The sequence below is a fragment of the Balaenoptera musculus genome, chromosome X (genome assembly GCF_009873245.2).
Source record: "Balaenoptera musculus isolate JJ_BM4_2016_0621 chromosome X, mBalMus1.pri.v3, whole genome shotgun sequence".
Lineage (NCBI taxonomy): Eukaryota > Metazoa > Chordata > Mammalia > Artiodactyla > Balaenopteridae > Balaenoptera > Balaenoptera musculus.
Genome location: NC_045806.1, coordinates 41088378 through 41157790, shown reverse-complemented (window position 1 = coordinate 41157790; position 69413 = coordinate 41088378). Strand labels below are relative to the sequence as shown.

Genomic DNA, 69413 nt, shown 5'->3' with positions numbered 1-69413 from the left:
GTTTTAAAAATTGTACTTCCAAAATAGACACATAACTCCTGATTTTTTGGGAATGCTATCACCTAAGGGGCTGGCTTATAAAATTCTAACTTAAAAACAGAATAGGGGGCTTCCCTGGTGACTCAGTGGTTAAGAATCCGCCTGCCAATGCAGGGGACACGGGTTCGAGCCTTGGTCCAGGAAGATCCCACATGCCGCGGAGCAACTAAGCCCGTGCACCACAACTACTGAGCCTGCACTCTAGAGCCCGCGAGGCACAACCAAGAGTAGCCCCCGCTCGTGGCAACTAGAGAAAGTCCGCTCGCAGCAACGAAGACCCAACGCAGCCAAAAATAAATTAAATAAATAAATAAATAAACCAGAATAGGTTTTCCACAAATTCTGCTTTAGGAAAGTGTTGGAGGAAAAGTGGGGGAGGGGATAAGGAGGGGTGTTAGAAGGATACCATGGGAAAAATAAGAAACATCCCAGCATTGCAATAAGAAATTAAAGATATCTATTCTTCCTTCAAAAAGATCTCAAAACAAACTGGTGGTTGCCACAGAGGAAGGGTTGGGAGTACAGATGAAATAGGTGAAGAGGATTAAGAGGTACAAACTTCCAACTATAAGATAAATAACTCACAGGTATATAAGGTACACATAGGGAATATAGTCAACAGTACTGTAACAGCTTTGTATGGTAATGGGTGGTAACTGGACTTATTGTGGTGGTCATTTCATAATGCATAAAATATCAAATCACTATGTTGTACACCTGAAATATAATATTTTATGTTAATTATAACTCAATAAAAAAGATCTCAGTATGTGAGGTGAGAGGTGTTAACTTGTGGTGATCATTTCATAATATATATGTATATCAAATCATCGTGTTGTACACCTAAAACTAATACAATGTTCTGTGTAAATTAGATCTCAATAAAACTAAGGAAAAATACATAAAATTTTTAAAAAGCCCTCAGAACACACACCACCACACACACACCAGCTTGGGTTCAGCACTCACTTTCCCTGCATGCTCAGATCTCTTTGCTAAGAGATTTAGGGCTTCAGATGTAGTCAGTGACAGGTAATATATATGCACTTAATACATTTCCTTGTCATCTAATTCAGTACATTCAATAAAAGTAGCCTACTTGATATGTCTAACTCCCTTGGGCAGTTCCCTGTCCTATCTCTAACAAAACAATTTCTTCTGGAGTTTTCTGCTGAGTTTTAGCATCAGAAAAGATGTAAACTTTGGATTATGGTTATTATAAACTCTCCATTCTCCAAAAACACAAAATAATCTTTAACTTGTTTTCCTGTGAATAAAATTACTTCACCTGAATACAACAGCACAATTTGAAGCTTCCAGTATTTCTGTATCCTGTAAAAATGGAGAAGCAGCCCTGTGTGGTTCCACGATGGGAGTCCTCAGAACATGCCAAAGATAGGGATGGAGACATGGATGAATTACACTGTAGCAGTCAAAGCAGGTGATGTTCAGTCTCTGCTTGAGCAACAAAATAACCACCCTCTTCTTTTTTTGATACTGGGTTAAAACAAAGAGCTACCACAAATAGCTGAAATCTGGCGGGGGGTGGGGGGGGAATGCTTAAACTGCTCACTTTCAAACCTCATGCCAGAACCACTAAAAAAGTAGCAAATCCCCTGAACCTGAGACATCCTCCCTTGCCCACCCTATGATGGACAGCCCTTCACTAACCAGGATGGCATTAACCCCACCATGGCAGGGCACAAAGAGATAAAGCTAGGGAATGAGATGGTCTAAAATAATTAACTGCTCTCTAAAGAGCTGGCCTTACTAACATGGCTCATTCTTTCAAATTATAGGAATACATTTCCTTTTGTTTTTTGGCCATGCCATGCGGCTTGCGGGGATTTTAGTTCCCCAACCAGGGATGGAACCCGTGCCCCGGCAGTGGAAGCACGGAGTCCTAACCACTGGACCACCAGGGAATTCCCAACACATTTCTATTTTTTAGAAAGCTTACACATGTTCAAATTCATTAGGAGGGGACTTCCCTGGTGGTCCAGTGGTTAAGACTCCATGCTCCCAATGCAGGGGGCCTGGGTGGTTCGATCCCTGGTCAGGGAACTAGATCCCGCATGCCACAACTAAGGATCCCGCATGCTGCAACAAGGATGCTGCAATGAAGATCCCGCCTGCCGCAACTAAGACCCGGTACAGCCAAATAAATAAATAAATATTTTTAAAAATTCATTAGGAGGAGTGAAAGTACTTTATTTTTCTTTAAACAAATAAAAATGCTTTTCGGCACATGTTAGAAGGAATAAAGTAGTAGAAAGAGTGGGGCTGTAGAGCTAAGACTTGGCTAAAAGATACCGCTTATTTGCTATATGACCTTGGGCAAGGGCAAAATGCCTACCTGCCTCAGCGGCAGCTCCATCATCTACAACATGGCAGTGATAATACCACGTCCCACGGTGTTACACAGAGGGCAAATGAGAATGTATCTGGAAGCTTTTTTGTAATTTCTGAAGTCCTATACATATTGTTGTTTTTTATGACAGACCAGTAGACAGTTTTTAATAATTATGAAAGTATTTTTGTCCCCAGGATAGATTCAAAAACAGATTTTATTTGAAAACACATATTTTACCTTCACTGAAACTCACAGCCCTATTCATACATCACAGAAAGAAAGGGTCAGCTGATGACAGGGACAGGAGCTTGGGAAGAGGTAGCAGTGATACCAAATGGACACAAAATCTGCTGCTTTCAGCACGGTCTCCATTTGGAAAGAGGAAAGGTCCTCTCCAACCTGCCCCATTTCCAACTGGGCACAGGAAACCTATTAACTGAGGGAAGGAGAGAGAGAAAAGCGCCTCAGTGACTGTAACTGCTAGAGCAAACCAAATCCAAGATTTTGTTAGGTTCTAGAATGGAAAGAAACAAGATTTTAGAGCTGCTCAGAGAATAGGACAGGGATCTTACACGGCAGTAGAAAAAAAAGAGGATGCTCCCTTGGAGCCCTGACTTCAGACATTGTTCATTCTTAAAAATACCAAAAAACTATATTCACAATTAAGTCTTCTTCTACAGTGTATTTACATACTGTTTTTACCATTTTATAGAGTAGCTAACACAGGCAGTGGTCTGCTCAGTGGGGTGGCTGGTGAATGCAAGTGGACCATGACCAGCCATGCATTGCAGTCTATGGAAACTATAACTGAAGATCTAGAAACAGTGAGGGTTACATGCCATTTCTGTAAACCTCATCCATGTGCTACTAATTTTTCCTACTTTTCTATTCCCTCTTCTCCTTGCTTTCTTCTACCTTCCATATTTCTTTTTTAACTTCCAGATTGCTCTCTCTGCTATCCCCTTTCCACACAGAAAGAGTGTACAATTTTTAAAAGGTACAGTAAGTTTTTAAAATATAGAGATACCCATGTTTATATACATTTTTTTCCAGTTGTTAAGGAAACTTTTTTCAAGGTGAGATCTATGATGGCACCAAAAAAGCTGTAAGCATTTCACAAATGTGTTACTTTTTTTATTTAAAGAATTTAAAGAATCCAACAGTGTCAAAAGTAATAAGTCTATTTACATGGGGTTTTTACAATCCATATTTCTGTTTTTTATTATCTAGGAGTACAAACATATCAAGGCAAAAAGTTAGAATAATTAATGAACTAAGCCTTCATCTCAAGAAGTGAGAAAAAGAACAGCTAAACAGCAAGTTTTACAAAGTTGTGGGAGAGCACTTCTGCTTCCAGCCAAGATGAAGCAACAGAGACAAGACTCACCTTCTTGCCTGAAACAACAATACAACTAGACAAAATATGTGAAACAACAGTTTTTAAAACAATGGACAATGGAAATGAAGGACAGTGACCCCTGAGAAACAGGAAGCAGATGAGGTGAATTCCCCAGCTTACTGCCTGGAGGGATTGTCCAGGCCACTGCTCAGGGAGGGGAACCCAGGCAGAGCCTGGCGGAGCCCTTGAGTTGAAGAGACATAGCTGAGAGTCTGTGGAGACCAGAACAGCTGGAGTCCTTAGGACAGAGTACCAGAGAGGAGAGAGCTGCAGAGAGAACTCTGGTGATCTGCAGAGGGTCTTCCTGGAGCAATCAACAGAATATCAAGCAGTGCATCTGTGTGAGGAAACTGCCCAAGACTGGGGAAAGAGCCATTCAAAAGGGTTATAGGGAACAAGGCCTGGCACTCACACAGGGTGGTTCCAGTGGCTGATCCAACCAGGAAGACTGGAAACACTCGTAATTGGATAGAAGACTCAGGAAGATCTTGCCTCAGTGGTGGGGAATAATTAACCCTAGATTAAACACTTCTTTGGAACTGCCTAACATCATAAAAGCAAGACTTGAAAGGATGAAACTATTTCTAAGAAAATTAGGTGCATCCAAGAACAAAGCTCTAGGAGATTTGTAGGAATACAAAAATATCCAGCTACTAGTAAGATAAAATTTACAATGTCTGAGATCCAACCAAAGAGTATCAGAAATGCCTTTTCAGGGAAACATGACCCATAATAAGGAGCGTAATCAATCAAAACTGATTCAGAACTGATACAGACGTTAGAATTAGCAGAAAAGGACGTTAACACAGTTATTGTTATTATTGTATGCCATATGTTCAAAGTTAAGTAGAGACATTGAAGATATAAAGAAGACCCAAATTGAACAGCTACAATGCCCCAGTTGAAAAATACACCAGATAGGATTAACAGCACATTAGACATTGAAGAAGAAAATAACTAGTCAACTTGAAGTCACAGCAATAGAAACTACTGAAAATGAAGTACGTAGGAAAAAAAGAATCAAAAAAAAAAAAAAAGAAAAGAGCATCAGAGAGCTGTGAGACAACTTCAAGCAGCCTAATATATGAGTAATTGGAGTCCATAAAGAAGAAGAGAGAGGGGAGCTTCAGAAAGAAAGAAAGAAACACTTGCCAAAATTTTTCCAAATCTGATGAACACTAGAAACCTGCAGATCCAAGAAGCTCAAGGAACCCCAAGCACAAGAAACATGAGGAAATGACACCAAGGCAAGAAACTATCAACAAAACAAAAAGCTGCCTACTGAATGGGAGAAGATATTTGCAAACAATATATCTGGTAAGGGGTTACTATCCAAAATATATAAAGAACTCATACAACTCAACGTTAAAAAAAAACAAACAACCTGATTAAAAAAATGGGCAGAGGACCTGAATAGACATTTTTTCAAAGAAAACATACATGGCCAACAGGCACATACATGAACGATGTTCAACATTACTAATCATCAGGGGGATGCAAATCAAAATCGCAATGAGATATCACCTCATACATGTCAGAATGACTATTACCAAAAAGACAACAAATAACAAGTGTTGGTGAGGATGTGGAGAAAAGGAAACCTCTGTGCACTGTTGCTGGGAATATAAGTTGGTGCAGCTAGTATGGAAAACAGTATGGAGATTCCTAAAAAAATTAAAAATACAACTACCATATGATCCAGCAATTCCACTCCTAGGTATTTATCCAAAGAAAATGAAAACACTAATTTGAAAAGATATGTGTACTCTTATGGTCACTGCAGCATTATTTACAATAGCCAAGATATGGAAGCAACCTAAGTGCCCATCAACAGATGAATGGATAAAGATGTGGTGTGTATATATACACAAAGGAATATTACTCAGCCGTAAAAAAGAATGAAATCTTGCCGTTTGTGACAACATGAATGGACTTGGAGGGCATTATGCTAAGTGAAATAAGTCAGACAAAGACAAAGACTGTATGATTTCACTTATATGTGGAATCTAAAAAACGAAACAAATGAACAAACATAACTAAACATAAACAGAACAAACAGGTGGTTGCCAGGGAGGAGGGGAGGTGAGGAGGAGAGAAATAGGTGAGGGAGGTTAAGAGGTACATACTTTCAGTTACAAAATAAGTGAGTCATGGGTATGAAATGTACAGTGTGGGGAATATAGACAATAATTATGTAATATCTTTGTATGGTGACAGTAACTAGACTTATCTTGGTGATCATTTTGAAATGTGTAGAAAAATTGAATCTCTATGCTGTGTACTAGGAACTAACATAGTGTTGAAGGTCAATTATACTTCAAAAACAAAGAGACAAACTTATAGAAAAAGAGGTCAGATTTGTGGTTCCCAGAGGCAGGAGGATGGTGGGAAAGATAATTGGATGAAGGCAGTCAAAAGGTACAAACTTCCAGTTCTAAGGTAACTACTAGGAATGTAATACACAACATCATATAATTAACACTGCTGTATGTTATATATGAAAGTTGTTAAGACAGTAAATCCTAAGAGTTCTCATCACTGGCAAAAAAATTTTTTTCTATTTCTTTAATTTTGTATCTATATGAGATGATGGATATTCACTAAACATTGTGGTAACCATTTCATAATGTATGTAAGTCAAATCATTATGTTGTACACCTTAAACTTACACAGTGCTGTATGTCAATTATATCTCGATAAAACTGGAAGAAGAAAAAAAAGAAACTACACCAAGGCATATCATAATCAATTTTTTCAAAACCAGTGCTGAAGAGAAAATCTTCAAAGTAGCCAGAGGGAAAAAAGGACTATGCACAGGGGAACGAAGAGAAGGATGAGAGCAGATTTCTCATAGGAAACAATGCAAGGAAGACGATAGTGGAGGAATGTCTTTAAAGTACTGGAAGAAATAGAAACAGTTGACCTAACATTCTAGACCCATGAAAATATCTTTCAAAAAATAAGGTGAAATACAGACCTTTTCAGACATACAAAAACAGAGGATTCATCACCAGCAGACCTGCGCTATAAGAAATGTTAAAGAAAGAAGGCAAATGATACCAGATGGAAATCAGGACCTACACAAAGGAATGAAGAGCACTGGAAATGGCAACTATGTGGGTAAACATATATGATTCCTTTTCTTATTATTTAAATCTCTTTGAAGTAATTGACTGCTTAAATAAAAATAACAGGGACTTCCCTGGTGGCACAGTGGTTAAGACTCCACACTCCCAATGCAGGGGGTCCGGGTTCGATCCCTGACCAGGGGACTAGATCCCACATGCATGCTGCAACTAAAAGTTCGCATGCCACACTAAGGAGCCCGCATGCCACAACTAAGACCCGGTGCCACCAAATATAAATTAAAAAATAAATACATATTTTTTTAAAAAATAAAAATAACAATGTATTTTGGGATTTATAACATATGTTAAAGTAAAATGCATGATAACAATAGCATAAAGGCTGAGCAGGGGGAAATGGAAGCACACTATTGTGAAGTTCTTATACTATATGTGAAGTAGTATATGTCACTTGAAGGTAGACTTTGATAAGTTAAAGATGTATAATAAATATAAACCCTAAAGCAATCAGTAAATAAAACTAAGAGTTAGAGCTAACAGGCAAACAAAAGAGATAAAGTGGAATCATTTAAAAATACCTAATTCAGGGACTTCCCTGGTGGCACAGTGGTTAAGAATCCGCCTGCCAATGCAGGGGACATGGGTTCGAGCCCTGGTCTGGGAAGATCCCACATGCCACAGAGCAACTAAGCCCGTGCACCACAACTACTGAGCCTGGGCTCTAGAGCCCACGAGCCACAACTGCTGAGCCCATCTGCTGCAACTAGTGAAGCCGACGAGCCTAGAGCCCGTGCTCCACAACAAGAGAAGCCACTGCAATGAGAAGCCCGTGCACCACAGTGAAGAGTAGTTAGGCCCCTCTTGCCGCAACTAGAGAAAGCCCGCGCCCAGCAATGAAGACCCAACACAGCCAAAAAAAAATTAAAATAAGTAAACAAATTAATTTTAAAAAATAAATAAAAAACAAGTAATAAATGATGTGCAATCTAATGAAAAAATATGAGATTTCTATCAATAAATTTCCTATTAAAAAAAAAACACATAATACACAAAGGGAGTGACATCAGCATAATGGCAGACTAGGAAGCTCCAAGCTTGTGTTCCCCAACGAAAACATAAAATTAAATTTAAAAAGAAAAGAAAAAAGAAAGCAAGCTGAATTGTCAGAACCAATTGTGTCAGTACTCTGGAAACAGTCACAGGTTTATAGCAACAGAGCAAGTGCCCAATCAAGAAAAAGACATCTTCAAAGTCGTGGGAAAGTTCTGTGGCATTCTTCCTCACCCTCGCCCCACCTTCTCCCTGGGACGGTGGCAGTTGCGGTCTGGAAGCAGCAGCCTCATTCCCAGTCCCCTCCCTTGAACTGGAGAGGGCAGAGCAGACTATTTGCAAGTGGTTGCATACGTGCTTTCCATCCACCTTGTTCCATGTTCCTTTCTTCTTGCCTTCTTTTGGATTATTCATCTATTTCCCTTCCTCTTGTTTGAAATTTATACTTTTCTATTCTTTAGTTTTTATACCCTTAATTTATCGAAATGTAGTATTAGTCTATCTTAAAATCTTCTAGAAGTGCATTACTTAGTACACTTTAAACTGTATCCAATTCACAGAGTCCCTCCTCGGCTATGTCTGATGTGTTGCTAAACTCATCCATTGACTTCTCAAACTTTGTTATTATCTATCTCAGATCTATCACTTCTGCTTGGTTCTTTCTCAACTCATTTTCATTTTTAAAAGTTTTAAATTTCTTGTTCATGTGTAATCATCTCTATTTCCATGGCCAGAGCAAGCGTAACTGTTTTACATTGATGTCTGAGGATTCTAGTATGAGGTGTCTCCATGTAACTGTGTCTGTTGCCTCTTACTTTTCCTGATTCTTAGGCGTGTTGTCTTTTCGAAACGTCTTTGGTTAAACCCGGGAAGCTATTTTGAGTGAATTCATTGTAGGTGAATTTTTGTCCAGGACTGATTGATTACTCATAGCTAATGAGGTCTTATTTTGAACCAGCTCTTTACGCCTGCTTCCTCATCTGCAAAATGGGGTAATAGTGCTTAAACCATATAGTCTTCGTGAGGATTAAACAACAGCTTATGAGTTCCTGGATCCAGTCATGCCTTTGACTAGTATTTCTGTGCTTTGCGCTTAAGTCAGTTTGAGCTCACAGCAACTACCTCGATTCTTGCCTGTGTCAACAGCACGACCGGAGATTTGTGGGTGATAAAGCTGGAGGTGGGGGCGGGGGGAGCCTGCCAGGTCCAGTGCAAAGGCAGCAGGCTGAGGGGAATGAGGAGGCCCTTCCCGTGGGAATGGTCTCTCAGCCGTCCTGATCAGGATTCCCTTCCTCAGTGTGAAGGGTTGGGGTGCTTGTCTACGTCCGGATACTGCACATCTGCCCACTCCACGCTGCCCCAAGGTTGTCCCCACAGGAGCCCTGTTTCTCAGAGGTGAGAGCTGGTGCCTATGGGAGGGCTCAGGTGGGGGCTGTGCAGTGCTTAGGTGGCATCTTATGCTCAGACACACTATGCTGCACCCATTCTGTGCTAGGTGCACCACCTCACTCTTCTGTGGCATGAGGCTGAAGGGACCCTGCCTGGTGGGGGAGCTGCCGTCATGGCGGGAGGCTAGGCATAGGGGCGACACAAACACGGCACATCTGTCCTGTCAGTTTGGCTGGCTTGGGCCAGATGTACCCACTCCTCAGAGGACACTACTGGGGGCCTGCGAGGTGGTCTGGTTAGTATCTTTTACGTCCGGAAACCACCCATTTGCCCACACGGATGCCTGTCTGTTCCAGGCACACCTTTCCCACATCACCTGTAGTGCAGGTCATGTCCACAAAGATTCCCATCCTGGGTCCAGGGAGGTCAAACGTCCCCTCCGGGACTACTCCAGTGTAACTGATAAGGTGTACTGACCTCTGGACCTAACTCAAGCAATTACTTGACCTCTGTATCTGTTTCCCCATCTGAAATTGGCGATGACAACTCCTGTGTGAGACTGTTGTGAGGATTATGAGTCAATATTTCCAAAATGCTTTGGCAAACACTGGGCATGCAGTTGGTGCTGAGAATCGTGCCTGGTGCGCAGATGGTGCTTCAGAAGCACTTAGAATAGTACCTGGCACACAGATAGTGCACTCAGAGCAGCAGCCATCACACACCTGGCATTCAGTAAGCACACAGGCACAGAACTGGTGCTTGGTAATCATGTGGAAAGAAAAAACCCCACACTGCCAAGGAACACACTGGCACTTTTATATGTACACAGCGGAAAGTACAGAGTCTCAATAAGAAAATACACTCTGTGTTCAGGTGCACCCCACCACCACCCCCTCAGTTCACCCCAGGTTGAGGACAAGAGGGAAGGGGACAACCATAAATAGAGAATAGAAGGGAGGGTTAATGCTCTAAGGGGCAAACACAGGTAGGGAACACACTGCCGGAAGGAGACATACCTCTTCTTCCCCAGGAGAAAGCAATATAGCAGCACAGGAGAACAGTAGCCACGACTAAGCCTGTGGCGTCTGGCATGGGGCACCTAACACAGGTAAGAGGACAGGGCTGGAGCCAGGAAGGAAGAGAGCAGACATGGCTTCCTTCCCTGTGGCAGGGCCAGGGCCCCTCAGTTTATATCCATGAACTCAAAGTTGGCTGGGGTACCACAGGCTGGGGATGCTGGGGGGTCAGATAAGCTGGGCTGGGGTTGCAGGCGACGTGCCACATCCTGGCGTTGGTAGAAGAGGACATAGGCTGCCTTGGACTGCGAGGAGAGGACAGGAGTCAGTGTGGATCGGGGAGGAGGGTGTCGGGAGAAGGGAGGATGGAAATCACACCTCAATCTGATTCTCAGTCACAGGTGAGACACTGTTGTCATCGAAGTAGTGCCACTGACCGCTGTCCTTGTTGCAGGCAAATGTCGTATCTGTAAGAGAGGGGAAGCTGTCCTCACCCACCCTCCTGCCCCTAAGAGGCGACCACGTTCGCTCTCTCACTCCTCCCACCCTGATGACCTCGCCACCCGTTCACACATCTGGGGACACCCACTGGGGACATCCTGACCCCCCGGCACACGGCCCTGCCACGGCCTGGCACATACAGTGTCCATCCCGCAGGCCCCCGTAATGGTTGGAAACTGCGATGAGATCATATTTGTACAGCTCTGGGGCCGACTCGTTCTGCGGCTTGATGACAAACTTGGAGAAGTCCAGGTCCCTGTGGGTGGGGACAGGGATAACAGTGCTGGCGCCCCCTTCCCCATTGCCTGCCTTCCCCCCACAGCCAGCCTCCCTGGGCCCCGGACCGGATAGGAAACTCCACAAGGGTATCCAGCTTCTCGCGGGAGAACTTGGTGTAGGAAAAGCGCTTCAGGTGGATGATGAGCGTCTCCGGCAGCATCCACAGGTCCAGCTTCTTGGTGGCCAGCTGGTGCTGCTTGCAATTGGGGCAGTACCTAGAGATGGAGCCCGAGTCGGGACACAGACACTTTCTGAGCACCTACCGCATGCTCCTTGTGCCGTGCGGCCTTCGTGGGCCACGTCTCGTCCAGAGATGCTGCTCTTACTCCTAGCCTGCCTGTTACTCCAGTTTGCTCTCTTGACACGTTAAAATCCTGCCAAGTACTTACCAACTCCCCACTGTATACACTTTTGTACTGGCGTGTGTTTTTGTTTGGCTTCCGGTCTGTGAGACACTAGTCTTCTTTTAGAGCCTGCCTCTCTCACTCCAGTTTTCTCTCTTCTATTTTATTCACTGACTCACTCGCCAGGTATTTACTGACGGTCTACTGTTGAGTCCTTTGGCACTACTTTGTACTTCTATTCCCTTTCTGCTCCATGGAGATGCCGCTCTTATTTTTGAGACTGGTTTTGTCTTTTTTGGTTCTCTTTTTCTGTTTTGTTTATTCTGCAAGGATCTAACGAGTATCTACTGCACAGCCCACACCATTATAATCAGTGAGAAGAGACACACAGTGAACTTAAAAGTCTTCCCCCTTAAGGGGTTCACTCTAACAGAAAAGACAAAAAACGATGCAAAAGGGGATCTAGGATGTGACATCAAGCGGCGTTACAGAGCTAGAGAGAGGGAATGGAGGGAGCTGATGGCTGGGGGAGGAGTGGCTTTTAACAGAAGAGTAAGAGGAGGTCTCTCTGATAAGGTGACATTTGCTCAGAGACCTGAGCAAAATGGAGGTCAAATCCTGTAGATAACAAGAGGAAGAACGACCCTGGGAGAAGGAACAGCCCAGGCAAAGGCTCTGAGGTAGGAATAGGCTTGGGGTGTTGGTGGCCAGAGTGGCAGGAAGGCTTCGAGTGAGGGGGAGGGGGAAGGAGGTGTATTTAGTGGTGACGGACTGGGGGAGGTGGTCCCACCCAACTGCACCCCCAGAGGCCCCGTTCTGGTCCCTCACCAGGGGTTTTCCTTCTCCAGGGTCTCAGTGGTGGTGAAGAGCTCGATGCACTCCTGCAGCCGCACCGGAGCCTTCTTCAGCACGTACCCAACGCAGTCATGCTTCACGTAGCCCTAGGTCGGGGGAGTGGACAGCCAGGTACGAGGACGGGGGTTGGGGGGGGATAAAAAGGAGTGGGGGTGGAAGACGCACGCCGAGTGGTTAAGAGCACGGACTTTGAAGCTAGGAATCCGAGGCCCCGGGAGCTCTGCGGCCACGGCTCGGCTCAGCGGAGGTGGGGGAGGGTGGGTGTGGCACAAGGTGAAAGTGCCTCCCATCCCCAGGATCTCGCTTACCTCAGCCTCCACCTCGTCATAGTAACGCTTCTTCATCTCTGGCTCCCAGTCGATGGCGATGTACGGCTGGGCTGGGGGCGAGGGGAGGTGGTCATGGGCCCTGCTGCCAAGGAAACCCCCCCTCCCGCCTCCCCAACCCTGGCTCACAGCTGAAGGAGACACCATGGGTATCCTCGTTGAAGGTCGAGCGGTCGCTGGTCCCATTGGAATTCACTGTCTGCAGGGTGAAGAGGTGCTTGCGCCGTGCTCTCTGGGGCCAGTGAGATGGTCCAGGGGAGTTGTCCACGGGGGCCCGGCTCCCGCCCGCGACTCCAGAGCTGGGCCCAGCCTGCTCCGGCCCAGGGTCTTGGGAGCTGCCCCCAGCCACATGTCCAGGCTTAGGGAGGTTGTCCTTATCCTCCAGGTCTGCTGGGACAGGAGAGGATGTCAGAGGTGGAAATGTGTGAGCCCCAGGGGGTTGAGCTGCAATACACATCCATGTGGACCCTGTGTGGGCCAGACCGACCCCAGACCCCCTGACCCTTCCTCAGGCCATGGGACTGCTTGTACAGACCCTCATCCTTGCTGATCCTCTCTCCTTTCTCTTCCTCACCTTTCTCATCCCCATCATCCTCGTCATCCGAGCTGGGTCTGGTCACATAGCGTCTGCCGACAGAGCAGAGGAGACTCTCAAGGAGGGACCCGAGGGCAGGGAGGACAGAGTCCAGAATCCTACTTTGCTTATGATGGGAAGCCACTGGTAAACCCACACACTAACAGTTCTTAAGGAGGAGCCCGGAAGGTCTCAGGAGATGCCAGAGGGACACGGGAAGAGGCGGCCTGACAATGTAGGATCTTGTGCGCCACAGTTAAGGAGCGTGGATCTTAAGTATGATAAGCCACTGGTAAACAGGCCCACGATCAGCTGTAAATTTCCATCAGGGAAGGCCTCTGAGGAGCACTTGTAAGTGCAACATGAGAGAGAGGTGAAGCCAGATAGCGCACTGTTGTTTGCCTTGGTAAGGACTCTGGATTTTAAGCACGATGAAAATCTATCAGTAAAAACACAAACAACCAAGCCTCTCCAAGGAAGAGACAATTAAGTACAAGATGAAGTCTGTATTTTGTCTGTCTTGTTCACCTCTGTGTATCCCCAGCACCTAGGAGAAGTGGTAGCAAAGTCAGAAATTTAGAGAAAGAAAAAAGCCTACAAGTTCCTCTCTGGCCATATTAAGTTTGAGCTGTCTTCTGGATGCAGACGGGAGATGGCAACTAAGCAGCTAGACGCCCGGGTCTGACTTCTGACCCCACCTCCCTGCCTGATCCCAAAGGGCAGACTCACGAGAGGCGGTACAGCAGGATGTGATACAGGGCGTCCCAGGAGAGCCGGTCCCGGGGCACCGACACCAGGAGCGGGTGCCCAAAGAGCATCAGGCCATAGTAAGAATTGTTGTAGTCCCGGGCTGGGGTGCGCTCCCGCAGGTAGATAGGAAGCACAACGTCCTCTCTGGAGTTCTCGCCAATAGCAGCCCTGCCTGACACCTCGTATCTGTGGGGGATGGACATCAGGTCACACCTGATCAGGACACCCAGGAGGGATTCGAGGACTCTACCCCAGTTGCTCCAGCCACTCACCACTCACAGCCTGAAAATATTTTTAAAAGGGTCCAAAGAGTCACCCAGGGTTCTGCATTTTACAAACTGTTGGATGATTTACACAGCCCTTTGTTTATGTGATGTCAGATGAAGTACTTCGGTGTTATCAGAGCACTGAGGGAGTTAACAAAAATTTTTTGTGACACAGGGATCTAAAACCATTTTCTTTTTGGAAAACTAAACTGCTTGGTTTACAAAAACTTTTCTACTCATAAAGCACCTTCTGTTTTAGTTACCCGAAGATTTCAAACTTGCTCTGAATGTTCTTATGCTCAGAAAGCATCTTAGTGTTCCCCATTTCAAAAATCACTTGGTTTTTGAGGCCTGCAATGTGAGTAAGGAGTGCAGATCAGCATCTGGTACATACGAGGTACTAGTTAAGTGCTGAATAAAATAAAGAAACAGGAGCCTCCCTCACATAACAAGGAGGAGAACACCCAAGGACGCCCTGTATGAGGATGTGTCGCCCCACTCACTGACAGCCCCTAGCCCCCTGCCCCACTAAGACACATGGCCGAAGCCCCGAGCCGCGCAGGTGCCCTGTGAATCAGGCCGAGGAAGGGAGAGGAAAGGTGGTTAATGGAGGAGGTTGCTGAGAAGCCCTCATCTCCCCTGGTCCTCTCACTCACATGAAGATATCATCTCGGTCCAAGATGCTGCTCAGAGACTCCTCCAGCTGGTAGATCTTATAGAAGCGGTGACTGAAGACATCGGCCACCATCATCTGAGAATGGGATGCGGAGAGGGGACCGGTCAGTCTGCCAGGTCTCCCCCAGGCCCTTCTGCCTCTCTCTGCCCCCCTGCCCCTGAATCCCACCCTCCTTCTATCTGCAGAGCCTCACCCTTTCTGGCGAGACACCAGTGTGTTTGGCCAGAGCCACACACAGATCCGAGATCTTGCCTCTCTTGGGGACCACGAGCCGGTGCTGAGGGAGGAACGGTATCCACAAAAGAGCAGAAGGATGTGTGGTGAGCTAGGGAAGGAAACCCTGAGGTACGGCAGAGTAATCAAACGAACTCTGACTACATGTCCCTCATTACGTCCCCTGTCCCCATTCCCCCCATACCTGCTCTGGCTTGCGGCGGGGGTCCATGGAGACAAAGAAGACCTCCATGACCCTCTTGTGGGTCACAGGCAGTGGGACACTGAGGTAGCAGAAGGGGTCGAAGGTCACAGACACGTTGCCACAATCAGGGCACACCACCGTGGACTTGAAGAGGCCATGGAAAGTGTCCACAATCACAGAATCGTTCCGCCGTCTGTGGTTCTGCCAGGCCTCCCGAGCAACCTCCTGTTGAGTGCCGTGGTGGGTGGTGAGGCTTGCCCGGGGCCGGGGAAAACCATGGTGTGGGGTGGATGCGCATGGGATTAAAGTTAAGGTTAGGGCCACCGGTAAAGTCCAGAGGCAGAGTTACAGCGAGGGCTATCTGGAGACTGCGTTCACTGTCAGGGCCGGGGGTTATTTGGGGCAGGAGACCAGGTGGGGGTTAACTCTGGGTTGGGTGTGAGGGCAGATGTGGCGTTGGAGCCAAGGTTGGGACTGAGGTCAGGGAAGAGGAGCTTAATAGAAAATGGTGGTGTGCGGGATACTCCAGGGAGGCCAGAAAATTCCTGAGGCAGAGGCCCTAGTGGCTTTAATGAGGCTCTCAGGATGGGGGTCTTCCAGGAGCACCCACCTGATCTGGCCTCCCAGCAGCATCGCACAGTTCCACATATTCCTTCTTCTTAACACGATTGAGGTCCTCGTGCAGCCCATCCAGGAGAAACGACAGCAGCTCCTGTGAGTCATGCTGCTGGTAGCCCAGAAACTGGGACGCAAAGTGGCCGACCTTGGTCTGAGAAGATGGGCAGGGCCGTCAGAGCGTGAGGGAGTTGGGGGATGGGGGCGCAGAGGAGCCGGCCAGGGCTGAGCCACACCTTGAACACGTGGGGCACGATGGAGCGGTGGTGGCCGGACCACGCCTGCTTCACCAGGTCCGCATAGGCCTCTGCAATCTCCCCCTTCATGCCCAGCGGGTTGCAGAAGTTGAGCTCCTCCAGGTAGCGGTTTTTGAGGAAGTAGTTGGTGAGCTGTGGCACATTGCTGAGGCACTGCAGAAGGCAGGGGCCAGGTGCATGAAGAGGAGAGAGAGGTAACCAAGGTGGGGACAGAGGAAAGGGAGACAGGAGGGAGGAGGAAGGGGAAAGAAAGAGAAGGGGCAGGGGAGTAGGGGAGAGAAGAGAGCAGTATTTCAGGAGAAGGAAGAATGTGGTGACGAAGGAGAGAAGACAAGGGAAAGCAGGGAGCAAGTGGAAGGAAGAGGCATTAACATTTCAGAAAGTAACGTGGGCATGTCGAGCCAGACTGTGGGGCCCCAGCTTCCAACCTGACCCCTTGCCCTGCAGTACCCCCCTAGCTCTGTCCCCAATCTCCAATGCTCAAATCCATCCCTGCGCAGTGCCAGACCTAGACCTAATGGCTCAACCTGCAGGGCCGAGTTCATGAAGCACGTGTTGCCCAGATTGGTGAGACCACAGATGCCCGGCTGGCCCTGGAAGTCCTCATCCTCCTCCGACGCGCTGCTCCTGGGACGGATGAGAAACTCTTATCAGCTGAGGACCTACTACTTGTGGGTGGAATGTGCTCTTGGGCTCAGTTGTTCTGCCTACTGTGGGATCCCACTCTGGACTGGAAACCCCAAGGGCTCACATGGCGGGCAGCTGTGCGCTGGGCCAAGTGCCATCCTTGTTTCGGGTCTCCATGATGACCACCTGGGTTGGAGGAAGAGGAGTAAAGATCAGGAAAGGCATTCATGGAGGGCCCACGGACACCTAGCCCTCACTTCCCCCAACCTGAGCACGGGTGGTGGGCCAAGAAGCCCTCCCCACCCTTACCTGCCCAGTCTGGAGAGCGGCGTCAAGCACCGTGACACGTGTGTTGCACAACCTCTCAAAAGAGCCCTCCGCGTTCTTGATCCACAGCCGTGTCTCTTCCTGGGGGCTCACCAGAAACTGCTCTTGAGCGGTGCGCAGAACTAGGTCTGTGGAGGGTGATGGACCACATTCAAGGTCTTCCTGGAACCCTGGAGGATCCATCCATCTTGGCATCAGACTCCTTAGGTCACCGAGCTGTGACCGTGGCTGGGAATGCCAACTTATTCCGCGACCCTTAGACTCACCAATAGAATCTGTGCGGTTGAATTGAGCGGTGTGAGCTGTGTCCATATCACTGTGCTGGATGAGCAGCAGTTCTACTGGATACACTTCAACCTTCTGGATGCTGGACAGCTCCACGACCTGGAAGGAGGGAAGGATGCACACACAGGTGTACCCACCCAACACACACACGGACACAGGAACGACGACCTCTGAGATCAGAGGAACATCCACACAGACAAACACACATGGCATAGACACACGTACGAGGCTCTGTGAGGGGAGCACGCACAGGCGAGCAAATGCAGGGGACACAGCAAGATACCGTCTGATGACCTGGGAGAGGAGGAGAGGGCAGACCCAGGTGTATGGATACAGCATACGTGAACACACAGGTCTGGACCCATCCTGGGCCTATGAGGCCTTCCTCCTACGCTCCCCCACTATAAAAACCGCCCCCCAGCACCCTCTCCACCCACTATACCTTGCGTTCAATGGGAGGCTGGCCATGCTCTAGACCATACCAGCTGACCAGGTAATGCCAAGCAGCCGCTGGGAGCAGCACATAGTCCTCACCTTCCACCAGTCCCTTCTTGAGGCGCCAGTTTACCTGGTCTGCAGGAGGGCGGGGGGAGGTGGCAGAGGAACAATCAGGGAAGGAAAGTGATGAGTCACTCTGGCCATCTCACCAATGACCTAGCACAGAAAAGGGGCTCATGATCATTTGCTGGGACAAAGATGACAAGAAGTCCAGGCTAGGCTGATGTGGGGAGGCAGAAGCCTGGTACCTTCAAAGAGCTCAGCATTGTTGATGCAGCCAGGGAAGGTGCTGGGGTCCTGGCCTCCTCCCTGCACGTGTACTTCCCACTGCTTGTACCAGTGCCGCTCCACGAGGAACCTGGACCAGACAGGTGACAGGGGTGTCACACAGCTATCTGGGGGTTAGTGGTACCACTTCACACGGTTATTAGACTAAAAGTATCAACACGTGTTTACAAGTCAAGATGACAAGTTTCATGAACACCTGAAACTAATAACAGCGCTATACGCCAACTATTTTTCCGATTAAAAAAAGAAATTCTTCCCAGAATTCAACATTTAAAAAAATTTTCAGCATCATATAAAAATAAATTAGAAGCAAAATGTATTCAGTGAAATCCAGATTCGGACAGAATGCTTAACTTCTTAAGATACTAAAAGAGATTTGATTAAAAACAGAAAGTGTGCTCAATAACGGCAAAAAAAAAAAAAAAAAAACCAAGGAGAAAAAAAAAAACCCATACCCATACCCATGGTGCCAGAAAACAGGAGACTTTATTATGGAATAAACAATCATTCACTTGTATTAGTCTGTGGGGTAACACAGTCAAATTAGGTTCAAAATAACTGCTATTTGCAGCTAATGTTGTAAGACTTCAGCCATTTGTTAAACGTGCAGTGTTTGTAAAGGATACAAAAATCTTCAGCTAAGAAATGGATTGTTAAATTCTGAAAACCCGCTCAGAAATCAAAAAGAATTTCAACTGCTAAAAGAATCATAAAGTTTTCCTTCAAAAACTGTATACTGCCATCTTTCAAATAATTTTTTATTTAGGATTTATTTTGGCTTTAGAGTAAACTTCTAAGTGTATGGTGACTAGCTCACTCTTTGTGTAAAACTGTGGTGAAAAACATATAAAATTTACCACCTGAACCAGCTTTAAGTGCAGTTTGACCTGTTCTCTTTTAAAGGAGACTTTTATATGCACTACTAGGATAAACATTTAGGACTGTTGAAATCTGCCGCTGTAAAATGTCATGAGAAATTCTGAAGTCTGCAAAATACTTGACATATAATAAGTGCTAAATGAACATTAGCTGTTACTGTTCCGATCCCAGGGCTTAGACAAAAAAGTTCATGTACACATAATCCTCGTTCCCCCCTCCAACCCCAACACAAACCTGCTCTGCTATGGAATTTTTTTTTTCTTTTTTTTTGGCTGCGCCCACCCGTGGCATACAGGATCTTAGTTCCCAGACCAGGGATCGAACCTTGCCCGCTGCAGTGGAAGTGCGGAGTCTTAATCACTGGACCGCCAGGGAAGTCCCTGCTATGGAATTTTTGACACATAAAAGGCTGTCCCAAGTATTTAACAGCCTCAAATAAACACTTTTTTAAAAAATTACAAAACTGCTGAAAAATACGTAAACATTAGTTTTCCAGCGATTTAACTCTATAAATTGGATTCCTTAAAATGGCAACTTTTCTTTGTCTAAAAAAGGATCAGAAAGGTAGGGGGATGGAGAGATAGAAAAACCCTGGAATAGTCACATGTTGCCCAAATAGGCAAACTTTTCTGTGGGTTGTTTTTTATTCATTTATTTATTTTGGGGGTTGCAGTGACCCCCCCCCAGACCCCGTATTTCATTCATGCCAGGGACACACACCCTCCCCACCCCGATGGCTCAAGCCACAGACACTTCCCATCACTCATCTAGAAAACCCCATCACGGACCTTACCCTCTGCCACTTGCACCTTCACCTCCCCTTCAAGGTTTTAACTGCCTCCATTGATGGTCTATGAGGTTAATTCACTCAGTAAAGCTAGTTTATTGTTAATGGGAGCTTCGAAGCAAAAGGAGCCACAGCTCAATGGGTTTTTTTAAAAGCAGATTTTTAAGGAAGATTAACACTAAAATCACTTTTTAGAGTGGTAAGCAAAACCTCCAGACCTGGCTACAACCTGGATTTCTAAAGCCGTCATAGAAGACTGAAGTTTCACATAAATTTTCACAAAGTATCACTACCATGTTTTTTCAATTCAAAGACACAAAAACTTGGCCATCTAAACTGATTTAATTTCTAGGATGAGAAATGGATTATGAGATTATGAGATGGCTCATAATCTGTCAGCTCAGGTGGCAGTCATGACAGAGTTGTCATTGTCTAATGAAAAAGCACCCACATTGTTACATTTACTCCTACACTTCAATTTTTTTTGGTTGCTACTGTAAATGGTATCTTTTAAGTTTTAACTTTCTAATTTCTTGTTGCTAGTATACAGAAATAAAATGGATCTTCCTAAAGTCACTTACGTTTGTGTTTCCTCAAATTTGTTAAAATGATATGAAATATGTGCTTATGGAAAGAAATTACTAAAAATATTGTCTGTCCTCTAGATTTCTCTTGTGTCTGGAGAAAATATTGGTTATTCTGGTTAATCATTACACTAGGTATAATAATTACAGAGAAATAGAAATATGGATATAAACTAAGAGATGGTTTCCTACTTGTTTTATTAAAAGGTTGTTAGCTTATTCAGATGGTAAATGTGCTATTACCTTGTTCTAAATTCATTATTTATATATCTGTATAAGCCTACATACATAAATAAGAAGGCACGCATATAAATAAATCCTTTCTGTAAATTGTTACATGAATAATGTACCAAAGGAGAAAAATTAGAATTTGGGCCCTTTTCTGTAAAATGACTACATTAATCTATGCCCAGATTGGAAGTTCCTTTTTCTGTCACCAAATTACTGTTAACTCTTGGTACCTTCTGACATCTCCTTAGCTCATTTTTTAAAAAGAATTCTTGCTTTAAAAAAAAGTTAAGCTCCTAATAATCTTTGTTGTTTATCACTGTGTTTTACGAGGTTGACTATAAATATTTCTTGTCTTTACTTCAATTTATATCTTGTTAAAAAACAACTATTCTTCCTCTGTCTTTCGCAAATTCAGGCCAAAGTCAGAATAACAACACTGTTAAGATGTTCTTTTCTGTCTAAACTATCTCTGGGAGATACCACAAAGATCTGCTCCTTTGCCCTACAAAAGGAATGACAATAGCATCATTAGGTTTATCCAAAATTCCCCCAATTTTAATTAACTTGAAAATTTCAGAAAAGCTTTCATTTTTCAAACTTGATATTTTTAAAAATGACAAACCAAGAAGAAAGTTTATCTTCCTAGATTAGTTATTGTTAATTATATATAATTAGATATACTAATATAAATATCTTTCAATAACTGCATACTTTTCAAGCTAAAAAGCATACTCATGTTCAAGCAACAAAGACTAGTACAGTAACTGTCTACCAAAAGATCCCCCCTCCAGGACGCTAGACTCACAAACCCCTTTCCCTTTTTGGTTCACAAAAAGTCTGAACAGGTACTAGGGGTGCCGACTCAATTACAGGGGAATTGTCAGAGGCCTATTGTTTATTTCAGTCTTTCATTAGATCCAGTGGCCAAAGCATATTTACCTTGTGTAAGAGCTATAGCAGCAATCGCCAACCAAACGTGTGAAAATTTCAGTCGGTTTAGTTCTAGGGTCTTCATTAAAGGTAACGGTTCCCCGTGCTGTGCAGACTTCTCCATTGACAGAAAACCCTCAACATTTCTAGGCTAGTCTCTTAAGCTCCAGTGAGACGTTGCTTCCCCTTCACACATCACAGTCGATTCTGCAACACTGAACCCAGCCACCCACCTTCCTTAACCTGAACAAAGAGAACCTCATGCTTGCTTACCTCTGTTAGGAAACTATCCACACCCTGCACAGACCTAGAGACTCCTTCAGCTATCCCAGATTTAATTGTTTTAGATGGTTCATCCTCGAAAATTTGCCGAGGAGGCTAAACTATCACAGATTTGAATTTTCTCTTAAAATTTAAGCTTCTCCTAGAAATTAAATCAGTTTAGATGGCCAAATTAATTAAATGCCCCCACCCAGATCTGCCAGCTGACAAAAGATAGAAGGTGCAAATATTAATATGGATATTAGGTATATGACTTGGGGTTAGTCCATGACTTTGAAATGCTTTATAAGCACAAATTTCCTGACCACTGCGGCAAACCCCTATAAAATAGACAGCAAATTAAAGAATCTTGAGGTGCTCTGCTCTAGATAAGCATTAAAAAATGGAGCTAAGGAAAAATGCTGCATGATATTATCCACAAAAGCAGAGATAAACTGGCTTCAATACTGAACCAACATCGATGGGATAAATTTTTTTTATTGACAGAGCATAATTTTTTATTCACATGACATAAAATTAACCATTTAAAAAGTGAACAATTCAATGGCATTTAGTACATTCAGCGTTGTGCAACCACAACCTCTATCTACTTCCAAAACATTTTCAACACCCCAAGAGGAAACCTGGTACTGGTGGAATAATTTTAAAGGGTATTGTCACAAGGCTGTAAAGGTAGGAGGTAGGATGGGGCAGAAACCAAAGTCCCCCCCCCCGCCCTTCTGAACACCTCCAAATGGGCTATAAAAATGTTCCTGTTATTGTTGTTTATTCTCAGGATGGATTGAGGTTTTGCCTTGCTGGAGAGCTATAGTGTAATGGTAAAACAAATTGCTCAGTTCCATATTTCCGATTTGGGGAATCTCAACTTGTCTCTCCAGTAACAGGAATATATATTTCGCGAGTACTGTGATTAAAGAACTCTGTAAAATGAGCAAATCTCACTCCTAAAGGCTCTCAGGTGAGAGCATGCTTGAGGCGTTCGAGGAACAGCAAGAGTCCAATATGGCCGGATGGGGAAAGTGAGGGGGAGGGAAATCAGAAGAGCATGGGAGAAGATCAGAGCCAGGGACCAGCCTCGCAATCCTAAAGCCTTTCAAGTCATTGTAAGAATTTTAGCATTTACATTGAATAAAATAGGAAGACTGTTAAAACATTTTGAGGAAAGGATGGACATAAATTATTTTTAAAAAGAATTACTGTGTACGGAAAGAGGAAAATAGTACCTGCAGTGGAGAAACCCAGCAGATACCTTCACCAAGTGATCAAGGCTAACGTCACCAATGACGTCATGTGGATACCGAGTACCCACCTGACATGATGCAAAGGGCACACCATGTACGTCCAGTCTGATTTCATATATATCCTCAATAAAATAAAAGCTTAGACCACAAATACTATTTAGGGATGCATACAATGGTGGGGAAACGTTAACGAAATTAAAAATTCAGGGTAATAACTTCCCGTGGCAGGGAGGGGGACCTTCATCTGGGAGGGGCACAGAAGGATTTCTTAAGGTAACGGTCTGAATCTTAACCTAGTTGGTTAATTCACAAATTTTTTATTATTCTTTAAATTTTTTACTTTGAAATTGACTCCGAAAAATCGCAAAAATAATACGAAGAATTCCCGTGTGCCCTTCATCCAGATTCTCCAAATTTAAAATTTTACCCATTTGCTCGATTATTTCTTTAAATACGTTTTTATATATGCTATTCTTTCAGCGATTTCAGAGTAAGCTTGCTTGCACGATGGTTCTTTACCCCTAAATATTTCGGCATGTATTTCCTAAAAACAAAGATATTCTCTTTCATACTCACAATACAGTTATCAAAAGCAAGAAATTAGCAGTACTAATAGCTAATCTTCAGACCTTAGTAAAATTTTACCAATTTCCCCATTCATATCTTTTACAGTAAAAGAGAGAAAATTCATTTTATGAGAAAAAACTGATTTTTAAATAATTTATTTTTTCTGCTCCGGGATCCAACCCAGGATCACACTTTGCATTTAGTTATCATGACTCGTTAAATCCCGTTAATTTCTTCAGTCTGGAACAGTTCTTCATCCTTTGTCTCTCACGACCTTGAAATTTTTGAAGAGCACAGGCCGTTTATTTTTATAGAATGTCCATCAACCTGGGCTACGTAAACGTTTCATATAATCTTTACAGGTCTTACGTATTTCACAACTTAAAAAACGAGATGCAACTCGGCGAGAAATAAAATGAACCCAGGAACAGTACATTTCAAGCACTGGTTAGCAAATCAATTAAACAAGCCGATTTATCAAGATACGCATTGACATTTTAAAAAGCTATTTGTTCCTGATTACAAAAACAAAGCAGTACTAAAACAGAAAACAAATGTAACATCGAAGGCCCCTCCCGTGCCAATCACCTGCACTTTCTCCCGTCCTGGGAAGAAGGGCTCGGCCAGAGGCAAAAACCTCGCCGCGTCACAAACTTTGCTCATTCGCAGGCGCCATTTTCTGCTTCACAAGGCACCACCTCCCCTCTGCAGTCTTTCCTCGGCCCCAGGACACGCCCCTCGGCCTACGTCACAAGCCTCGTTCCCAGGCTCCAGCTCCCTCCATCACGCAGGCTCCGACTACCCCCGCCCCCACAGCCTTTCGGCTCCGATTTCGCTCTTCCGCCTGACGTCACCCGCCTCGCCTCCGTTGTCAGGCGCAGCGGAGCACCGCGGGCCGCCTCCAAATGCTACGTTACGTCGCGCAGACCATGCTGTCCCGCTCTGTTGCTGAGACAGCCTCCTTCCCAGGTTCTTGGTTCCACCACGCGAGCCTGACCCCGCCGCCGTGGCCCTTTCTTCTCAAGACCCGGCCCCCTGAATGTAAGTTGATATAGCCACTATGGAGAACAGTATGGAGGTTCCTTAAAAAACTAAAAATAGGGCTTCCCTGGTGGCGCAGCGGTTGAGAATCTGCCTGCCAATGCAGGGAACACGGGTTCGAGCCCTGGTCTGGGAAGATCCCACATGCCGCGGAGCAACTGGGCCCGTGAGCCACAACTACTGAGCCTGCGCGTCTGGAGCCTGTGCTCCACAACAAGAGAGGCCGCGATAGTGAGAGGCCTGCGCACCGCGATGAAGAGTGGCCCCCGCTTGCAGCAACTAGAGAAAGCCCTCGCACAGAAAGGAAGACCCAACACAGCCAAAAATAAATAAAAAACAAAACCAAAAACTAAAAATAGAACTACCATACAACCCAGCAATCCCACTACTGGGCATATACCCAGAGAAAGCCATAATTCAAAAAAGCACATGCACCCCAATGTTCACTGCAGCTCTACTTACAATAGCCAGGACATGGAAGCAACCTAAGTGTCCATAGACAGATGAATGGATAAAGAAGAAGTGGCACATATATACAATGGAATATTACTCAGCCATAAAAAGAAATGAAACTGAGTTATTTGTAGTGAGGTGGATGGACCTAGAGTCTGTCATACAGAGTGAAGTAAGTCGGAAAGAGAAAAACAAATACTGTATGCTAACACATATATATGGAATCTAAAAAACAAACAAACAAAAAGATGGTCATGAAGAACCTAGGGGCAAGATGGGAATAAAGACGCAGACCTACTAGAGAATGGACGGGTAAGCTGGGACGAAGTGAGAGAGTGGCATGGACATATATACACTACCAAACGTAAAATAGGTAGCTAGCGGGAAGCAGCCGCATAGCACAGGGACATCAGCTCTGTGCTTTGTGACCACCTAGAGCGGTGGGATAGGGTGGGTGGGAGGGAGACGCAAGAGGGAGGACATATGGGGATATATGTATACGTATAGCTGATTCACTTTGTTATAAAGCAGAAACTAACACACCATTGAAAGCAATTATACTCCAATGAAGATGTTTAAAAAAAAAAAAAGATCCGCCCCCCTGCCTCTCCAGAACAAACCGCCTCCGGTTCTCAGGCCGCAGGCTCCACCACACAGGCCCGGCCCCGCCTCTGGGCCACACAGGCCAGGCCCCGCCTCTTTCCCAAACAAGGCACTTCCCCGCCTCTCCTGTCCTCAGTCTCACAGGCCACGCCCCCGCCCCAAGGCACCTCTCCTGCGGACCTTCGCCGCCCCGTCCCCCACCGTCCCCAACGCCCCCATCGTCCCCCCAAGCCGAGGCTCCGTTCGCAGCTCCGCCTCACCAGCTTTCGCCCGCCCGCAGCGGAGGCCCTCGCCCATTCTCGCCGTTCTCGATCTGGCGCCGCTGGCTCTCCAGGCCCGGCACCGCTTCACGCTGTGGCTCTCGGTCCTCGGCCGCAGCCGCAGCCGCCGGACTCTCTGCGACCGCCGCCATGGCCTTTCGCCCTCCTCTCACAGTCACCGCAGCTGGGGATAGGAAGAGGCCCCTCAACTGCTACTTCCGGCTTCTGGTCCCGGAAACGGAAACAGAGCCCCCCAAACAGCCGGGGGTCTACTGCCATTTTGAAAAGGGACCCCTCGCTCGGACGCGTCGAGGGGCTAGGCGGGCATCGGACCTTGGGCGGTGATCTCTGTGACGAATAGGCGGGGTAAAGCCTCCAGTTGGAAACTAAAGACAAAGGTGTCTTGTGGGATTCTAACGCCATGTTGAGTCGGGGCAGACGGTTCTGTGGAAGGTGCAGGTAGAGGTCCCCGGCGTGGACGAGGACATGTATTGGGGAGCGCTCAGGGGAACGCAAAGGTTCCAGGTCTTCTCGGTCCCATGCTCTGCTGGGGACCGCGGGCCCCTATCCTGGGAGCGGCGTTTTTGCTAGCCTGACCAGAATACCCTTCTTTCATTGCACTACCCTTCCCTTCTCCTCCATCAAAACCTAATGCAAAAGAGGTCACCACTTACAGGGCGCCACCCAGCCCTTCGGGCCTCCTCCCTGCGTGAACTGGATTTATTCTCTTGATAAACGTGTTGAAGGCAAGTCAGCCCCAGGCCAGGTATATTTGTTGGAGTTGCAGTACTAATAATAGTTGGCCCTGTTTAGGTGTTTTATTGCACGTAAATAGTAGTCTTAGGCAGCAGATTGCCTATGGGCAACAATGGGGATGCTGAGCACCAGAAACGTTAATTCACTTTGCCCCACCTAGTAAGTAGTGGAGCTGTGGTTCGAACTCAGGAATTCCAGTTCCAGAGTTGGCACCTTAAACCACCAGGCCAGAGATTCTCAAACTGTGGTCCTAGGCTTTCTACCGGTTCAGGAAACCCTTTCAGGGGGTTCACAAAGTCAAAACTATTCACAACAATACTTTTTCATGGTCATTCTCTCTTGCATGTGCAGTGGAATTTTCCAGAGGCTGCATGACATAAGCAGAAGCTCTTTGGATGTCCTCAATTCTTAAGAATATAAAGGGATCCTGAGACCAGAAGTTTGAGAACCAGTCCACTACGCCAGGGTTTTTTCAACTTAGGCACTATTGACATTTCTCTGTTGTAGGAAGCATTGTAGGATGTTTAGCTGCATCCCTGGCCTCTACCCGCTAGCATCCACCAGTTGGCACAACCAAAAGTGTCTCCAGACGCTGCCAGACGTCCTCTGGGGGTGGGGGAGATTGTCTCCTGCTGAGAACCAGTGCACTAGACTATGCCAGCCTTTTCTCTGCTAGGGCTCCCAGCCCTACATGTTGGTGATAACTAAAATTTCCCCCTTTGGCTCTCTACATCTACCTGCCTATTGGCTGTCCCCACTTGACCATATCACAAACTCCCCAAGACAGGCTCACGATTCTGGGTCTGTTTCAGTGATTTCCTTCACTATCACCACCCATACCCACAGGCAAAAACACACCTTGCCTTTCCACACCTCTAGGCCCAGGCACACACAGGTCCAGAATACCCTTTCCCTGCACAGTTTCAAACCCCACTACCACCCATACACATGATCTTATGATTTACCTGTTTTCGGTTAACTTCTGCAGGGCAGGGATTGTATATTACTGTGATTCCAGCCTCCAGCTCAGACCTGGCACAGGTGAGGGGGTCACAACTCAGTTGTGCAAACTTTGAGGGAGGAAAGGGAGCAGCCCTTTCACCTGGGGATCACCAAAGTGGCATTCGAGTTCAGTGTGGCACATGGCAGATAGCTGCTCTTCAGGCCCAGCTGAAGCTTGGCAGATTCTCTGAATTGCCTCTTATTGCCCCTCTGCAAACTCCCCCTCCCCATTTAATTGGTAGCCCGTCCTTCCTACAGTCCAACAAGAGGCCTCCCTCCCTAGGCCTAAACTCGATTTCTCCATTTTCCAGAAACCAACATCTGCCCACACCAAGGACCCTACCACTTCCCAGAGCAGTTGGGTGAATTCTAGTCCGGCCTGGCAATCTTGTCCCCTTTTGCAAGGTCTTCGTTTTCCCCACCTCCCTTGCTGCCAGAGGTGGCCATGTCAACTGATTCTAGCCAAAGGATGGCATAAGAAGTCTGCTGAGGAACTTGTGGAAGTTTCAGCCCTGTTACAAGGAAGCGGTCAGGTAGGGAGGGTGATGTTTTCCCTGCTTGCTTTCCCGTCTTTGGGGACATGGCAGCCATCATGGAACTATAAGGCCGCAAGCTATCACCAAGGTGCTTACAGGGACACAGTAGAGGTCCATCGGCCACTGCCACCGCTAGACTTCAGTAACCAGTCACTTAAGCTTGCATCTCCTGTAGCATTTGCCTGGCCCTGCCCACCCCACCTCTTCTGCCTGGAAGTCTATCCTAGGCTTTGCCCAAGATGGTGGACAGGGGCTAGAACTTCCAGGACAGAGGAAATCGAAGCCTCGACTTGAGACCAAGTCCCAGGCTGTGTCTCTTGACCTCTAGCCTCTCACAAACCACTGCATCCTTCCCAGGGTAATCTCATACATGTCCATGGTTTCCATTACTTCCTAGACACCAGTAATCTAAACATCCAATTCCATCAATGGCCCTACTCCTGAATTTGATCCATGTATTAAAAGGATTCCCCTATCTACTCAGTGGTTCAAAATCTACCCTCCTCTCATATTCCCTCTCCAACTGGCCTTTCTCATGCTCCCAGCCAGACATGTCTTGGTCATACTGGGCCTCTCTGCCTCACCTCCCCAACTCGTTTTACTGGGCCTTCCAAGTGTCTTCCAAACAAACAGCCTCTCTACACCCACCAGTCTACCCTCTATCTGGCTTCCGCATATTCTCAGGTAAATCTAACTCCTCTCTCCGCTTGATCCTTAGCCTATGCTCTATACAGCCTGCCCTGCCTGCTTCAACTCGATGTTCCACCGTTGTGTGCAACCCCTCAGATGCCTTTTTCATAGTCCTGAAGCGTCTCTGGCCCACTCCCAGTGCTCTTCTAGACGATGGGGACCAGGTATGAATTCTCCAAGGTCCCAGTACTCACCGTGGGGTGAGCCCACCCCCACAGGGATTTACAATCAGGTTTTTCACTTTAGACTTTTTAATATTTCATACAGCGATTATGGTGCATTCAGGAACCCACCCCTCCCAAACCCCCCTAGGAAGGCCCCTGCCCTCCCACCCCATTTGAGGGCCCCAGGGTTTAGAGTGAAGGGGAGGTAACCACCCATCTGGAGACTGACCCCAGAGACTGTCCCTGCCCTGCCTCATCTTCCCCAGGGGTTAGGGGGTAACGCCTGGGCACCCCCCCCCCATGTGCCCCTCTGTCCCTGCCTGTGCACATATACACACTATGGCTCCTCGCTGAGTTGGTCAGTTCCTGGCAGGGCCCCTACTCAACAGCACCGAGTGGGACGGAGGCAGGAGGGCTGGGCTAGGGAGACCCTGAGAAGGAGGCCCCTGCTATGGGACTGCAGGAGGGAAAGAGTGGGGGCCCCCCACCTCATCCATCTCCCAGAGAGTCTCCAGTAGTCCCCAAGTCCCCCTGCAGCTGGGGATGGCAGGTGGGGGTCGGAAGGCGAGTGGTTGAGGCATGCTTTCCCTTAGCTGACCCCAGGGTCTGGTGATGGTCAGGCTTTTGGATAGGGGTTGTGTCCCTGCCATGGAAAGGCTGGGAGCGGGGCTTCATTGCACAAAATACTGTGGGAGGGCCACACAGTGGGTGGGGCCCAGCCAGCCTGTATACAGAGATATTGCATTTAAAAAATGAAAACCTCATTTAAAATAATTAAAAAACAACAATGAATGAAACAAACAAAAAGAAAAAGGCCCACACAACATGAGGCAGGTGGGGCAGGCAGGAAAGCAGACAGGGGAGCCTCAGACCCAAGGCATCACCGTGTCTTGTCTGAGTCGAGATCCCCAGCCTGGGCTAGCTCCAGACCCCTGGCTTGCCGTGGGGTAGTGGTCCTGCGGCGGGGGGATGGGGGGGGTATGATGGGGAGGGGTATAGGCCTGGCCTCAGTGTGGGAGGCTGGCATGGCCATGCTGTCCGCCGGCAACTACCGAGACAGAAAGAGAGAGACACACACAGACAGACAGACAGACAGACCAGGCGAAGGAGCGATGAGAACTTTGTTAGCACCCAGCAGACAGGCCAATGGGTGGGCCGACAGGCCAATGGTCGGGTGTTCAGACAGGCAGCAAGGGACATGTGGGCAGGCGAGCATGAGTCAGGCAGGTAGGCAGGCAGCAAGCAGGGAGGATGATGCAGTTGGGGGCTGCCCTGTGAGGGGTATGGCATCCCTCCAGCTGCTGCCTGCTGGGGCCTCGGTCTGTGGCTTAGAACTCGGTGTCCACCACTCGGAAAGCTGGCCTGCCTGCAGGGGAAAGCAGAGCAGATGGCTGTTGGTGAGCAAGCAGGTAGGTGGACGGGGCAGGGAAGAGGGTGAGGGCCACACGTACCCTTACCTGAGTCAGGCATTGACGAAGACCGAATGCTGGCCTCCTTTTGTAGCTGGATCTCCTTTAGTGCAAATATGGAAGTAGCTGTGGGTGGAGGAGAGACAGGAGTGGAGCATGACCCATGAGGCCACCTAGGACCACCTCCCATGTGGCCCCATCAGGGAAATTAGAAAAAGTTGCCCTTTCTTTGCGAGCCTTGACTTTCATCCGTCAAATAATCCCACACACAAACCAGCTACAACCAGGGAAAATGGAATACAGACTATTACATGACACCAAGAAATCATTAACTTTGTCAAGTGCGACAGTGATATTGCGATTACCACCTGTAAAGTCTAGACAATGGATGGTGTTTGGGATTTGATTGAGATTAATCCAATCAAATTTTAGCGTGATAATGGTATTATTGTTATGCTTAAGAAAATATTTCAGAGATACATGCTGAAATTGTTTGTAGATGAATGATGTATCTGGGACTTGATTCAAAATAATCAGAGTGATTATAGATAAAACCAGACTGGCCATGAGTTGATCACTTGTTGGAGTACCTGGGGACTCACCATATTATTTGGTCTAATATATAAATATATCTAACTTTAAAATGTCCATATTAAAAAGTTTTAAAAAGTCAGACATAACGGAACACGCCATGTGACTCCATTTCTGTAGGGTACAAGGACAGGGAAAGCGTATCTATGCTTTAGAAGTCAAACTAGTGGCAACTCTAAGAGGGGATGCCAGGAATAACTGAAGGAGAAAAGAGGGCACTTTAGGGGAGCTTCTCACATCCTATTTCTCGACCTGTATGCCGGTTACACGGGTGTTTAGTTTGTAAAAATTCATTGTGCTATATGCTTATGATCTGTCATTTCTCAGTATCTATTTCACAACATTTACTTTTTTTTTTTAATTTTTATTTATTTATTTATTTATGGCTGTGTTGGGTCTTCGTTTCTGTGTGAGGGCTCTCTCCAGCCGCGGCAAGTGGGGGCCACTCTTCATCGCGGTGCGCGGGCCTCCCACTATCGCGGCCTCTCCCGTTGCGGAGCACAGGCTCCAGACGCGCAGGCTCAGTAATTGTGGCTCACGGGCCTAGTTGCTCCGCGGCATGTGGGATCTTCCCAGACCAGGGCTCGAACCCGTGTCCCCTGCACTGGCAGGCAGACTCTCAACCACTGCGCCAACAGGGAAGCACCCATTTACTTTTTTTTAAAAGGTAAAGTGATGTTCCATTGGTTTTTATGTACGTTTGAAAATTTCCATGAAAGGTAAAAGGAACTGAAAACTAAAAAACTCTTCTGTAATAAACAACACATCACACACGTGAACAAGGGCATACCCCCCACCCCACCCCACCCCACCCCACCCCACCCCACCCCACCCGAGGTGGCAGAGCCAGAGCCCAACACAACCTGCCCAGCTATCTGCAGCAGTCCTCTTCCCCAAAGCCCCCCACCAGCCGGTCCATTCCCCAGCTCCACTCACTGTCAGGAAGTTTGTGGATCCGTTCCCCCAGACTGAGGAAGAATGGATGTTTCATGGCATCTTCTGCGGAGATCCGATTGCGACCTTCAAACTGAGTGTGTGTGTTGGGATGGGGGAGTATTGACACTTTAAACAAGTAGGCTTCTCTTCCTCCCCGCCCCAGACCCTGCCCCTGTAGCTCCCTGTTTCCCCACACCTGGAATCCGCTAGGCCCCAAGGCTGGCCCAGGAAGATGGTCTCACCTGCAGCAGCTTGGTGAGGAGGTCAGCCCCGTCGCTGTCAAGTCTACCACAAGGACAAGGGGACCTGTTTTAAACTCAGTTTGGGTACTCTGGTCCCTAACACCCACCCACCCACCAGCCTCACCGGGGTGCATGGCTCAGAAGGGCCTCAGCTCGGTACTTGGGGTAGTTGTATGTCTTGAACTCTTCATTGGACAGGATGCCCGGCCATGTCTCCTCAGTTGGGGTTCCTGGCGGGGAAGTGGAGTTATCCTAAACATCTCACAGGGCCTCCCTGCATGTCCCCACAGCTCCTAGGGCTCATGCCTCCTCACCCAAGATGCGGAAGATGAAGTGCAGCTGTTCCTCCACCGTGGAGCCCGGGAAGAGGGGCCGGCCTGTGGCCATCTCATAGAAGATGCAGCCCACACCCCTGGGCAGGGAGGGCACAGTGAATACGGAGGTAGTTGGCCGGTTGGCTGTTGTGACCAAGCCACCCCCCTTCACCACATGGCCCCTGCCACACTTCGACCTGTCCTCACCACATGTCAATCTGAGTGGAGTAGTCTGTGGACCCGAGCAGGATGTCGGGGGGCCGGTACCACAGTGTTACCACCTCATTGGAGTAGGTCTTCGTTGGAATTGACTTGGCCCGGGCCAGGCCTGGTAGGTGGAGAGAAGGGGCAGCTGGGATTGAGGAGGTTGCGGGCAGTCTGGGGGAGAATGCAGTTAGGACTGAGGGCATCCTAAGCAAAGCCTGGAGGGGCTGAAGGGGAGGGACTGAGACTAGGTGGTTGTGGGGAAGGGGGAGGCTGGGAGAGTAAGGCTGGGGGATCACTGGGAAGAAGGCAGAGGCCAGGGGTACCAAAGTCGGCCAGCTTGAGCTCTCCTCTCTCATTGATGAGCAGGTTCTGGGGCTTGAGGTCTCGGTGTAGCACCTTCTGCCGGTGGCAGTAGGCCAGGCCACGGAGCAGCTGGAACAGGAACAGCTGGGGACCCAGGAACGGCAGGCAGAGGTCAAAGAGTATCCAGCAGCCTGACCCCCAGCAGGCACTGCTCCCCCTCCCAAAGACAGGCACTGAGCCCAGAGCCTTGTCTCACAAAAGAGGATAGGGTCCCAATGCCCTCCAAGGGCTCCCAGCAAAAAAGCCAAACGGGAAAAGTCTGTTTCTGGGAGATTTGTGGGATGGAGTGGGTGAGTGGGGGGCCCCCTTGTGCCCCTGCTTCCTGCCCCACACCCACTTTCACGTTGTGCATGTTGATGACGTTCCCACAGTCATCCAGGTACTGCTTCAGGTCCTTGTCCTGAGGAAAAAAGAGCAGGTAGAGGAAAGAGGGTCACATCCTGTGGCTCCTGGCCATCTCCCCACCTCCCCCCGGGACCCACTGCCACCCAACCTTACCAGGTACTCAAAGACAAGGGTGAGGGACTTCTCTGTGTGAATGATGTCGTGTAGCGTGACGATGTTGGCGTGTTTGAGGTCCTTGAGCAGGGACACTGCAGGAAGCAGGGGGGTGGGACAGGGGAAGAGTCAGGGCCCACCCTCAGAACAGAGGCAAGGAAGAGGACCAGACCGGGTCGAGCCCAGGTGGCTTGGGGTGGTGGCTCACAGCCACCGGCTCTAACCCACCTGATACCAGGAAGAAGGTGTGTCCCCAAGTTCCAGATGTGGAAACTAAGGCTCAGAGAAGAGTACAGAGCAAGAACCTGGGATTGCAGCCCCAGGCTTATGTGACACTAGATTTTCACAACCAGTTTTTGGTTTCTGGAAAGCGCCCTTGATCCAATCCTCAGTACACAGACCTGCAGCTTCGTGTGAAAATGAGTTTGCACACTCAATTACTATGCAATTCAGATTCATTCCGTGTGAAATTCTGACTAGAAACTATTGTGTCAAGTAAACTGGTGAGCACTTTCAGGGATATTCTCAGAACCAAAGCAAGCACCCTGCTTTACAATTCGCCTGCCTCTTCTCCACACAGGAAGATTCCTGGTTACCCTGATTTATTATCTGGATATGTGGGTGATGGGCACTTTCTCATGAAGCCCAGAACATCAGGAGGGAAGTCCCAGAACCCCTAGTCCCTGTCCTCACTATGGGTGTGTGTGTGTGCGTGTGTGTGCGTGCACGCGCACACCATGGGGAGAGCCCGGGAAGCCTGGGGCAGATGGGATGGGGCCTGTACCTTCTCGGATGGCGGTACAGGGTGCCCCCTCTTCGTGTTCCAGTCTGATCTCCTTGAGTGCCACGAGGTTGTCTGTGAGCTTGCTTTTGCCTTTGTAGACGGTGGCATAGGTACCCTGGAATGTGAGAAAGAGTGACAGGAGACGAGCTATGAAGCTGCAGGGAGTTCCCACTGACCCCCAGCCCTACCATGGGCCTCCTGGCTGTCTCTCACCTCTCCCAGCTTGTCCAGCTTGATGTAGGTCTCCAGTTTCCCAAAGCCAATCTCAGACTGTGGGGCAAAGGAGGCAGGCTGAAGTAAGCTCAGGGGAAGGGACTGGGAGGAGGAAGAGGAGGAGACAGGAAGAGAAGATGCTCACCAGGCTGACACGGCGGAGGCGGCGGCTGAGGGGCTTGTCGAAGATGGGGCTATTGAGGGTCAGCTTCTCAAGGTAGCCCTCGGGCAGCCGGATGTCGGCTGGTAGTGATAGGCGCTTGTTGATGTCCTAGCAGGCAAGATGGGGGAGAAACAGGACCATGAGCTCCAACACCCCAGGTCCGACCCTCTTTTCCAGCCCCGCCACTGCCCGGACAGGGGGTTCAGCACCTCAGTGGAGATCTTGCGTGGGGGATGGTTGCGCATGCGCACCCTCACTGGTGACTGCACCTCATCCGAGGACGTGGCTGAAGCCTGGTCACTTTCCCCGTCAGACCCCATCTTCAAGTCCTCGTGTACAATCTCTGGTAGTGGGGACAGGGGGAGGGCAGGCCGGGTGGGCTCAAAAGCCCCAGGACAAATCCCCCCACCCTCCCGTAACACATTCCCTCATCACACACGTATGCACATGGCCCCCAGAGCAGCCTGGAGTCCCTCAGGGAGAGGGTGGGAAGGCCCAGGGAGGTTCACACAGGTCAAGACAGGTTGAACTGGGAGGGCAATAGTCACCTAGTGGAGCACCCCGCGTCAGCGGCGAGCTGAAACTGCGGCTGGCCCAGAGCCAGTGGGCAGGCAGCAGCAGAAGTAGCCAAATGCCCTGGGAAGGCAGGCCTAGGGCAGGCAGGTGCCAGGAGGCCTGAGGGGGCCGTCACAGAGCGCAGGAGAAGGGCAGAGGGAGGCTTGGGGCAGCTGTGGCAGGCGGGGCACCCTTCCTCCCCGCTGAGGCCTGGGCACAAAGCCAAGGAAAGGGACACAGATGGACAATAGAGAGAGGGTGTTGAGAGAGGATGGCAGAGATGAGGGAGAAAATGGAGAAAGGAAAATGAAAATAACGCAAGTTTAAGAGGAACTCGGTTGGAAGGCAGCACCCCTGGGACCAGTCTGGGAGTGGGAATGGTCAGTGGACCCACCTGGTGCAGAGCTGAGTGGGCCCCGTCCAGAGCGAGGTTCCCCAGAGGCAGCATGTGTGGGGCCCTCTCCAAGGTCACTGCCGCCGCCACCACCACTCTCATCCAGGCCTATCTGTTCAGGGGCACCATTGGTCTTATCTACACCTCGGCCCCCTCGGAGTGTCATTGACAGCTGCCGTTTGATCTTCTTCATCCGATCCATGGCGACCTGTGCAGGGGATGTGGATGCGAATGGGTCCCACATTAGCATCTGCCTGACACCCATGGGCCCCCTAAAACCCAATGACAACCCAGTGAGGTGCACTAACATGAACCTGTGTCAGTGCCCACCCAACCACTGTGGAGTCCTGGGACCACTCAGGATTCCTGGAAACCTGGCATGGATGGAGACCCTTGTCAGTGCCTGCCACCTACGATGACCAGCCCCAGGGCACCCTGCTCCTAAGGAGCCCACCTGGGTACTGAGGCTTGGGTGGCTGGCTGAGGGAAAGGGCCCAACTGGTGGCGTGTTGGCTTCTATGGGGGTACCCTCACTGTGGGAGCAGAGGGCTCCACAGCAGGCATTCTCGGGTGCAGCAGCACTGATGGACCCAGCCATTGGTGTGGCGGGGGGCTCGCCCAGGACGCCGGATCCACTGACACGGCCCCGGGCACGCCCACAGAATGGCATGTTCCACTGGCACCAGCCCACGTCACCCCCAACTGCCAAGGCGGAACGCTCCCCGCGACCACAAGGACCCTCCCGCCTCCCCCAGCAGCCATGGTCAAGGTGGCTAGAGGACTACCCCACTGGGCTACCCAGGTGAGGGGTGCAGGGAGAGGGAGGGGGAGTCCTGCCCAGACCCAACCACTGGGTGGGGTTGTGAGGGGATCTAAGTCTACCAGCTGTCCTGAGAGCTGCTGGAAAGGTTCCATCAGGTTGAACCCAGATTTTACCAGATTTTTACAAGCCAAGTCACATTTCTCCTCTACTTGAGAACGTACCACATGTCCCTTATCACCCCAAATAAACGTCTCAGTCCTTAATGTGGCCCACAAGGCCCCCATTCACACCATTACCTCTCTGGCCTCACCGCCCCCTCGTTGCTAGTTGCTGTTCTGCAACCGCACCCAAAAGTCCCACCTCAGGGCCTTTGCAGTGGCTGTTCCTGGTACTTAGAAGACCCTTCCCCTAGATTTCAAAATAGCTCACTCCCTCATCCCCTTCAGGCCATTGCTCAAATATGACCTTTTTCACAGATAACCATGAATAACCCTATTTAAAAGTGCAACCATTCTGAGCCCCCTCACCTTGCCAATTACCCCCCCCAGCACTTATCACCTCCTCAGAAATGACACCATCTAGTTATTGGTTTCTTTATTCTTTACCGTCTGTCTCCTCACCACCATAACTAGAAGATCAGCTCCGCCAGGGTAGATTTATGTCTGTTTAGGTCACGGCTGTATCCTGAGGACCTGGAACAGTGACTGACACAGAGTAGATGCTCAAAAAGTGCTTATGGCAGAAATTAATGAAGCAGGGGGCTAAGGGCCTAGGACCAACATCTGTCAGGGTGAGCAGGGTGAGTCCCTGCTACTCATGAACAACCCCAGACAAGGTGGCCCAGGGACACTGGTATCAGCAAGAAGATGGGGCTGCTAGAGGGAACGGGGCCACCAAAAGGCTTAGGCCGGCCTTCTTCTGCTTCCTCCTGGGCTCTGGGCCAGCAAGGAGGGGGAAAGACCTGGCCCAGGAACCATCTGGACTCACAGCAGGGCCTAAGATGGCCCTGGGCCCAAGGGAAGTGGAGCTAGATAGGAGGTTGAGGATGAGGCTGGGGCTGGATTCGAAAGAGAGAAGTGGGTCATCTGTTACCTTGAATTCAGGTGCTTACCCTAGCGGTCCCCACACCCCACTTCTGCCTGCCTGAGCTCATCACCCCCAGAAGGGGTAGAGGGGCCAGCCTAGCAGAAAGACCCAGTAAAGAGGATGAAGTCCATCCAAAGAACCCAAGATAACAATAACAAAAAAAATCCTGACCCAGGAGGCTGAACACTGGACCTGAGGCTGAGGAAGGTGAAGCATGGCCAGCCCCCAAAGACTGTTTTCCATACGTCCATATGGCATGGATACCCAGCCGCTTTGCCTGTTGTGGAAGGGAATGGGGGAGCTGGGGGGACTGTAAGTAGGGCTGAACGGAGGATGAGGAAGGAACCCGAAGGAGCCATGGGTCCATGACCTCTAAGTGGTAACCCCAAGGGCTGGACATATTCCAGAGTTCAGTTTTGGGGGGATTTTAGGAAGATAGGGTACAAAATCTGTGTATCATGCAACGCCCCCAGCAGGGGGACCCTGGACAGGGCCCTGTGAACAGAGACACTTGAACATTAATCTGCAGTAAAACTTTTAAATATCATTTCAGTTTTCTGAGATTTTTAGGTTTTAGAATACTGAAGGAGCAAGAAACTGGATACACAACCCCACTCAGAAAAGGGCACATGTCCGTCTTGACCCCCTGAGGGGATGCTTCCATCCTCAGAATACTTCCACACCCAAGAATACTCACCACCTCACATCACACCAACCACTGAGGACACAGTCACCACACTCTACTAACTCCCACAGGAACATACCATCCTCATTCTGTTCAGGCACATCTCATAAGCACACACTGGATGGACTCTCACAGTGTCCTGCTTCCTTCAGTACACACTGGACCCTCAAGAAGGCTTCTCTGCATTGTAACTGCCAGCGGCACCGCAATTTCCCTATTTATCTCTAACCCCCATCAGCACACAAAGCCTCAACAGAGCACTAAGCTCAGTTAGCACACCACTGGCCCCTCTAGGTTAACTCTTAGCACCACATGCTGCCTGTTATCTTCTCCACAGCACTCACTGTTCCCCCAACATGATTCCGACCCCTATTAACATGCACTTGGGACCCTCTACAGCAGTAGAGGGTAACCCACATTAGCACTCACTGGACCTTCACACTACCCTGAATCCCATGAACACAAAGTGAATCTTGCAGATCCCTGACCTGGTTTTGCCCACACTCAGATCCCTCCACAGCTATGATCATCACTAACACATATTCTGGTCCTCCCACTACCCTGTCCCGCCATATCCCATCAGCACAGGCTGGACCTTCACTTCACCCTGACCCCTATTAGCACACACCGGGCCTCACAGTGCCTCCCCATTACCACACCCTGAACCTGTACTCAGCCCTAGTCCCCAGGGACACACAAACACGCTGTTCTATAATGGCCTGACCCTCATTAGCGCACACAGATCTTCATTCAGCCCAGAACCCCATTAACACACTTCAGCTCTCCATGGCGCTAATCCACTTTAGCACACCTAGACCGTCACACGTTCCTGTCCTTCATTTCTCTTTGTTTCAACTCCTCCACAGCTATAACCCCTGTCGGTTGACAACTGGATCCCTTCACAGCCCTGATCTTCCTTATTGTACACAAGATCCCCTCCACAGCTCTACCCTCCATTAGCACTCCTGGAACCTCAACGCACCTCAGTCCCCCAAGAACACACTGTCTTCACAATGTTCAGACGCTCATTAGTATATTCCAGACCTCATACTGCTCTGATTCTCCCCCCATTGGCACACATTTAAGCGCCTCCATGCCTCTAAATCCACATTAGTAGTCACTAGAACTTCATATATTACCCTGCTCCTTCTTAGGGTGTCCTAGAGTCTCACATCCCTTGACCTCATGGACCCCCACACACTGATCTCACACCATCTTGATGCTTAATACACTGAACCTCTTACAGTGCTTAGATACTTCCCTCACCAGCAACCCCCCAACCCCCACACACATATATCCACAACTCTGATACCCATTAGCACAGGCTCAGGTCTTCCACTACTCTGCCCCCATTAGCACATACTGGGCCTCATACTACCCAGACCTTTATTACCATATGCACATACCCTCGAGAGCTATGACCCCCATTAGTACCCTCTCAACACTGGAGTTCTTCCACTACCCTGTCCTCCATGAGCACACTCTGGACCCTCACACCCCGCAGTCCGTCATGGACAAATACACAATATTAACACCATCCTGACCCCCCCCCCTTACCACACACAGGGCCTCAGAACCCCGATCCTACTGGCACACCTTCTGGTACCTCTACCACCTTATCCCCCCAGTAACACACACGGGGCCTTTCTACAGCTATAACCCCATTTGCATATCTCAGCACTCCTCCGACGTCCTCTCCCTTGTTATACATCCTCAGGTCCCTCCATCGCCCTGCACCGCCCCTCCGTTAGCACACACTGGGCCTCAAAACCTTACACAGCGGTAAGACTTATTACCACATGCTCCGACCCCTCCACAGCTCAGGCCCCCGTTAGCAAACCTCGAGTCTTTCACCACTCTGCCACCCATTTACACACCCTCTGGTCCTTCGATTACCCTGCTCCCCATTAGCACCCACAGTACTTCCCATCCCCAGCTCCCAGACCAGGCCCAGGGCGGGGCCAAGGTCAGGGAGGCCCCAAATGACCCCCGGCCCGGCGCATTCTGGGAAACTCGCTGGGGGGAGGGGACACATGCCAGCAGTGCAGCCCGGCAACGCCCGGGGTCTGGGTTGGTTCTGCAGGAGGAAGGGCAGCCCCCACCCCACGCCTCGTGGACGCGCTCACCGGCGGGGGCGCGCGAGCAACCTCAACGCCGCGGGGCCGGCGCGGCGGCGCCTGGGGCGGCGGCCCGGGCTGAGGCCGCGCGACCTCCTTCTCCTCCTGTTCGCCGCAGGCGCCCGTCCCAGTAGTCTTCGGCCATGGCTGCTGGGCCCGGGCCGCCGCCGGCTGAGGAGGAGGAGGCGGCGGCGGCGGCGGTGGCTGAGGCGGAGGCGGCGTCCCGCTTAGCCGGCCATGAGCTTGGCCGCTGCGGGCGATGCCCCTGGGCTCGCTGGCGCCGGCTAGAATCCGAGAGCTCACGGCGGCTCGCGGTTCAGAGCCGACTGCTCGCGGAGACGCGGCGGATCCCAGGGCCGAACAGCCAACGGCCCAGCCGCTGCGCGCGCCGCGCTCCGCGCATGCGCACGCACGCGCTGGAAAGGGTGAAGTGGGAAGGAGGGGACTCACCTCGGACTGCATGTACCAAAAGACCCGTCCGCAGCGGGAGGGGGCGCGGCCATTGCGCGCCCACTGGGGAATGTGGCGCCGGCCCTGGAATGGCGCCCGGGGGGAAGTGTAGAGGTTGTTTAGTACTCAGTTCCGATCTTGCTAGAAGTTTGCTAACGCTGAAGTGGGCAGCAGCCAGTGACCAGCGTGCCGGTCACCACTCGGTCCCCCTACTCCGTCTCACTTGGTACATCCCCATGATAGCAAACGGGACTTTTGGAAGGAGGAAAAAGATAAGGCAGTCAGTCCTAGTCCCTTGAGGTGCCTCCGGAGGCAGGGACTTTAAAGGTTCGCGAGAAGATGACTTTTCTAGGAGAAGCGGCCTGGAGAATCACTGGCCTCTACCACCTTAGATAGGACAGAGTCTAGCCCCGCCCAGCTGCTCCTCCCCGACCGCGAGCTCTTTCCCACTGTGAATGTGTGCGGCCCCGCCCTTTGAGTTTGTCGCCCATCCAATCGGATTTGCTCCCTGGGGTGAGGCAGAGCAAGAATAAAGGGCGTGGCCTGGCTGGAGAGGCGTGATTTCGCTGTCCCGGCCACGCCTCTGCCAGGTTTTCATTGGTTCCACCGTCGAGGGGGCGGGGCCTCCTTTTTGTTCCCTTACAATGGGTCGAACGTCTCGCAAGGTGATTGGTCAAAAGATCGTTCAATCGAATTTCGTCCCGCCTTTAACCCCTCCCATCTCCATCAGCAAAGCTCACGGGGTGGAGCCTAGGCTGAAGGGAAAGACGGACCTTTACAGGGGCGAGTGCATTACTACGCATGCTTGGGACTTTGGGTTGGAAGGGGTGCTCTTCTCCGCCTCACGGGAGGATTTGCACCCTAAATTGGGTTTTACTGCCACCTCTCAACTACCTCTTCTGGCCCGCCGGAGCCCCGCCCATGGCTCCCCCTGCCCCACCTCCTGGGCTCTGCGGTTTTCATTTTATTTATTGGGCGCCTGCTGTGTGTCAAGCACTGACAAACCGACCTAATCCCTCACCCGTCTCTGCCTGCAAAACTCCTACACTATCACCAAGCCCAGTTTAAATGGCAGCAGACTCCGTCCGGCAAGCCATCTGGAACATCTTTACACGGCACCCCAGTCCAAAGCCAGCTTCCCCACCTCTTCTGGGCTTCCCCTTATGGTACCCTTGGTCACACCAGTTCATATTAACGAGGATTTACCGGAGCATGTCGGGAGTGGAAATATTTGACAAAGACAAGAGTCCACCTCGTGATAGATGATCGCGTCCATCACTTCCCAGAGCTCATCTCTTAGCCTTCTCACTCGGCTCCAGTCGTACTAGTATCCTAGCTGTTCCTGAATAAAGCAGGCACAGTCCAGCCTCAGGGACTTTGCACTTGCTGTTCCCTTTGCCTGGAATGCTCTTTCCCCAGATACCCACTTGCCTCATCTTTTTCCAAGTCCTTGTTTCAATGTCACCTTCTTCATGAAGCCTTCCCTGACTCCCCTATTTAAAAATGCCTACCTGCACCCCCCCATCATTCCCCAGACCTGGCTTTACAGATCTTCTGAACTGCACTGATCAACTTCTAACATACAATTTACTTACTGTGTTTATTGTCTATTCTCGGTCTTGCCCTAGCAAAACGTAAGTATGCGCACACGCGCATGCACACACACACACACACACAACCCACCCCAGGACAGGGATCTTTTTTATCTGTTGCTGTCTCCAACACCTACAATAGAGCCTGACACACAGTAAGCAGTCAACAAATGTTTGTTGAATGCCTGATGGTAAATAGTTCTAGGCAGAGACAAGAGGAAGCAACCTTGTCCCACTCTGTCCTTTGTGCCTGCTGTGTGCAGGGGGCTCAGTGCAGTGACCCAACCCTTGCCCACTGAGCCCTGGTGTTATAATGGTAGACAAAGATGATAGAGAAGTAAAATGGCATGTGTGGGGAACTAAGATGCAACCAGAAAACATGGGTTCTTGATGAAGAAGCTGTTCTCAAACCTTATGCAAATTAGGTAGCAAGGGGATCCAGGAGCTGTGGTGGTGAAGAAAGGGACAGCAATGTCTGGAGTCAGGAGGTGTAATGGTGGGGGGCGGGGGGATACAGTGAACAAGGTCTAGAGTACCCATGAAGGCCCCAGGATAGTAGAGGCAGAGAAATCAAGTTTGTGTGCAAGCCTCAGATGCTGAGGTGGAAATGGTGGAAACAGTGGACAGAGGTGCAGAGTTTGGGGGTACTCTAGAGCAGCAATAATGGAAAAAGTACCTGTGGTGGGAAAACCTCTCCACTTGACCTAGATAGCTAGCATCACCACTAAATGGATGCCAGAGATAAAGCACTTCAGTCCCTAATGTCCTGGCGGAGAATGAAAGGAAGTATAGAAGGATGAGGTCACCCAAACAGAATAGGCCAAGAAAAAACAAGTAACCAGAAAAGGACTTCCCTGGTGGCTCAGTGGTTAAGAATCCACCTGCCAACGCAGGGGACACGGGTTCGAGCCCTGGTCCAGGAAGATCCCACATGCCGCGGAGCAACTAAGCCCGTGCGTCACAACTACTGAGCCTGCTCTAGAGCTTGTGAGCCACAACTATTGAGCCTGTGCGCCACAACTACTGAAGCCCGCGTGCCTGGAGCCTGTGCTCCGCAACAAGAGAAGCCCCCGCTCGCCGCAACTAGACCGCACGCAGCAACGAAGACCCAACGCGGCCAAAAAAAAAAAAAAAAGTAACCAGAGGGAGGTGGGGCAAGGGCATATGCTGTGCCTGGAGTCTGGAACTGGCCCAGGAAGCAGCAGATGTGGGAACAGGCTGTGATGGGTGACAGGTCAGGGTCAGGCCAGTTTGTGTGATTCCCAATACTTGGGTTAGAGTGAAGGAATGAGGGGTCTGTTTCTAAATGGAAAAAGTTGGAGTCTGGCTGGGTGAAGGACAGAGGTATGAGTGGCTTCCTCAGGCACCAGGTGGCCAGTCCGATTGGTGCTTTCAACTGTCTGAAGTGCTCAGCCGAGACCAAAGACGCAGTGCGGGCAGTTCTGCCGTCCTGGTGGGGCTTGTGGTGAGCCTCCTACTGCCTGCTCCAGCCAATCAACAACCCACAGCCGCTCTCTTCTCACAGGTGGGAGGCCTCAGGACAAGCAGACCAGGCCCGAGGGACAGGAAAGAGGCTTTTCCTTTACAGATGTTCTCAGCCAAATATTTTCATCAGTACTGCAAACTGTGCACAAACACTGGCATTCCTCAGTCCAGCAGAGCTGTTGAGGCCCCTCTGCAGCAGGGAAGTTGAACTAAGGGCACCACAGGCATTCCTAGCACTGGGAACCATGATGCTAAAGGCCTGTCCAGGGTCTGAGTGCCTCGGTCCAGGCGGGAAGGGATGTGCCCCAAGGACATAAGCCACAGTGACCAAGCCCTGGCCGACTGGTTGCCATAACTTTTCCCTTCACAGACGGGGGACAAGGTTAGAGAAGTTAAAGGACTTGCTCAAACACTACTCTTAACTACCTTTCAAAATCAATATGGCAGGGAGTTAGGAGCTAGAGATGGAGAAAGTGAATTTGAACCCACCTCCAGTGAAGTCACAAGGACCTAGGTACCTGCTCTCCACAGCTTCACTACTGCCTCCATTTCTTCCTAAGCAGGAAGGGCAGGAGGAAGACATGACAGTTCCCACATTTTCTCTGCCCAGGAAGCTGGCAACTGGGGTGAGGCTGAGCCCTTCTGGTTACTATCTGAACCAGACAGCTCCAGGAAGTCCCTTCTTTCCCTGGAACCAGCAGCTATGTCACATCTGGGTTTATAACGCTTTATTAGGATTCATGTCCCAAACAAGGTAGGAAGCAGCGGCAAGAGGGGTTCAGATAGAGGGACGAGGAGGGAATGACAGAGGCCAAATGGGAGCCCTGTGCTGGAAGGGGTCTGGAGAGGGGGCCTGGGGTCAGTCTGTAGGAGAGGACAGGGGTCAGCGGATGGTGTATCGTACATAGGGGACCTCAACGTCCTCACCGCTCTCGTCGTTGCAGCACAGCTCAAGCACCAGGGCCCGCACATGGCGGCCCAGCTTTCGCTTCGACACACGGCTTACGATCTCTGTCATCCTGGGGGCGGGGGAGCAGAGGGTCAGGGAGGCAAAAAGTAAGTGAAGAGGGGCAGGTAGCTGAGGGCAGAGGAGGTGAAGGGCAGTGAGCAGGAGTGGGACAGCTGCAAGTTGAGGCTCCCCACTACCCAACTCACGGCTGATCCAACCGTTCCTTGAGCTTGGCGGCTGGCATGAAGAAGGAGTAGAGCATAGACACGCCCTGGGACAGCATGGTGATCTCCAGCTTATGCTCTGTCTGGAGGAGAAGGGGGAGGACAGCAGTGTCACGGGGGTGGACAGGCCAGCCAGTCACCTGCACACTCCGCCCCCAGTGGGGTGAGAGAGAGAAAGGGGTCTCACCTTGAAGTAGTCAAGGAACTGTTTGAGGGTCATCTCCTCACCATTAGACTGCAGCCCCTGTACTTCAAAGCGATCCCACAACGTCCACTCTTGGTTATAGTACTGTGGAACAAGGAGCAGGCCAATGGGATGGGGGCCACCAGAGGGCGCAGCCCCATCAGTCTCCCCCTCCACTCATGCAGACATGCTAAGTCAGATCACAAGCCTCTTCTGTCCAAAACCTTCTCATGGCTTTTGTCTTGCCTTGAGTAAAGACTGAAACCCTTATGATAATGGAGATAAGGTCTTAAGCCACTGGAATCCTATTCTCTTCTCCTCATTTCCTATCCCCTCATCCTCTCACTCACTCTGCTCTAACGACTTCTTCCTCAAACATGCCAGGCACACTCCTACCTCAGTACCCTCGCAGAGACTGGCCCCTCTGTCTGGAATGCCTTCCCGGCAAATCCTTCATGGCCTGTCTCCTCACCTCCTCCAAGTCTGGACTCACATGTCATCTTCTCTGTAAGGCCACTCCTGATTATCCCACATCTAAAATCCCAAACCCATCCCCTCACCACCTGGTACTCTCAAGTTCTCCTTATCCTGTTCTTTTTCTGGGGTTCCAAAATCATTTATTGTGTTACTCTATTTCAAGAATATAACCTTAGCACCTGTAAGAGTACCTAGCACGCAGTAGGTGCTCAGTAAATATCTGAGTGAATGAAGAAGCAAGCAAAAGCACTTAGCATACTAAGCACCCAATAAATTTTGGGTGCTACTATTGTGCAGTTATTAATCATAATCTAATATTCAAATATCTTTTCTGAGGGCTTCCACAAGCAGAATCAGACCGGTACGTAGCACATAGAAAATACTAAAAAAAAAAAATATGATGAGTGAATAAATGAACAAGGGGATACACAAAAGGAACAGGTACACACTGACAGAAACCCTCTCCTGGTGACAGGCTATGAAGCAAACTAGAGCCAGCTCTACAGAGAAACACCCACCCACAAATCCACTTCCCCTGATGCAGGCCCTCACCTGATGATGGGGTGCTGCCAGGGGTTCAGAGAAGCCAAAGAAAGGCAGGGCCAAATTGAGGAAACCATTCTTATAGGAGTCAAGCTGTTGGTGCCCCTGCACCACCTTGTACAGCTCTAGACACACAAGGCCAACCACGGCTGCTGTGGTCGTGGCAATGGCTGGGATGATCTTTCCTGCAATCAGCTTGCTCTGTAAGGAAGGAAAGGATCAAGGAAGGAAGTTAAGGGTAGAAGAAGCTCATATTCTACAGAAGGGATAGAATGTGGGCAACTGCAGCCTGGGAGGGGGTGAAACGTCAAGTCTAGATTTCCCTCACCTTGTGCCGGTCTGAAGGGGGAATGTCATAGTTCTCCGCCCGGAGGTTGGATGCAGCCACAATGAAATCCATATGGAAGTTGCTGTCATCATCCTTTTATGAGTGAGAGGTTAAGGGAGGAGGGTGGGGAGACAATAAGGAGAGGATCAGAGAAGGAAGAGGATTCCTGGCCTCCGGGGACACAAGTATCGTCCACTGCAATTACCTGCTGGGCTCTCAGATCACAAAGGCATGGCTGGGAACATCTATTCGTTCAGGGCCACATAGCAGGCCTGTGATCCAATCCCACAAAGGCCTGGGGCTGCCTCTAGATCCCCAGAACCTGTTCTGTCCAGCCCATCTGTGCTTAGCCCATCCCCACTGCCTGCCCAGGGCCCCCACCCAGCACCTTCTCGAAGTCAATGGGGTACATCTTGAACCCAGGGAGCTTTTCTGGACTGGGCAGTGTGGCCTTGAGCTCCTCCAGACGACTGTCATCTGCAGGGAGAGAGGGACACCGTCAACCCTTTAGACCCCAGGCCAGGGTCTGAGGTAGAAACAGAAGCCCAGGTGGGGCAAAAGGTGTTTAGGTAGATAAAGGATTTGAAAAGGAAAGACATCCTGGGAGAGAGGAGGAGCAATGGGGAGAGAGAGAGCAGGACAACAGAGTACAAACCTGAGTAAGACGGGGGGCAGGGGGCAGGGGGCAGGTATATCAAGAGAGAGGTATCTCTAGAGACTCTAAGGAACTGAAAATGAAGACATTAGGAGAAAGTAGGGATGGACAGATCAGGATGGGAGAGCTGTAGATCTCAGGAAGAATGATGCAGAGAGAAGTGGGGAGACATAAGAGGATACAGGGGAAAAAGGCAGGGGAAGATATATAGAGGGGAAGTTGGGAGAAATATGCAGATGTGGATATAGAGGTTAAGATATTGGGGGACAGAATATATGAAGAGTGGAGAATAGGGGCATATACAGAGGATGAGATAGGTGAGAAAAAATTTTATACACATGATAGATACAACTTATATATACCCTATATACTGTGTGTGTGTGTGTGTGTGTGTGTGTGTGTGTGTGTGTGTGTATGTGTATATGTATATATATATATATATACACACACAATGTTTATATACATTTTACATACACCTTGCATACGTTTTATATACATTTTATACATATTACACACAGATACATACGTGTGCATGTATATGAGGAACAAGATGGAGGAAATACACAGAGAGGAACATGACGGATATATATTTGGGGAGGAAGATGGGGACATGGGAGAAAATAAAAACAGCCACATTCATTCATTTGTATGTTGTGTATGGCTGCTTTTGTGCTTCAATTGCAGAGGTGATAACTGCAGACACTATATGGCCTGCAAGCCTAGAAGAGTCACTGTTTGGCCCTTTACCCCTGATATACAGCATGAGCTGGGGGAAAGAGATGGAGAGAGGTGGGGAACTGGGGCGGAGATATGGAGAGGGAGATGAGGAAAACTGTGGAGAGCAACACCATGGCAAAGATGCACACAGAGGAACATGGCGGTGGGAAGATGGGGCAGATACCAAGGGAGCGAGACCACTGGTGGAAATCACACCCTCCAGATAAACAGATCAAGAAGAAACAGAGAAAAGTTGTTCTTTCCAAGGGAAACACACACAGAGCAAGAGAAACAAACAGCTAGTTCTCCTGAGGGCCAGAGAGTGGGGAGGAGGAGGCAGGAGGGATAGAATTTAACCCAACCGACCCTCATTTCAGAGCAAGGGAGGCTCAAAGGAAGGTGTGGGGAAGCCTTAGGCCAGGGGTTGCAGAGCAGTGCCAGGGGCAGAGAAGGCTGGACTGGGCAGGGGACAAGTTGGGGTGGTGACTCCTGGCCGACTGGCCAAACATCCTCACCAACAGAGGCATTGGCGCTCTGTAGCTCCTGGTCAGAGACATGGATCTTGACGCCGGACTTGGGGGTAAACTCGGGGACCTGCACAGACTGTAGAACTGTTGCCACGGCAGCTCGGTCCTGAGAGCCTGTCAGCCCGTAGGTCTGGGCAAACAGGTTGGCAGCAGCCATCACGTAGTCCAGATGCAGAGGCTGGGAGAAGGCAGGGCCCAGAAGGGTGAGCACGTCCACCCTCGCCTGGGGAGTCTCGGCCTCCTTCCCACCCACGCACCCTCCACCTGACCCTAGGAGGCCCCAAGGAGGAGACTTACATTGTTGACATCAAAGGTGAGCGGGTGTGGACAGCGTTTGGGCCCAGACCAGAATGGAGCTCCCGAGCTGGTGAGCTAAGGAAGTAGAGAGAATTTTGAGGAGCAGGACCTGAGATTGGAGGCCTCTCTAACAATTCTAACTTCTCACCTTGGCCCTGGATGTGCCCTGACTCACTATTCCTGGCTGGGCACGCGCAAGGGGCTAGAATCGATCATGAACAACCCAGACTGTAGGGTCCTGTAGATGGAAGTGCTGATGCCAGGCTGAATGAAACAGGGGCGCCTCACTGAAAAAAACTCCTGGCACTCACTCTGTGCAAGCCACACAGCCATTTAACAAACTCTTATGAATTGCTAGGCACTGTACTAAGTTAATATTAATAAATACCAATAAATCCTCACAAAAACCCTCATGAGGTAGATTATTGTTATCTCTACTGATAAGGAAACTGAAGTACAGACAGAAGGTATGTGACTTGCCCAAGTGCAAATGGAGCTGGGATTTGAACCCCCACTGATTCCTGAGCTCTTAACTCCAAAATTTCTCCACTATGATCCTTACAGTCCTGGGAGGTGGGTGAGTCAGCCCACACCACAGGTAAGGGAAACAGAAATGAAGTCTCTTGCTCAAAGGAAAGGGAACAGCAAAAATAGGTCAAGTGTAATCATTCGTGTGAGACCCCCATGCCTTGGGGCATCTGCCACAGCTGGACTAATGACCGAGAGGAGCCACACGGAGAACTCACAGCAGGCTCCTGTTTCTAGGAAACGCATCCCGCCAAATGGACCTGGCAAGTGGGCGTTACCTGGTCGGGAGGGAAGTTGTGCAGCAGCTGCCGGATGTTGTTAGAGTACTGGGTGTGCCAGTGGTGGCAGGCCCAGGCCACACAGTCGGCCCAGGTCTGTGGCCGCTGCAGCACCAGGCTGCGCTGCACGGCCTCCAGCACCTCCAGGGGTTGGGTGCCCGCCAGCCGCAGGGTCCGCTCCACAAACTTGGGGTCTCTATCAGGAATTGGAGGGGTCAAAGGGGCAGGATTACACAGCGGCCCCAAGAGTGGGCTCCAGGGCAACCCTACTTTCTCCACGGAAAGCTAGTCCTGACCCCCAGTGGAATGAGGCCCCAGCATTCACTGACTCATTTGAGAAGTGTGCCTGGTGCTGGGTGTCACACTGGTGAGGAAAGCAGACAGGATGCCCTGGCTGGAGGGCAGGGGCTGGGGTGAGGGGGCATTTGGTTACTTACGTGAGGTACTGGTTGACGTTTTCTGCCGGCTGCTTGAAGAGGCCTTCAAACTCGTCTCTAGCCCACTGCGGACAGAACAAACAGATTACAGGGGGCGACGGTTGACAAAACGGGCTTCCGGAGGCATCAGAAAGACCATCAGCGAACAAATCAAACAGGATGAACAAAGCTGCTCTGGGAGAAGGTAAGCCCCGCAACCACTGTTCCCAACCTTCCCCACTCCACCACCCCCAGCACCTCAATTTGAAAAACCAATGAACTTGATCTGGACAGCGGTTACACTAGTGAATGCGTGAAAAAAATTAAGTTCTGTGTACCTTACGTGAGGTATGTCATGCCTCAATAAAAAAGAAACAATTCAATTATGTGTATTTTTAAATTACATTACATATTTAAAATTACGATCCTATACAGGCCCTGAGGACTCAGCAGCAAACTGGACAGAGGCTCTGCCCTCTGAGAACTCCTAGAACAGTAAGTGCTGTCATTGGTGAGGGGGTTTGGAGGATATAGATGTTAGAGACCAAAACCAGCTCTGCTACACAGTATCTAGCTTTGCGACTTCAGGGACACACAGTAACACTTAACTCTGTGCCCTCCTTTCCGAAACAGATACTGTAACAGTAATATGTACCTCACGGGTTGCAAGTATGTATATATTTAAAGTTTATTTAAAACAGCACCAGATACATAGTGAATGCTAAGTGCTTTACAATCCCATGAAGTACTGTCACCTCCATTTCATCAGAGGCATGGAGAGGCTAAGTCCAAGGTCACTCATGCCCTAGTGAGCCTGTGGTGGGTGCACAAATACAAAGACACCCAGTCTGGAACTGCAGGGGCAGAAGGGAAAGTGATAGAGGGAACTGGTTTTTTCCCCCTCCCTATTTTGTTCCCACCCCCCCATACTTTTACTAAACATTCTGAATGGTTTGCTCTCAAAGACTGTAATAAGAATCATCTGATAACACAATGGTTATCCTTAGGTTCTGGTCTGTAGGCCTAGGTGCTGGACAACCTAGATATGTTCCCTTTGTAAAAAACTCAGCCAGATAATACGTGCACTGTTCTGTATTCTGTATGTATATGCATCACGCAAACAAAATCAACCTGGAAAACCAGCTGTTAAACCCATTTTGAGCAACAGCAGGGGAAACCTGTATATGGACTGAGTATTAGAGACAAATAAGTAACTAGGAGAGACAGTAAGAATAACCATTAACTTTGTTCAGCATGAAGGTGGTGTTTTGGTTAGACACGGCAGTTCTTACCTGGGGGCAGTTCTCACCTGGGAGAGATTTTGCCCCCAGGGGACATCCAGCAATGTCTGAAGACATTTTTAGTTGCCACAAATGGAAGGGGGTGCTACTGGCATCTAGTGGGTAGAAGCCAGGGATTCTGCTAAACATCCTACAGTGCTCAGGATGCCCCCATGACAAAGAGATATCGGGCCCCAACTGTCACCAGTGCTGAGGTTGAGACCCTGTTATGTGCAAATATAACCTCCCTTTGAAGAAGCAGAGAGAGTGAAGCATTGTGATGGCCACGATATACTTCACCCAAAGAAGAAAAAGCCACATGAATCTAAGAAGAGAACGTGGCAAAACGTTAACAAATGTTAAATCTAAGAGTATTTGAGTGTTCCCCACACTATTCTCTGTATCTGTCTAAACGGTGAAAAGTTTTCAAAACAAAAGTTAAAAAAAAAAAAAGAATGAATCATTCTAGAAACCAAGGTTGCACGATAGAAAGTAAGAGAGGAAGGTTTAAAGAGAAAGCACAGGGGCCAGTGGCCGCGAGGCCGGGTGCCTGCCCCCTGCCCTCTCCCCTCACGCTGATCACCTGCAGGGTGTGCTCGATGGCATTGGGGAAGTTCTTCAGTGTGCAGATGGGGATGGACTTTTCAGGCGGGTCCTGGCTGGAGCTGTATGATTCTGTCAGGAAGGGGATCACCACCTGCACATTGCCCTTGGTGCCCAGTGTGCCTGACTCCAGCAGTGGCTTACGGTAGTACACGCAGCGGCGGTCCATGTACATGCCTGGGGGGTGGGGGGGTCACAACAAAACGTGAGTGCCAGGAAATGAACATCAGGAGACGGGAAGACAGGCACCTCCAAGAGACACACACACACACACACACACATATGTACCCACGCAACTTGGCCCTTGACCTCCTCACCCGCCTCCAAACTCACGGGCATCCACATTATCCAGGGCGTTGGCCACACCATCCAAGTTTTGGAAGAAATCGTCATCATAGATGCGCTCGGTGTCAGGGCCTACACGGTTCTGGTGGCTTGTCACTCGGATGTGCGGATTCATCTGGCGCACAGCTGCAGCAGCTGTGTCAGACTTTAACTTCTGGGGGAGGCAAGGGTAGGAATGGGGGAACAGAACTCAGTTATTTATGCATGCACCAGCGAACCTCCACAGAGCTGTCCTCCTGAAGGCTGGCTTATTTAATGCTGGGAAGAACCAAGCCCTGAGTTCAGGAGGCTCCCTGGTTTGGCAGGAGACAGTCCGTGACAGTACCACATGGCTAGGGCTGTGACGGATATGGCAGGGGCTCAGTGAAAAGGGAAGCAGTGCACAGACAGGCTGGAGACAATAGGCCAGCCATATGTTCTTCTGCCTACCCAACTTCCATTGTTCTTTCAGTTAACGGCACCCAGGGCTGGGGAACATTCCCCCCAAACAAAACAGAATCTTAGCACATAGACAAGGAGGATCCTTTCAATGTCCAAATCAGGTCACGTCCCTCCTCTGCTGAAAACCCTCCCTTGGCTCCCACCTCCACTGAAGGCAAAATGAGTTGGCCCCCATTTCCTCTAGCTCATCTCCTATTACCCTCCCACCTTAGGATCTTGACCTGGAGCACTCTTCCCCAGAAGAAGGGACTCTACTCCCTCACGCCCTCCAAGTCGGCAGAAATGAGCCCTTTCCTAACCACTGTAATCAAAACTGCAAACCGATCTCCCTGGCCTGCCCACTTCCTTCATCTTGTTTTTGTTGTTCCCTCTGCACAGCACTTATGGACGTTAACTATAAACTTCACTATTGTACTGTGCTTACTGTTTACTGTCTGTCCCCGCCCACTAAAATCTTCGTTTCCTTGGTGTACTGCAAGTACCTAGAACAGAACCTACTCAATAACTACTTGGTGAATAAATGAACAAAAGGGGAATCGATCCTGGCCAGGCAACAATGACAGTCCCCTACAGAAGGCTTCCTAACTAGATCACCGTATAACCCAGCTTCTATCTGTGCAGAGAAGAGTGAACCTAGCACAAGTGCTCTCCTAGGAAAGAGGCCTGCTGGCCAGGTTGGCCCTTGGCTGGAGTCTGGGAACCTGGATTTCTGGAGGGTTCTTGCCATTCAGTACCTGGTAAGGGCTGCTCACTGTGCCTAGACTGCTTATGCAAACCCTGTGGTTTATGCTGAACTCCTGCTCTCCTTCTGGGAGTCTGGAATTTGGGGACATTCCCAGCAGAGGATGCCTATGTGACCAGCCCACAGTAAAAACCCTGGGTACTGTGTCTCTAACGCGCTTCCCTGGTTGGCAACATTTCACGTGTTGTTGCAACTCGCTACTAGGGGAATTACGCATGTCCTGTGCGACTCCACTGGGAGAGGAGTCTTGGAAACTTGTGCCTGGTCTCCCCCAGACTTCACCCCATGAGCCACTTCCCTTTGCTGATTTTGTTATGCATCCTTTTGCCGGAAGAAATCGTTAACTGTGAGTACAACTACATGCTGAGTACTGCTGAGTCCTAGGGGGCTAGTGAATCATTGAACTTGGGACCCCCAACACACTGTCCCAACCAGCACTCATAAGAAGTCAAGGAAAAAGAAAAAAAAAAAAGGAGATAAAAAACGGTAGATTCGATGGAAGGGTACTCAATGTTTGTTGAACGAGTGACAGAGAGAAGCTGAAGGAAAGAAAAAGGTGGTAAAGCCCCTTTTCCAAGAAGAATGAGAACAAAAGAGGAAAACAAGATGACAAAGTCCCACCTCCTACCCCCACCGCTCTCACCGTGACGTCCCAGGGCCGGAACAGAAACTGTCTGTTCAGATTTGACTTCTCAATGGTGTCCATGTCTGTGACGACAATTTCTCCTCCCTCCCCACAGCCCAGCCCAATCATGGCAAAGTTCTTGAGCAGTTCACAGCCAATGGCCCCTGCGCCCACCTAGAAGACAGCCAAGAAGAGAGACAGAGGCTAGTCAGGGTGATGCAGGTCAGTGTGAAGTCACTCATCACTCCTCACTCTCACTCCCATTGAAGACAGCAAGAGAGGGGAGAGGTGTGTCTAGTGCCACATCCTCAAGTGCCAGGGCTATGAGAAATAACCCAAGCATCTGAGGGAGGAGGCACAAGATGGTGGAAACAGAAGGACACACCAGGCTTTCCCTCAAGATAAAAGAAAATGGCAAAAGTCATGCAGTAGAAATATAAGAACCAAAAGACCCGCCCTCAGGAGGCAGAAGGAGACCCCGTAAGAGGTAGCCAGAGGCCACAGGAGATGAAGAAAGTGGCTGTCCCAGTGGATCACTCACCAGGAAGTACTTCTGCTTGCCCAACTTCTCTTGCAGGTATGAGCCAAATACAGCTACCTGCCCATCATAACGGTTCTGGCGCTGAGGAATGCAAAGGGAGAAGGGTCAGAGAGAGGCCTCACCAGAAATGCCCCCAATGACATCTCCCCCAGGGCCCCACTCACATACCGGGAGGCACTTGTCCTCCGTGAGAGCCTCTTTGTCCTCGGGGAGACACTCCAGTGCATCAAAGTACAGCCACTGCATGATGGGCATAAACTTCCCGGAGCAAGCCTGGGGATTGGGCAGGACAGGGGAAGTGGTGAGTGGTTAACTGGGGCCTGACACAGATGGACAAGCGATGGAATCAGGGAGGTGTCTGGCCCACCCCAACCCTGTCCTTCTCTATCTGTGCTGACCTTCATGACCTCCTGGGCAGCTAGACCCCCGATGAAGGCATTTATGGGTGCCAGATCCCCAGCAGCCACATATGCCAGCTTTCGAATGAGGTCCTCATCCAGGCTGTCCTGCTGCACCGCTGGCAGGGCTTGAGCATTCACAGCCTGGGCCAAGGTCACCAGCTCTGTGGCATCCTCCTGGTGAGGCAGAAGGAACCAAAAGCGTGCCTGTGAGGCCACTGTGGGGGGTGGGGGGGGCTAGGTAGAGAGGCACTGTGGGCCTTCGATGCCAAGGTCATCTGCCCTGGCTGGCTCACCCACCTACCCACCTCATTGCGGGGCCGAGGGGGCCGGCCATGCTGAGCACAGAACTGGTGCAGGGCCTGGAAGCCAATGTGCAGCTGGGTGGGGCGGGAAAACTTGGCGAAGTCCGTCATCACGAAGTCAGGCTCTGCCAGGGAGGCCAGCAAGGATTTCTGTCGGGGGCAGAGCATCAGAACCAGAAGAGTAGAATGGAGAACTTGGAAATGCCTGGCACCACCCCCAGAGCCCACTACTCCCCACACTCACAAAGCTGATCTTCTTGGGTACTTTGACCTGGCTGACGATGCCTCCACGGATATAATCAGAGAAGCTGGAGGTGTCACAGATGCTAAAGGTGTAAGGACCTAGGGTAGGCAGGGAAACTGTCAGGCTACCCACCCTCCCTAAAACCCACAACACCCACAAGATGAGGAAAAATCCATCCCTGACCCAGCCCAGACATCAGGAGTAATCGATTCCACTCGAACTTCACAAAGCATCTACCCTCTAGCCCAGCTTAGAGCCCATGGGACCCTGTGTCCCTGACCCCAAGTCTACACTAGAAGACATTCTCTGCTCCCTGTCCGAATCCAGTCAGACATGAGTGGATCCTCTGATCTGCTTTGTTCAAACACCAGAGATCTTTTCCCCCTCAGTGCAGATACCAGGAGCCTCTTCTAGGAACAGCTCAAACACGAGACAGCACTTCTCCCCCATGTCCCCAGCTCTGGGTGGACCACAGGGGACTCTGTCTCTGGTTCATCTCAGACACCCAGGATGTGTCTCCCCTCACGCAGAGTCCAGGGAAACACCTCCTATCTCCCCTGATTCCCCATGGCCCTAGCTCACCCAGGACTTTGATTTCCATGGGCTGACTTCCGTTGAGTTCAATCATGCCCTGTACTTCCGAAAAGGAGACAAAGTCGCCACTCTCAAAGCCATGCCGGGCCTCATCCAGACAGGTAACCACACCGGGGTTGTCCTGGTTAAAGGAGGAGTACCTCAGAGGCAGGCCCAGGGTACCAGGAGCAGACAGGAAAGCCTGCTGCCATCTGCCTGCCAGGACCCCTGAGGCTGCCCTCCTCACCTTGGTGACCATAGAAACCATAGCACTGAGCGGCTGCTCCCCATTGGAATCTGTGAGGATCATTTCCTCTCCAAAGTCACAGAAAAGCTGCCTGTAGAGGGAAGCAACAGGGCTGATGCTCGAATCCCATGCGCTCAGGGACCCCACGTGTCCCTCAAGATGCAGCAAGTACTTGCTGAGCAAGTTCAGCCCATCACTGCTGGGAATCAGATGGCACTCATGCTACATGGGGTGAGGTAAAGACACAATATCCAAAACCCAAGGGGCTGAGGGGGGCTGAGGGCAGTCAGAGGTTGGGGGGTCTTTTCCTGGGCATGGCAGGGGTCAGGGGAAAAGGGTGGGGGCACTCACCCAAACAGGCCCCGCGTGTCTGCCACCACCAGCTTGATGCCATGGCTGTGACAGAACTCACCCACCCGCAGCTGGTCCTCCAGGGGGGTGTTGGTGAGGACCACCACCTGTGGAGAGGTGGCAGCTCAGGCGAGGGCCCAGCACCAGGGGAAAGGGGAAAGGGGGAGATGGTGGAGGAAGGCTGGTGCGAGGCCTCAGGGAGTCCTTATGGCTTTGCTGGTTCAGCTCTCTATCGCAAATACAAAGTATCTACCATGTATCAGATTCAGCCCAGGCGAAACTCAGTGAAGGGAAATGTGAATCCCTAAACTATGGCAGGCAAGGTAAAGAGGCAGCTGGGAGGACAGAGTTTGGACAACAGCTGACTCCTTCATTTGCCAACACCCACTGCTGCCTGCCTACAACCCTGCCATGCCCTGCGAGACACAGAAGTAAAACTTCGTCCTCAGCCAAAGTCTGAGCTCACTCCTACCACACCCACTTGCTCCCAATTCTCAAGACAACACCTGCTCAGCCATGATCCTTGGGACTTTGCTCTCTGCCTTAATGCCCACCCATTCCATCAGGGTGAGCTCCCACAGCTGCATCAGGGTTCGGCAGCAGTGTCCTGGCTTGCTGGGACACCCCAGGGCACAATCTCAGCTCCCACAGCTCCTCTTTCCAGCCCAGGGTTTTTATTTAACAAAAAACCAGCTGCTATTCTAAGTGCTTAGCCCTCACAAAATCTTTATGAAGTCGGCATTACTACCATTCCCGTGTCTACAAACAGACAAAAGGCAGGCACAGGAGACTCAGTGACCTGCCCAAGGTCACACTAGTACAATGAGAGACTTGTGCCAAGGCAGTTTGGCTCCAGTCTATGCACTATGCTGTCCTGTCTGCTGGCTCATATCTTCCCCCTGAAGAGGCAGGTCCAGCGTCTAAAGCCTGCCCGCATCCCCTAGCTGCAGCCTCAGCATGAAACCTGGCACCCGGGCTAGCCCATTAAATATTGATCAAATGAATAAACCAGAGATGGGCTCTGAGAGAACTGGGCAGGAGGTCGCGCGGTGGCCCAAGGTACCTGGAAGTCACTGAGGAAGTCCTCTACGAGGGGTCCAGTATAGGCGCTGACAGGCACGTAGCTGTTGAGCTCAGCCAGGTGGGGCTGGGAGACCTCAGCCCGGTTTTTCCCAATGTCCTCCTCCCGCAGGTAGAACTGCAAAGGGGAATGAGGAAAGAAATGAACTGGCTGTGTAGCCCGGGGGATGGGGTCTCGGCAGAGAAGGGCGATGGGAAGAGGTACCTGGGAGGAGAGGTCGGCCCACTGGGCAGTGCCCTGGTCATGCAGAGTGACGGCCTTGACCCCACCAAGGATGATGTTCTTAGCAATCTCCACGCCCAGGCCCCGCAGGCCTGATACCAGTACGCTGGACGTCTGGAGCCGCTTCATTGCCTCGTGGCCCAACACATACCTGCCAGGTTAGGGGGCGTCTCAGATCAGGGCCAGGCCCTTCTGACCCTATCCACTCAGTGCCCCCTCCCACCTCACAGTCCAACCTCGGCCCCACTTACAGCTGCCGGGAGTAAAGTCCCTCATCTATGTCTGCTTCACTGCCGTTCTTCGCCATTCCCTAGAGATGGAGGGGAAGAACGGGTTCAGGGAGACATGCAGGAGGAGGGGAGGGACAGATGGGACAGCGATACAGAAGACTTTCCCACCCACCACCCCGCCTGCCAGTCTCCAGGAAGAAGACACTCACGTTGGTTGGCACCGAGGGCACTTCGGACAACACGGAGTGGGCAGGGGAACAGTTAGAACCCGGCTTTGGATCAGGCCCGGACACGCGACGTTTCTTGGACAGCGGCGAGCCGGACATCTGGAAGGAAAAAAAGAGATCAGAGGTGAGCCTAGGGCACGTGGGTGTTCCTGTTGGTTAGTGGTAATTGTGGGGAAAGGGAAGACGCAAGGGCTAATATCCCCATTTTACAGAAAAGGAGACAGGTACAGAGAGGTGAGGTGACTTGCCCAGGGTCACACAGCTGTCAGAGCTAAGATCTGAACCCAGGTGGTCTGGCTTGCAATCCATGCTGCTAACCATTAGGCCATTCGCCTTTCTCCCCAGCCCAGCATAATGAGGGAGAGACTCCAATCCTGTGGGGGGAAAGGAGTGAAAAGAATGTACTTGTGGGGAAGTCAGAGAAAGGATGTAGCTTCAGGTCAGACCCTGCCACTCCTTGACAGTCATCATTTAACCCCTATGGGCTCGGTTCCCTTGCCTGTAAAACAGGGGTGAGAATACCACCTACCTACTCCATGGAGCTGCTGAGGTGACGGGATATACCACAGACCAGAGAGCCTGTTACAGGGCAGGTAGGCAATAGCAAGCAGCCCTTCTCCTCTCCCTTAACCTCCTTAACCCCAGTGACAGGGGTTCGAGAGGGAAACGCGGCTTGGACATCCATCAGGGTGGCATGACGGCAGGAGATACTGTGCCGAGAACTCAGTTCCCAGAGGGGCTCACGGAGCAGAGTTTCACAAAGTCCAACCCGCTCCCCACCACCCCCAGCTCTGGGAGGGGAAAACACCCAGGGCCAATAAAAGAGGTCGCAGGGAGAGAGAAAACACACACTTCCCAAGCCTTGTCTGCATGTGGAGTCCCTTAAACAGGTCAACAATAATGATAAACGAATATTTATTAGGAGTCCTCCCTGGGCCAAATGTCAAACACAGATCACTTTACGATCTGTGCCTCACTCTGTCCTCAGGGCACCCCTGTGGGGTTTGGACTACTATCAGTAACACTCACAACTCATACTGGAGGAAAAGAAATTCACTCAGGGAAGTTTGGTGACTTGACCGAGGTTCCCACAAAGAGAGTGGCCAAGCTGGAACCACCCGGGGATCTGCTGACCCTGAGGCCCAGGCTGCTTCCTGATGTTATGGCGTTTCATCCCCTCAATGGTCCTGACCCTGCAAGGCAGGGCCGAGTGTCCTTGCCAGACAAATGGAAAAACCTGAGCTCATGAGGACTAGGTCGCAGAGACAGAACAATGCAGGCTGCTGTGGAAGTGAAATTGGGAGGGGTGGTGACTGGATCCAGACACTGGAGACGACAGGGCCCCCAATCACTCCCCCTCACCCCCAATGCTCCTCTGAGCCTCTGTTCTCCTACACTGAGCCTTTTCTGACACCCAATCACACCAAGTACCCCCACTGTACCTAAGATTCCATCTTGGCGCTTGTCACATGCTAGCACTAAACAAGATGACAGGAGCTCCCTACCATCTACCAAGAGCTTACTGCCTGTCAATCTCAGAGTAAAGGGCTTTGTATAATCCTAACAATGCCCATGAACCAGATAACCTTATACCCATGTCACAAATAAGAAAACAAAGGCTCAGAGAACTCCAGTCACTTGCCCAGAGTCATGCAGCTGGTGCTGGACTGCTTGCCAATGCCTCCTGGGGGAACAGAGTCAGGACCCAGCTCAGGGCCCAGCCCACAGGGCTAAGAGATGAGGGTTGAGGGAGGGGGACCCAGGAGGCAGGAGGCTGGCTAGGTCCAAGTCATCTAGCTGAACTGCTGGGAACGCTAAGAACCAACTTGGGTAGAAGAGGCTTGGTGAGTTAGTAGGGAGACCAAGGCAAATCATATTTTTCCATTTACTGACTTCCTGATGCGCGATAGGTATCTCATTTCCTCTGAGCCCCCCTTTTTCTTTCCCCCAAAGCAGGGGCAAATGGAAATATCCTCAAGGGGCTGCTAGGGAGGTTAAAAAAGTCAAGGTCTGTGGTCAGAACTCAGCGACTTAAGGACATAAGCTCCTCCCTGGGCACCTGCAGAGGCCTCCACTACTTAGTTATCACCTTGCCTTGTCACTGATTTGGTTGTTTGGGACACACCATCTTCCCACTTCCGAAATCAGAGATGATCCAGGACCAGAGAGATCTCTGCTATCTGGACCTTTGACATCTGGACCCCTAATGCTGGCAGCAAGGGTCTAAGCAGGCTTTGGTTGATGGTCTGAGAGTGGATTTCAATCGCAGAGATTTGGAACAGGCCAGTCTCAAGGCAAGCAGAAGGGGTCTGGGGCAGAAACCCCAGAGAGGAGCTAAGATCCTCCACCCCCAGCATAAATTCGAAACCTTTCTCTGTCAACACATGCTCAGGCCCCAATTAGAACACATATACTATCAATTGTTCAGCAAAGTTGAACTGAGGCTTAGAGAGTTTCAGAACTTGCCTGAGGTCTCCAATCTGCTGATTTTGAAGCCTGAGCATTGTCTACCACCCAAACCAGAGAAGAAGGTTTGAGGTGGGAGTCCTGGAGCAGGTTTGAGAGAGGGTAGACACAGGGTCAAGTTATCAGGATGGAGAGAAGCTAGGGCACAGGATGCTGGGGCCTGTCAAGCCTCCAAAGAGGGATTAACTGAGAAGTCCCTGGGAATATAAAAGAGTCAGGAGATGGTTGTCTGAGCCCTTGGAGGCTCAGAGGGAGATGGGAAAGGGGATGTTAGAAGCCCTGGGGGGCAGGAGGGGTGGTGCTGGGCAAGGTTGTTAAGACTCATATCTGGGTCCTTGGAAAAGGAGCTTTTAGGAAAGGGCCAGGAAGTTGCACCGGAGGCCCCAGCGGCTGCACAGGGAATGGGTGGGGGACTCTGCAGCCCAAGGAGGCTGTGGGAAGACGCTGGGGTCTGGGGGTGGGGGTGTTCTCCATCAGGACGATGCTGGGGCCCTGGGGGGTCTCCACTGGTGGCAGAGGGAAATCTTTGACCAAAAATAACTGGGACTTGCAGGGAAAAGGTGTCTCTGACATTTCTGTCAGAGTCCCAGGAGGCTATGAGGGTGGATGCTGAGGCCCGGGGTGGGGTCGTGGAGGGATTTCTAATGGAGTACAAAGGTCTTGTGTTGATCTCTGATTGGTACGTGCTAGGTACTGCAGCTGCTCTGAGGAGTGGAAAGGGGAGGCTGAGCCCAGACACTTCTGGCCCTAAAAACTTCAGTAAGCAGATACTGGCTAGGTCCCCAGGTGGGGTTGGGTTTCTATGACCAATTATGTGGGACCCCATGGAGGCTCGGAGAGTAGATGCAGAGAAAGGGGTTTCCTACTCTGATGGAGAATTGGACCTGTTGTGGGAAGGGACAACTGACAATGATGTTGGGGTCCTACGAAGCTGAAAGCCTGACTGAAGATGCTGGAATCCTGAAAGGCTCTGAGGGCAGATTCTTAGGCCTGATGTGAGGTTAAGGGATCTGTGAGAGAAGCTGGAACCCTGGTTGGCTTTTGAAGGCAGAGACTGAGTGAAGGGTGGGATTTGAGAGGCAAGACTCTGATGGAAGGGGCTAGGAGCCAACAGGGTCTGCAAGGGCAGATGCTGGCAGAGAGATCTCTGATGGAGGATTATATGTCCAAACAGTTCCTCCCTGGTGTCTGGTCCCCTGGGAGGCTCTGAGGGAAGATACTGGGGGTTATGAGTGTCTGATGGGGGAGATGCTGAGGCCTGCAAGAGGTACTCTCTGAAGAGAATACTGGGACCATAAAAAAGGGTGCATTCTCTTAAAGTAAAGGAAGTCTCTAAGGGCAGATTGTAGGAATTAAAGGAGTCTTTAAAGGTGAGCGCTAAGTGGAAACCTCTGAATAGAAATGCTGGCCCGGAGGGGTTTTGGAAGGAAGATGCTGGGCCGAGGTGGGTTGGGAGACCTCTGAGATGTGGGGGAGACATGGAGGCCAAGCGCAAATGGCCTTTCACAAGGTCTAGACCCCTTGAAAGCTCTGAGGGCAGAGAGAGAGAGAGAGAGAGAGAGAAGGGCGGGGGGAGAGAGAGAGAGAGAGAGAGAGAGTGTGTGTGTGTGTGTGTGTGTGTGTGTGTGTGTTGGGGGGGCAGGTTCTGAAGGAAGATGCTAGAAAAGACTTAAAATGAAGCCAAATGGACCCTCCCTGAGGTCTGGCCCCTCTTGAAAGCTGCGACGGCAAATACTGAGGAACTAGGAGTGAATGAAGAGAGATTCTGGGGAAGGTCTTTAATGACATACACTGGTAGGAGGCTTTGACCAGGAATGTCGATCCCGTAAGTCTCTATTGCTGATTGGGGGAAGTTCCGATCTGCGATGCAAGGCTCAGGATGGGGTCAGGTCACTGACTAGGAATGCTGGCCTGAGTCTCTAAAAGCAGATTCTGGGGGTCTGACCCTAAGGTCAGATTTTGGAGCCCGAGGGACTGGGCTGGTCCCGGATGGGAAATGTCGGCCCCGCCCCAAGATCTACCCCCCCTTCTCTCCAACGATCTCTGCGTCCGAGTCATCACCGCCCGCCCCAACGTCAGCTTGACCCTGCGCCGGCCCAAGACCCTCCAATGCTTCCCAAAGCCCCTGCCCCGGCGCTTAGAAAGGCCGTTTGTTACCAATGCCGGTTCCCCGGGTCGCGCCGCCGCCAACTCCTCTAGGAGCCGAAGCCAAGCCCGGCCGCCACCCTCCTCCTTCTCCTCCTCCTCCTCCCTGCCGCCTGGGCCGCCTAGGATCGCCGTCGCCGCCTTCTCCTCCCCAGGCCGTAGTGGCTGTGCTCGTCCCTGCCACCTCCTTCCCCTCAGCCGCCGCTGACACAAGATGGCTGCTGCTGAGCCCAGGGCCGGAACAAAACCTTGGGCCCCACCCCCAGAAACCCGGATGCAGGCAGGCCGCGCCCGTTCATGAATCATACATGACGGGCCCTGCCTGTCTGTGACTCCTTCGAAGGCGAATAGCTCCACCTGGTGGCTACTGTGGCAGTAACTAGGAAAACAGGTAAAACGACATAGAGGGCATGCCCGTGGAAGGTGAATAATGAATACATTGTTACAGCCAGGCTACCATGGAAACCAAGAAAGGACGTCAAGTCCACACTTCCTGACCGTGAATTATGCACGAGGCCAGGTGGCTGGTTGACTAACACCCTGCAACCAGAAAGCCAATGTTAAAACATGGAAGCCACACCCCAATGCTCATGAATAATGAATGACCTTGCAGCAGCCTGGAAGCCAAGGAGACCGAGGCCACATCTTATCATGAGTAATGCATGAGGCCCGGTGGGCAAGAACAAAAGAGACAGGTCCGCCCATTACTGCATCTAATACCCAGTAAGCAGGGAAATAGGGCTAACACAGGGAAAACACACTCCCCCAGCTCATGAATAATGAATGGTGATGCTGCAGCAGCCCAACCTGGAAACTCAGAGAGGTCAAGAAAGGTCCCACCCAGTTACTCATGAATTATGCATGAGATGCATGGACAGATACACTCAAGACAGCCCTCTCCAGCAAGTAGGGATTATGGTACTCCAGGCGAGGCAACTTGGTCACCCCTTCCCGTTCATGAATAATGAAAGGTGCTGCAGAAACACAGGGGAAACCCAAGGGAAGTGCAGCTGCCTCCTCCCCACCCTTAACTAACTGCACGTGAACCAGGGCTGCCTTGGTCCAACCAAATCCAGGTTTACCACATACTGTTGGCAGGTGCCTCAGTTTCTACAACTGTAAAATGGGGATAGTAGTAGAACCCATCTACATCGTAAAGGCAAAATGTGTCACTGTGAAAACCAGAGAATATGAACTATGGAATGAGCTCAGAGCAGTGCTGGCACAGGGCACTGTTAAACTTTTTAAGTATTATATATTAATTTAAAGGTGATTTGTAAATATATTTTATATTAATATAAAATTACTTATGGGTGAGGGTGTACCCAGCCACTAGGGAAACCCCCAACTTCGGACATTATCTAAAAAATAGTGCCTTGAAACACCCTTCCAGAATTACACTGGAAAACAGAGTGCTAAGGCCACCAATGTCCATTAAATAGGTAGGACAGACTACCAGGTCACCAGAGATACGACTGTATACCAAAGCCCCAGGCACACGATAAGCACCCAGTACGATTCTGTCAAATAATAATAATAGATCACATTAACTGATCGCCCACTATGTGGTGGTTCCTGTGGTGTGTCCTTTCCACGCACTGCGCCACTGGTCTCAGGAATGCAGAGCAGGAAATCGGTTCCTTCTTGTCGTTCAGGTCTCAGCTCAAAGGTGACCTCCTTAGAGAGTTCTTAAACCCTCACAAAAATCATTTCCATCCACCGATGGCTAGCTGTGTGACTTGGGACCAGACACTTCACTTCTCTGGGCCACTGTTTCCCCACCCATAAAATGAGAACAATAGTAACCTACCTTGTGATGAAGTTTAAATGAATAAATATGTAGAAAGGTCTCAGAACAGTGCCTGGCACGCGGTGCTATATGACTAACAGTAGTAGTAGTACCATTGAATTGGGTGGATGGGAGACAGACATTATGACATTTGATTAAGACTACAGACTCTGGACTGTAGACTCAGACTCACTGACTGAGTAACCTTAGGCAAATTACTTAGTCTCCCGGTGTCCCAGTTTCCTCATCTATAAAATGGGACGATAATAACCTACCACCTATAATTGTTGTGGGGATTAAACGGGCTAATAAAGTGCTAAATGAGTGTAAACTAATCTGATCATCATTATGCTCTTACTCATTTTTTCAGGCTCACAGAAAAATCTGCCAAAGATCACACAGCTGGCAAGGATCGATGGGACTTGAATCTAGAGCCTTTGCTGATAATCTGGGATTACTGGGCCGTAAGGAATCAACAATGAGCGAGGCCTCGTCCCTTCGCTGAGACGCAAAATTTAAATCCTGAAACCTCTAAGGGAAAGCTAACAGCGGATCATGCAGATGAAGCCGTAAAAGCTACGCTCCTCATGAATTATGCACAACGCCCCTAGAAAAGCCACAGAAAACTCGGGGTGCTACTCACCTTTACGCTTAATAAATGAGATCTAATTTGCCCGGCAGACTGCAGAACGCCCCTTTCAGCACACCCCCTCAGCACGCTGATCCACCCCCTCGTGAATAATTCATACGCTGACACTTAACAAAAAGGCAAAAATGGTCTTCCACAACAGCCCACCTCCTCACGAATGACGAATAAATCCATGGTCTATGAAGGCCCCGTGGCACACTGTCCCCTCAGGAAGAACCTAGAACCTAGGATGTGTTACTCCCACACCCTTCCTAAAAAAACTTGTGGGCCCAGATGTGTCTAGTCTCTCCGCCTTTTATACCCAAGCGCGGTGAGACATCATAATAGAACCAGAGGTCACAAAGGCCATTCGATACGTCCACATGCCACGTCGGTCCCAAACGTTCCCACCGTCACCAGGACCTTTCCTGAATTCCAAAATTCCGCCTTGAGTTCTGGAACCTCAAACTTTGCCTTTACCCTGGGGAAGCACACCAAATCCTGCCTCGTGGACAGAGTATTCATACACGAACCCTAAGGGTCTCCCCAAACATCCCCCTAAACCCTGTCTCCAAGGGGTCTCCAAGGGGTATAAACCCTGCCTCCGAGGGACGCTCCTTAAAACAGACTCCCAAGTCCCACCCCGGAGTCCCTAAATGCCACTTGCTAAGGGTCCCCTCAAAAACAGCCACCTCTAAATGCCACACCGGGCTCAGAGCCTCTAAATATGCCCATTCGGGGATCCCCCAAATTGAGCCCCCTCCCTCAAATGCTGTCCAGGGGGTTGGGGGTACCGTGCTCCAGCTCACCCCCTGTGCCGGGCGGAAGCCTCTCCTTCCTGCTGGAGATGAGCCGAAGCCACGGGGCAACGGAAGAGCAAACCACCTCCGTCGTACAAGAAGAGCCAGAGTTTCCGCGGAGCTCGGAAGCGCGGGGCCTTGGAGGGCCCCCTGTTTGGGACGTACCACAGATGCTTAGCTAGAGGGGCTCGCCCCCTTGCTCCTGCGCCATCAGGGCCCTTGTCAGACCCAGATACCCCTATGGGTTGTGGCACTTCCCGAACGCGCGAGGCATGCTGGGGGTGGTAGTCCGGTCGGGCCGGCGCCTAGTGCACGTGGTGGGCATGAACGCCCAGGGTATGGGAAAATGTAAACCTGGGCTGTGGAGTTCCGGGAGCAGCCCTCTGGGGCGGGGGGGAGGTGTAGGAAAAGGGATCGGAACATGGGGGTACCTCCAGATGGAAAGGCACACCCATCCTACAGAGGGGAAAGCTGAGGCTCAGGTGGCCAAAGGAGTTCATTCATTTGACATTTTGGAGCTCAAGCTGTGGGCCAGGTGCTAGGGATTCTTCCCTGCCCTCATGGAGCTGACAGACTAGCGAGAGACAAGACCATAAATGTAACAAATAAATAAAAATTATATTAGATACATGTGAATATAATATAAATTGTGTCTAATAAAATGTACATGTTAATACTACATAGTTTACATAACATGATAGCCAGTGTCAATATGTAAATAATTTACATCTGTAGGGAATTCCCTGGCGGTCCAGTGGTTAGGACTCCACGCTTTCACTGACAAGGGCCAGGGTTCAATCCCTGGTCGGGGAACTAAGATCCCACAAGCCATGTGCTGTGGCCAAAAAAAAAAAAAAGTTACATCTGTATATAATAAATGTCATATTAAATACATTGTGTATAGTCTATATTCATATGTGAATATACAATTAAATATATATGTAAATATGTCGTATATATGTGATAACTGCTAAATGCTGTGGAGAAAAATAGAACAAGGTAAAGGGAAATCCGTTGGGGACAGGTTGCATTTTTAGATAGTATGGTCAAGGAAGGCCTCCCTGAGAAGGTGATGTTACAGCAAAGGTATTTAACACAAAATGCCTTTATCACCTTATCCCAAATTCTGTATCACATATCCTGTCCTCAAATCCTCCAAATTTGCTCATTTGAAAAAGATTTATTGAATGCCTACTAAGTGCAGGGCACTGGGAACATAGCAAAGAACATAGCAAGGAGACTACTGCCCTTGCAATAGTTAAGAACGCTCTTCCATCAGATCTTTTCCTTCTGATTTATTGTTTGCCTCACCTCAGAGAGACCTCCCCTGATACCCCATGTGAAGTAGTCAGGGAATGACTCTCTGAGGAGGTAGCCTGTGAAAAGTGAGGAAGCAAACCATGTGTAACATGAGGGGAAAGCATCAGACAAAGGGAACATCAGGGGCAAAGCCTTGAGGCTGGAAGTTCTTGAAATGTTTGGGAAGAGCACAGATGTCTGTGTAGTTGGAGAGGAGTGAGGAAGGGAGAGCATTGGGAGATGAGATCCGAGGCCATATCAAGCAGGGCATTGTAAGCCAGGCTGAGATGTTTGGTTTTTATTCTAAGATCCATGGGGAGCCATAAAAGGATTTTAAGTAGGGGAGTCACATTATTTAAATTATATTTTAGAATCCGGCTGCTCTCTGTGGAGAGAGAACAAACTGTGTGTGGGGGGGTTGGGGGTGGGGGAGAGGAAGCAGAAAAGCCAGTGGAAAGGCTACTGCAAGAGTCCAGGTAGTGATGAGAGAGGGTCAGACCAAGGTGGTAAAAGAGGAAGTGGGGGGGGGGGGGTCTATTTTGAATTGATTTTGAAGGTAAAGACACCAGGATTTGCTGAGAAATCGGATACAGCGCATGAAAAATAGAGAGGAGTCCTGGCTGACCCGTGGGTTTCTAGCCTGAGCTGCTGGAAGGATGGAGTTGTCATTGACAGGGGAAATACTCCGTTAGGAGCAGGCATGGGGGGGGCAAAATCAGGAGTTGTTTTTCAGACATGTTACACTATTTATTTATTTATTTATTTATTTATTTATTTATTTATTTATTTATTTTTGGCTGTGTTGGGTCTTCATTGCTGCGCATGGGCTTTCTCTAGTTTGGGCAAGCGGGGGCTACTCTTTGTTGTGGTGCACGGGCTTCTCATTGCAGTGGCTTCTCTTGCTGCGGAGCACGGGCTCTAGGCGTGCGGGCTCAGTAGTTGTGACTCGCGGGCCCTAGAGCGCAGGCTCAGTAGTCGTGGCGCACGGGCTTAGTTGCTCCGCGGCATGTGGGATCTTCCCGGACCAGGGATCGAACCCGTGTCCCCTGCACTGGCAGGCGGATTCTTAACCACTGCGCCACCAGGGAAGTCCCCAGATGTGTTACATTTTTGATGCCTGTTAGATATCCACGGTCTGGTATGTGTTGTTTGAGTGAACAGTTTGGGGACTAGATCTGAGTTTCAGCGGATGGATTTGGAGGCCATCAGAGGTGGCAACTGAAGCCGTGGGTGTGGCCGACTTCTCTGAAGAATTGATTGCCTTCAAAAGGATCAGTAGGAGTAATTGAGGCAGGATTTGGACTTTGGACTTTCCCAAGTGAGAGGGAAGGGCATCCCAGTCGGAGGGAACAGCTTGAACAAAAGCCTGTGGAGGTAAGAAAGCAGGGAGAAAGGGCAAGTGGGGGTGAGAGTTGTACCATTCGCATTGCCCCCGGCCACGTATGAGAGTGCAGCTGGTTCACAGCCTCACTGAGCAGATTGTCAAGCCTTTGGATGTTTGCCAATCGGGTGTAATTATAATGTGTATTTCTCTTATTAGTCGTGAACTTGGGCATCTTTTCATAGATTTAAAGGTATTTGCAGTTCTTGTTTTCTGGGAATTTTCTGTTTCCTTTATCCATTTTCTATTGGGTTGT

General features: G+C 50.0%; 3 protein-coding genes across 23 annotated transcripts; all 3 read right to left on the bottom strand.

Annotated features, from left to right (window-relative positions):
* Nucleotides 1-10108: 10108 nt before the first annotated feature.
* USP11 (ubiquitin specific peptidase 11) lies at nt 10109-26284 on the bottom strand. 16 transcript variants are annotated; one of them, XM_036839610.1, is made up of 22 exons: nt 26077-26271; nt 18179-18288; nt 17875-18005; nt 17658-17726; nt 17414-17531; nt 17130-17317; nt 16945-17006; nt 16721-16820; nt 16173-16346; nt 15932-16090; nt 15322-15546; nt 15097-15180; nt 14884-14978; nt 13941-14147; nt 13212-13264; nt 12767-13024; nt 12620-12690; nt 12285-12397; nt 11178-11327; nt 10974-11089; nt 10711-10799; nt 10116-10637 (listed from the first exon to the last, which is right to left on the bottom strand). In XM_036839610.1, exons 1-22 carry the CDS (start codon nt 26226-26228, stop codon nt 10500-10502), a joined length of 2862 nt encoding a protein of 953 aa, XP_036695505.1. In that variant the 5' UTR covers nt 26229-26271; the 3' UTR covers nt 10116-10499. The 16 variants fall into 16 exon arrangements, with proteins under 16 accessions (XP_036695513.1, XP_036695505.1, XP_036695506.1 ...); XM_036839611.1 differs by having other exon boundaries at nt 12782-13024; XM_036839612.1 differs by having other exon boundaries at nt 17130-17275.
* A 3009-nt stretch (nt 26285-29293) lies between these two features.
* On the bottom strand, nt 29294-41409 carry CDK16 (cyclin dependent kinase 16). Of its 4 annotated transcripts, none has more exons than XM_036839640.1 (16): nt 40995-41409; nt 35894-36101; nt 35154-35287; nt 34927-35052; nt 34782-34838; nt 34569-34683; nt 33785-33879; nt 33624-33686; nt 33247-33370; nt 32924-33044; nt 32717-32814; nt 32527-32632; nt 32403-32445; nt 32161-32251; nt 30682-30759; nt 29294-30590 (listed from the first exon to the last, which is right to left on the bottom strand). In XM_036839640.1, exons 1-16 carry the CDS (start codon nt 41004-41006, stop codon nt 30553-30555), a joined length of 1509 nt encoding a protein of 502 aa, XP_036695535.1. In that variant the 5' UTR covers nt 41007-41409; the 3' UTR covers nt 29294-30552. The 4 variants fall into 4 exon arrangements, with proteins under 4 accessions (XP_036695535.1, XP_036695536.1, XP_036695538.1 ...); XM_036839641.1 differs by lacking the exon at nt 40995-41409 and adding an exon at nt 40554-40952; XM_036839643.1 differs by lacking the exon at nt 40995-41409 and adding an exon at nt 35493-35709 and having other exon boundaries at nt 35894-36035.
* A 3373-nt stretch (nt 41410-44782) lies between these two features.
* Nucleotides 44783-66726, bottom strand: UBA1 (ubiquitin like modifier activating enzyme 1). Of its 3 annotated transcripts, XM_036839596.1 has the most exons (27): nt 63273-63477; nt 58898-59023; nt 58632-58748; nt 58444-58502; nt 58175-58343; nt 57953-58087; nt 56890-56996; nt 56539-56629; nt 56301-56433; nt 55719-55816; nt 55478-55624; nt 55170-55346; nt 54940-55044; nt 54772-54852; nt 54249-54404; nt 52411-52576; nt 52058-52254; nt 50216-50280; nt 49779-49974; nt 48973-49047; nt 48664-48853; nt 47165-47253; nt 46777-46869; nt 46458-46649; nt 45432-45533; nt 45227-45327; nt 44785-45090 (listed from the first exon to the last, which is right to left on the bottom strand). In XM_036839596.1, exons 3-27 carry the CDS (start codon nt 58746-58748, stop codon nt 44955-44957), a joined length of 3177 nt encoding a protein of 1058 aa, XP_036695491.1. In that variant the 5' UTR covers nt 58898-59023; nt 63273-63477; the 3' UTR covers nt 44785-44954. The 3 variants fall into 3 exon arrangements, with proteins under 3 accessions (XP_036695489.1, XP_036695491.1, XP_036695490.1); XM_036839594.1 differs by lacking the exon at nt 58898-59023 and having other exon boundaries at nt 44783-45090; nt 63273-63497; XM_036839595.1 differs by lacking the exons at nt 58898-59023; nt 63273-63477 and adding an exon at nt 66487-66726.
* Nucleotides 66727-69413: the final 2687 nt, after the last annotated feature.

Bases quoted from the DNA above. Each gene is read 5' to 3' on its own strand.
- UBA1 (XM_036839595.1), bottom strand. From the start codon at position 58,748: ATGTCCGGCTCGCCGCTGTCCAAGAAACGTCGCGTGTCCGGGCCTGAT. The intron at 58,503-58,631 runs GTGAGTGTCTTC...CTCCATCTCTAG, and splicing joins TGCCCTCGGTGCCAACCAAC to GGAATGGCGAAGAACGGCAG. The intron at 52,255-52,410 runs GTGAGTTTGGAG...CCCACCCCCCAG, and splicing joins CCTGGATAATGTGGATGCCC to GCATGTACATGGACCGCCGC.
- USP11 (XM_036839610.1), bottom strand. From the start codon at position 26,228: ATGGCGGCGGTCGCAGAGAGTCCGGCGGCTGCGGCTGCGGCCGAGGAC. The intron at 13,265-13,940 runs GTGAGTCTGCCC...CTCTGTCGGCAG, and splicing joins ATCCTGCTGTACCGCCTCTC to ACGCTATGTGACCAGACCCA. The intron at 12,691-12,766 runs GTGAGCCAGGGT...CCTCGCCCCCAG, and splicing joins CCATGGTGTCTCCTTCAGCT to CCCAGCCGTACATCGCCATC.
- CDK16 (XM_036839640.1), bottom strand. The intron at 34,684-34,781 runs GTGAGAGACAGC...CTCACATTCCAG, and splicing joins AGCTGGACAAGCTGGGAGAG to GGTACCTATGCCACCGTCTA. The intron at 33,371-33,623 runs GTGGGTGTGGGG...CTGGGTCCCCAG, and splicing joins TCAACATGCACAACGTGAAA to CTGTTCCTGTTCCAGCTGCT.